This window comes from Netta rufina, assembly GCF_964035555.1.
Source record: "Netta rufina genome assembly, chromosome: 1".
In the NCBI taxonomy this organism is placed as follows: Eukaryota; Metazoa; Chordata; class Aves; order Anseriformes; family Anatidae; genus Netta; species Netta rufina.
In genome coordinates, this window is record NC_140123.1 from 100,713,078 (window position 1) to 100,785,166 (window position 72,089).

Below are 72,089 nucleotides of genomic sequence, written 5' to 3' on the forward strand. Positions count from 1 at the left end.
GGGTGAAATTGTTGTTACTGCCACCTCCAGATATATTCCTTCCAAGGCTTGAGCTTGCTAGGCTGGAACACTTCAGGTACAGCTTCAACAACAGTGTAAACAGTGCAGCGTGCACAGTACTCATATCCTTATTTTGGTGTTTTAATCTTAACGTGAAAAAAAGAAGTTCATTGTTGTTTTTTGTTTGTATTTGCAGCTCAAGCCTAAAAAAAAAAAAGGCATACAGTATTCTCAAGCAAAAGTGAAACGTGGAAATTCATGGTGAGTTTTGGGTCCCAGAAGACTTCTCATTCTAAATTTTATACCTGTTTCTTCACATAGCCTGTTCTCAAATTAAACTGCAGCTCACATAATAAACTCTTCTAGGATACTGCAAGTGTGACCCAAGACATTCTGTTTCCCAACAGCTAAATAAAACAATGACTGCAATGATCATTTCCACCTGACTCTGCTGTCTCTGGCACCAAATGATTTAGTTTAAAGTCACTAATCCAGCACATATTGATTGAAAGTGAAGTGCCATCACACTTACCTAGCTCATTTCGCCAGAACAGCAGTGCCCATTGTCTGTAGAGATTCATGTCAGAATTTGATTTTGACCCTAAAGCTGCCTGTAGCCTTAATGTTCAGAATGACAGACATAAATTATCGGTACTTTATAACATCCAATAGTAGCATAAGCAAATGGGGAATATGAAAGTTAAAATATTTAAATATCTAATTACAACCCATAATTTAACTATATGAACATGGGTTTTATGCTGGCATAACTTCTGAAATGAAGGGCTATTATATTCCAACTACATCTGGATATTGAATACAGGTGTGGCTATGAAGAAGGCAAGCTTCTCTGCTACATGCTGTACTCACTTGGGAAAATGAGTGATTGCATAAGCTTGATTTTCTTCTTTTATGTGTGGCCAAAGGGACTAAGCTAATGTAAGCTCTGAAAGGATAAGTGAAAGGGATATAATAGCGTAGACCTTTTTCTACAAAATATTTAGAAATTCATTTCTCATGCTAGGTACCTAAACAGCTTTTTGAATCAGACTGTACCACTGATACAACACTACAAATTAGACCCTGGCCTCTTTTCCAAAACTCATCATTTTTTAAATTTCAAAAATCAGATTCAGATTAGTTATTTGGTTTCTATTTAAAATAAAAACATAAGAAAATAAAATGCTAGTGAGACAGCTTTTCAGATTAAATTGGGTTTAACAACCTAATACTGTGAACAGTTCCAAGTGCTTGTCTTAGTCAGAATCCCTTCACTCATGTGCAGTTATGTGGAAATGTACATGTACATGAAAAGTAAAGGTGTAAATGGACTATGTCTCGGTCAAAACTGTACTATATTACTTAAGCTGCTTCTGATGATATGGAAACTGGATTGAAGTCTATAATTCAAAATTCTAGAGAATTACTAGGCAACAGACTATGATTTAGTTGGTCAAAGAGCCATAAAATCTTACTTCAGAAAGGCAACATTTTAAAGAGTGACATAATAAATTTTATAATGAAAAAATGGTTCCACAACCACATTTTTGTCTCGTTTTCTGCCATTTAAAAGCTATTGATATTATTATTTATTTATTTTTATGTACATTTTTTTAAAAGCACCACAGAGAAGGTTCTTGATTGACAATTTCCTTCATTTTTTAAAGTGATAATAAATACGATGTTGAGTAGTGGAAAAGACTAACTTTTATATGAGGCATTTGTGTGTGATAACTTTGAGTTTTAGAACAGTTAACTGGACGCTGGTCCTGCAAAACTAAATACATAGAGGTTACATAATAAATAAATACATAGCTATTTATTACATATTGTCCTACTACATAATGTCCTACCAGGCCTCAGTAATCAAGTACAATGAGGTAAGGAAAAATAAGCAATCAGCTAAACAGTATTGAATAACTACAAGATTACACATAAATGTAATATATAATAAATTATAACAAATATATAATAAAATATAACAAATATATATTAATATAAATAATAACAGGTCCTCAAGAATTCACATAGTTCTGTAATAATCATGCAAGACAGAGATAAGTGAACTGGTGGCAATTACATGACTACCAAGAGGGCATTCTTGACTTAATCAGCCCTAGCAAAAGAAAAAATGAAAAAAGCAAAATGAAGCACATTGCAAGCATGCAGATTTAATATTTAAGCCATCATATGGAAGAATTCAAAAATGACAAATTAGGAGACGAGCTTTCTTGTTCTGAACTGTCTTCCATTGGATTAAGAACTATGATCTGGGAAACAAAAATGAGGTTCAGAAACAGGCTTACTTTGTGAAAAAAAAAATCTGAAACAAAACAAAAGTGAAAGTATTTCAACAAAACAGGCTGTGAGGAAGACTCACTAAAATTTAGCAACTTTTATGTTTCACAGCTCACTAGGGAAACAAGAGTTTGGCATTCAAATGTGAGTTCTGCATCAGAGCAAGAATTGAAATACAGGTATTTTATATTCCAGATATTTTATTTAACTTTTATATACGTATATATATTTGCTGATTCTTATAAACCTGAAAATAAAGACTTGATGCTACAGACATGAAGCTCTTATACTTACAAAATGAAATCTAGGCAGAAGATTGTTTGTACCAATCAAAAACGAATGTGTTGACAGGATGGTATTAAAAAGCTGAAAAATTTCACTCCATCAAAGTAAACTCTAAACCTGCTTTTACTTTTATAAATCACACATACAAATTTGTTCAAGTAACTGGTGGTAATTTCTACACCAAAACCAATATCAATTGTTTTATATCAATATCAATCTACACAATATCAAATTACAAAATTTACCATGAAGGTTGCAACTATATCCTCTGCACATTACTATCAAGACACTGAGACTAGCATTATAATGTGTGTTTGGATTCTACATGGGCATGAGAAACGCTAATGTATTAGATATTCAAAGAAAAGCTCATTAATGTTTTCTTGATTTTGAGAAGACTGTTGGTAAAATCCAATATATCAATATTGGATATATCAATACTGATACAATACCGGATATATTAAGACTGATACATATTTTTGAATATGTAATGGTGACATGAAATATGCAGCTAATATAAAAATGTACCTTATGAGAAAATAGCAATACAAACAGATTGTGAAGCTGCTAAACAGTGTGACATCAAGAGAGATATATGCCAAGGCTGCATACTTTATCTCTGTAACTATTCACAGATGCAGAAAGTATATCAATCTGCAGAACAATCAAGAACATTGTAAATGAGACATTTGAATAAATGAAGTGAATATTAACAACACTGTGCTGTTGACTTTGTCTGAATATCATTGACTGGACCAGAATTCAGGAATTTGCCGTGAACAGTATCAGCAAGAATTAAAAAAAAGTTTAGGAAACCATGGCAACCACATGGGGGGGGGGGGGGGGGGAAAACAACACCCTCGATCAAAATCAGAATAGAAAATCACACATCTTGCTGGACAAACTAAATTCATCTCTCTTCTCAAGGAATTTTATAACAGATGGGAAATAAGAAAAACAAAACTTCAAAAGCACAAGAAAAATGAATTGTTGGATTGCAAAAGTCTCTACTTTAGAAAATTTCATTTCCACATCCACTTAAGATTACAGTTGACCTTCTTGTACACTTGTGAAGACAGGAACCAGACAGAGATAAATATGAACATTTGAAGGTTCTTCTAACTGTTGTGTTCCCTAGACACCTGTATTGAAAATAAATATGTGTGGAAAGCCAAAATGAAAGCTTTGATTCTGGAGAGCTATGTATCACTAAGAATCTAAACATCTTATAATTTTCCTTACCTTTCCTATAAGCTTTCCTATAAGTTCTCTTTTCCATAAGCACTACTGACGTTATTGCCTTTACTTGTCATCCACCTCTTCTCCTTGGGTGGTATCAGCGTTTCTTTCAAATTGTTTCATCAGTTAATACAATCAGATTAAGCTCAACAGTTGTACTCAGTTTGTACATAGTTTAAGATTACCGATTCAGCTTTAGACCTGAAGAAAGCCTGTGTGTTCTACAGCCTACACTGTTTTCCCAGCTACTTCAATTGTTATAAAAAATATAATCTTGCACTAAAAATTAACTTTGCAAATCAACCAGTTAATCAAGTAAGCAAGCAAACAAAAACACCGTTCTTTCTTGATGCAGAATTCCTTAAAAGCAGGGACAAGGTAGTTCTGTTGTTCAGTAGGATGTGAAAAGATTTTGAGGTCACACATGTCTGGAGAGCAGCTACCTCCTCTCACATTTTAGCATTAGGTTAAGAAAGAAAAAAAAACATGTAATATGTAGATAAATGATTTTTCATCTTATTCACTCTCTATGTACATAATGATTCTGCAAATGATTCGTGACTGCTGCCTGAATCTGTGGCCTCAGAGGCTCAAGGGAGAAAAAAAAAAAAAGAGAGAAAGACCTGGGACAAGCACTAATGTTCCCCGTTTCCATAAAGCCACTGTAACTTTCATGAATTAAGTAGATACACCTCTCAAATCCAGATAATGATGTGCACCTACTGCAGAGTTTAAAAGTACACAAACACAAAATCAGATATACTTAAAAAAAAAAAAAAAAAAGTACTGTTTATTTCTGAGCACAAATTGACTCTGGATGAATTTTGTAGACATTCTGAGTAAAAACAGACCATGACACTGGTGGTTTTAACCATCTGGGCAGCTGAGCTCCACCACAGCTACTCTCTCACTCCCCCTCCTCAAAGGTAATGGGGAAAAAATACGATGAAAAGGGTTCAAGGGTTGAGATAAGGACATGGAGATCAGTCACCAATTATTGTCACAAGGAAAACAGACTCAGTGCAGGGAGATTAATCTAATTTATTGTCTACTAATAACAGACTAGAATGGTGAAAAAAAATATAAGCGTACTACAGACACCTTCTCACCATCCACCCTATTCTATCTCCTCCCCCCTGAGTGGTGCAGGGGAATTGGGAATGGGGGCTGCGGTCAGTCCCTGACGCTTTACCTCTGCCACTCCTTCTCGGTCTCTCCCTGACCCTGCTCCCCTGGGGTCCCTCCCACGGGATGCTGTCCTTCCTGAACTGAGCCTGCAGGGGCTGCCCACAGGCAGCAGCTCTTCAAAAGCTGCTCCCACACGGCTCCGTACCATGGGGTCCATCCCCAGGAGAAAACTGCTCCAGCACGGGTCCCCCACGGGTGGGCGGCAGCTTCTCCCAGACCTCCTGCTCCTGCGTGGGCTCCTCTCCACGGGCTGCAGCTCTGGCCCGGGGCCTGCTCCTGTGGGGGCTCTCCATGGGCCACAGACTCCTCCAGACCACATCCACCTGCTCCACCAGGGGCTCCTCCAGGGGCTGCAGCATGGAGATCTGCTCTGCCATGGGACCCATGGGCTGCAGGGGGACAGCCTGCTCCACCAGGGGCCTCTCCAGAGGCCACAGGGGAACTTCTGCTGTGCGCCTGGAGCACCTCCTGCCTCCTGATCCCAATGATTACTGGATCATTCTTGTGGTTTCTGTTCTATAGTAGGGACTGACTGAGAAGATTTTTTTATTTTTTTTCCCCATTTTTTAGAATTTCACAGACTGTAACTGGATCATTTTCTATACCCTTTATGGCAATAGAAAAGATAGCATTCATAATACTTCTACAAGTGTGTGCTGTGAAAGCAGCTAAAAGTATGTATATCAGCAATTTCTTAACTCTGGGGACAACAATGTCAGTAAATATTTTAAAAGTATACTGTATTAAAGCAATGATTGTTGATTGTCCAGTAAAAGATGGTCTTTTTTTTTTTTTTTTTTTTTTTTTTTTTTTTTCCCACAGAATAATAGTAGTCAGAGCAAATTCTGCACTGTAAAATACAAGTGGAGAAAAATAGAGGAAAAATTTGTATTAGGATGTTTTAAAGCTCATTGTGATTGTGTTATGGACAGATGGAGGCCTTCTGGCCTTAATGGCAACATTATAAAAAAAGGGAGGTCAGACTCTTGTAGTTGTACAGATGTGTTGGGAGTGTGGGTTTTCTTCTTGCAATGGACAAGCTCTCATTCTAATGGTCTTAGTTCCACTGAACAGAAAATTCTCTTGTAAGCTGTTCTTTTGGCAATTGTATAGGCAAACTTTAAAAGGTTGTATTAATAGGTGTGAATAAACATAGCAGAAAGTAACTCTTAGTGACCTAGCTGTAGTCTAGGGGAAAGCATTCATTCATGTTTTTGGAAACATGAATGGTTCAGTTTTGGCCTTTTAAATTTTTTTTTTCTTTGGGGAAAAAAAAAAAAAAAAACGGTATTGAGGTTAAATATGGAATACTAAATATATATATATATTTTTTTGGTATCTTAATGTCACTTGCTAAGGCTAAATTTAAATATGGAATCTCTCAAAATTGTGTTTAAATAGAAGGGTTTTAAAAAAAGCTTAAAAGACATTATGATGCAAAGAACACTGTTAAATGAGGTATGATAAAAATTATTCAAATTCATAGAGAATGTACTTTTTACATTTATTTATTTATTTATTTATTTATTATGTTGAAATATTTCTGTCTCAGTTGTACTCCTCTGGGATATTACTCTTGTCATTTGTACCCTCTGTCCTTCTACTGATAACCTTAGCAAAATGGTTTGTTAGAAACCATGAGCATCTTTGCTGCAGATCTGTGACCTGGTATTTGAAATCTTTCACTTAAAGCAGAATTTGAACCTCTCTTCTTAAGAGCCACTGATTCAAAAATGGTGTGGTGTTTGGTTTTGTTTGTTTGTTTTGCTTTTATTTGCTTTTTTTTTTTTTTAATGAAAAGCAATTTTCCAATCAATACACCCCAAATGAGAGTTCTATACCTGCCTTCACAATGCTAAGCCTCCTGTCTGATGCTGTCACAGACATCTCTCCTCCTTTCTATTTGATATTTAGCCTATTGGGCTGGTTTAGCTGGGATAAAATTGATTTTCTTTGTAGTAGGTGGTATGGTGCTGTGTTTTTGATTTGTGATGAAAATAGTGTTGGTAACACATTAATGTTTTAGTTGTTTTTGAGCAGTGTTTACACAGAGTCAAGATCTTGCTTCTCACACTGCCCGGACAGTGAGCAGGCTGAGGGTAACCAAGAAACTGAGAGGGGACATAGCCAGGAGAGCTAACCCAGGCTGGCCAAAGGGTTTCACACCATGTGGCATCATGCTCAGTAATGAAAGCTGGGGGAAGGAAGAAGAGGGCATGCTTGAAGTGATGGCATTTGTCTTCCCTAGGAACCATTATGTTTTATGGGCCCTGCTTTCCTGAAAGTGGCTGAATATCTTCCTGCTGATGGGAGGTAGTGAATGATTTTCTTGTTTATCTTGCTTGTGCAAACATTTATTTATTTTTTTTTCTCCCTCCCTAATAAACTGCCTTTACATGAACCCATTAGTTTTCTTTTATCTTTTTGATTCTTTTCCCCATCCCACTCAGGGAGAGTGAGTGAGTGAGTGAGTGAGTGAGCGAGCGAGCGAGGGAGTGTATGGGACTTAGCTGTCTTCCGGGGTTAAAACACAGCACCTCTATATAACTACGACTTTATAAGAATACGGACCCTTTTAAAATTCTCATATTCACCATTTTATTTTCTTGTTAATCTATGTAGCTCTACTCAGCTCATGTTAAAAAAATAAAATCAGGACTCTATTCAAATTAAAGTTCAGAATAAAATCTTTAAATGACTTAAAGGTTATTATTACTGTATTCATACAGTCCCCAAACCTTTCTTTGCAGTGATTGCCAAACAGCTTGTGTTTATTAGGATGAAAATTCTTCAGGGAAGAGTTTATAACTTAAGTACAACTGTGTCTAAGGAGACTGGCACAGACATAACTGTCCGTAGCCTTCAGGTTTCCATAAAAATTCAATCAATTAATACTGATTGTAACTACCCTTACTCTAATTTGTAGTTAGACACAGACAGAGCTAGTGTGAATAGCAGTTCAAAGCAGTTCACTGGAGACAGAAGACAATCAACTGAGTTTATCAACATGGAGTGTCTGGGAGCCACAGTTTTCCAGTTTTTGTAGGTCCCAATCAAACTTTAAGCTTTGTTTGTCTGTATGGTTACAAGCACAGTTTTATTTAAATTAGCCTACTTTGTTGAAACTGTAAGATCTGAGAAATGTTGTCTTCTCTTTTTGCTAAAGCTAGATGGAGAATATTGCTTGCATGAACAGCAGTTTTTATTAATGATTCAGATAAAGATCAGCATCATTAGATTGAAAAGTACAGCTGTCTTCATCTTACTGAAGAAATAAGGGGGAAATGATTATTAAGGCTATTTTAGATACAGTACACTGAAATTAAAAAATATACTATTGCAAAGTCAGATACAAATCAGTGCTTTAGTATTAAACAATTTTAATCCAAACATCTACAGTTGAACACAATTATTGCTCCATTATGGAAAGTGTTCAATGTATGCAATGAATAGATTGGCTTCATACAGAATGAATCAAGAAATGAAATTTGAGCATGAGAGAAAATAATCTTGCTCCAAATTAAAACAGCTATTCCAAGTACTTTGCAAAACCAAGACATCTGCAGTGGACTTTTTTCTCCTCTATAGTGAGATAAATGAGACAGTTAAAAAAGTTGCCAAGTACAGGTGGACAAAATCAGTAACAACTATGAGAAACCTATTACTAGTTCTAATTCTGTAGTATAATTCCAACTTTTTCAGTTTCTAAAAGGTTATTTTTTTAGGTTCTGGTCACCTTCTCTTTTAATGGTGCACACTGTAAAGAAATACTCCATAGTCTCCAAGAGTAGACCCAAAACCTAGGAAGGAGAACTTCAGTGCTCTTATGTGTAATAAGTGAGCAATTCTTTCTGTAGTACAGCTATCTTTGCAATAGAAACCTGTGAAAAAAAAAACATGAATGATTTTTAATTGTGATGTTGGTACTGGTATTCCACTTTTATTTGCATATCATGTTTTACAACCTGATGTTTCCTTTTCCTCATATTTCTGAAATTTATGGGAATGAAATATGATTCTGGTCTGTTCCTAAATACAGGTAACTCCTGAATTTATGTTTAAACATCTATTTTAAAGCCTGCTAATGTAATAACCAAACAACTCTTAATGGGCATATGGAAAAAAATAGCAAAAAACACTTACAAAATTAGTTAACAAAACTTTCTAACCCAGGTACTATTTTTATGAGCATTTTTCAGGCATGAGGTGGAGAGACAAAGGACCAGAAATTCTCAAATGATCAGAAGTACATTATGTTCTGCAAATGAATCTTTCTAGAGATTCTTTATAATAATTACTAGAAAATGTTATTTTTTAAATGTTAGAAAAAGTCTATGAAATATGTATTGGACAATGAGGTATAGTTGTTGGAACATGCCTTGGTTTGTGGTTATTATTATTTATTAATTTTAGGAGTAAGGCATTTTATAAACTTGTGACAGCATCATACTTGATCCATTCATAATCTGATTTAAAATTTCCCTTTTTTTTTTTTTTTTTTCCCTTGGGCCAGGGCAGGGAGTAGATCATGAACTAAAACCTTCATTCTCCACATAATATTTCTAAATCTGCCCTTTTCTGCAGGACACAAATTCTGGAATGCTCTCTATATTAGAATTACAACAGTAAGAGCAAAGAAAAGAATGGACACACATAACATTGCTGCTGTGCTGACAGTATTAAGATTTGTATAATTGTGTATTTGTATAATTATTTGTATAATGTAGTCCATAGACAAAATAAGTCCTAAATAAAAACGTAACAGCAAGAATTACTCAAATGTATAGACAAAAATATCTTGAGATGAAGTTTGAGTACTTTAGTTCCAAAGTTAGTTGACCCAACAAAAGCTATTTTTAATGTAGGATGAAGAACTCTTCATTTCATGTTCTTTAAGCCACTAAAAAATAATTTAGGCAATTCCTCACCTCTTAATTTATCTGTCACATTAAGATTAAATAGATGGGTGAATCTGTCCTTAAAAGAAGCAAACATTAAAAACAAATATTTTTTTTTATTCAATTATCATTTTTTCTTATAGCATTAGGGAGTAAGAAAGAGACAAAGGTAAAGTTTAGAAACAGTTATGGCCTCAGTCTATGTTTGTAACACAAACATATGTTGCATATATTTATATGTATTATATTGGCTTTTGTACTCAAAATATCTGTTGTTGAAACATTGGTGTATATAGGATTTCACCTTTGTCAGGGCACAATGCTGCAGAAAATGTCAAATCTGTATGTAGCACTACTGCAAAATATGGGCTAGGCTTTCTCTTTGTAAGGGACAAAGGCTTTGATATCAAAAACAAATATTCCAAGATCATGCAAGGAACATGATGACCAATGTCATCACTCATTAATTTCAGAGGAAAAGACTCAGCAATTAGACTCTTTGTATGACCTTTTGCATCACAACTCTCTACTGCTTTGTGATAGATGAAATTTTGCAAAGGCGCTGAAAAGACAAAGAAAGATTGAAAATATTAGAAATCTTCAGTACATCTGTTCCTATTTCCTGTCCGATTGCCTACAGAGACTCAGTTAATCATACCCCTTGTGATTCATTCCCACTACACCAATTTAAGAGCAAAAAAGGTACTGCCAGATAAGCGTATCAATGCAGAGTTTAATTAAGTCATAAATTATAGCTTGAGTTTCTGATTTTAACCTCAGTCTTTTTTCCTCAGACTTCAGAGATATTGTATCTCATTTTTTAATGATGCAATGATGACATGTGATTGATTTTCTATTGTGACTTACTTATTGAATATATAAAATGGGAATTAGCTTCTGCGTCCAGGGTCAGATCTATTTTGGAAGGACACATTTGTCAGAGAGCATCTCTGCTGCTTGACAGTCTGTGGGTTGGACTACTAGCAAAATGAAATATATGGAATACTTCAGTCTAATGTCCAGCCCTCTACTGAAAAGGGAGAGAGGGAAAAACATCAGTTGCACAATAGGAAAGTAGAAAAGTGAGTGTGAAAGATGGAGATCTGTAGGCATTCAGAAGATGGGGAAGTATTTTAAGCAGTTTCCTGAAATCACTAGGGAGTTAAAGAAGAGAAGGATGGTTGGATGTGTGGATGGGTGAATGGAAAGTATATGTGCCAGCACTTTTTTTTTTTTTTTTTTTTTTTTTTTTAATGAATTTGACCATTTTTAAGCCTCTTTGTGTCTTTCCAGAGAAAATAGATAGCATGAAAAATCTTTGAATTACTGCATCTGCATGATAAAGTTTAGTCAGCAAAACAATAATAAGCATGATACAACAGTGAGAAGTGGTATCTCTCAGGGGTCCATATTGGTACTAGTTTTATTTAATATCATTATTAATGAAATAAAAAGCATTGAGTAAACCATCAGTGAGTTTGTGGATGACACCAAGCTGAATGGTACAGTTGATACACTAGAGGGAAGGGATGACATCCAGAGGGACCTGGACAGGCTTGAGAGGTGGTGGGCCCCTGTGAACCTCGTAAAATTCAAGAAGGTCAAGTGCAAAGTGTTCACAGAATCACAGAATTTCTAGGTTGGAAGAGACCTCAAGATCATCGAGTCCAACCTCTGACCTAACACTAACAGTCCCCACTAAATCATATCCCTAAGCTCTACATCTAAATGTCTTTTAAAGACTTCCAGGGATGGTGACTCCACCACTTCCCTAGGCAGCCTGTTCCAATGTCTAACAACCCTTTTGGTAAATAAGTTCTTCCTAAGATTCAACCTAAAGTGTTGTACTTGACGCTCAGAAAGCTGATTGTGTCTTGGGCTACACAAAAAGAAGTGTGGCCAGCTCACTGAGGTGATTCTTTCTCTCTGCTCTGCTCTTGTTAGAACTCACCTTGAGTACTGCATTTAGCTCCAGGGCCCACAGTACAAGAGAGACAAGGATTTGCTAGAGTTGGTCCAGAGGAGGGCTGTGAAAATTATCTGAGGGCTGGAATACCTTTCACGTGAAGACAGTGAGGTTCTTTAGCCTAGACAGAAGGTTCCAGGAAGAACTTATTGTGGCCTTTAAGCCACACTTAAAGGGGCTTATAAGAAATATGGATAGAGATTTTTACCAGTGTCTGTAGTGATAGGACAAGAAGAAATGGTTTTAAACTAAGAGGGTAGATTTAGATAAGATGTGAGGAAGAAAGTAGTTACTATGAGGATGATGAGACACTGGAACAGGTTGCCCAGAGAAGTTGTGGATGTCCCATCCCTGGAATTGTTCAAGATCAGGTTGTACAGGGCTTTGGGAAACTAGGAGTGAGAGATGTCTTTACCTACAGCAGGGAGGTGGGAAGCAGATTATTTTTAAGGGTCCCTTCCAGCCTAAACCATTCTATGATTCTGTGAAACACAAAATAGCTAGCAGCTCAGGAAACTATAGGAGATATAGGTCCACAACAGTGTATGCCTATGACTGGCTGGAAGCAGATTAGAAGGAGGCTGACACGGAAGAAAGGAAGAATGTGTTGTTTGTTATTGCCTTTTCAAGTTTCTCCTTGAAATTCAAGTTCTGAAAGCATATAAGAAAAAAAAAATAAAAAAAAAGGAACTAATAATCAAATAAGTACTGATGTGATACTAATGAACACAATCAACTTGTTATCAAAGATGATTCACTTCCACAGGTGAATGGTCAGGGCTATATATGTCCAGAGAAGCTGTTCAATCTTGACTCTTTCCTGAAGATCACAATAAAATATGAGAGGAATGCTTTGGGAAAGGGTACAGTGAATCCAAAGGCTTCTTTTTGGTTTTGGAACACAGATGGGTGAAGTTCTCTGTACACAGACTTGTCCAAAGATGTGATGCTAGTTGATAAAGTCTGATGTAATTGACTGATATTTTGTTAGGCATTGACATATCCAGATGCTTGGGCCATTATAGTCTCTGCTTAGTAGAAGTGAGGAGTTCATGTAAGTGCATATCATGCTTGTGGAAACCAAAGGACTGAATTTTGACATGCTGGTTACCCACTTGTGAAGCATCCTGCTGTTATTTATGTGAGTGTCCTAGATGCCTGCATTGCCCAGTATGAAGGTGAAATTCTGAGATTTGTTATGTCTGAAAGATGTGGATGTTCCCTGCTGTGATTTCTCAGACCATATGTATTGACTGGCTAATGAAGCTTATCAGGGAGTGTTAGGAAGAGCTGGGTCCTCCAATCAGTGTTTTAGGCAGTGTACTGCTGAGTGCTAGAAGGACTACATTTGAGATATGCTAATAAGTCTCTTAAAATCTTCCCTGAAGACAGAGAGCTTGGCTTTGGGGACACTATAAAGACTGTTCAGGCAGAGCAGACAATGCCAGCTTGGCCTACTAGAAACAGAGTGAAAAATAGTGGAAAAGAACAAAAATAGTCATTGAGAACATTAAACAACTATTTAAGCTGTAAGGGAAATAATTTTATTTTTCAGAGATTTTTTCTTTTTCTTTTCTGCTTTTCAAGTCTGGACCTATCTGAGTTTGGCAACATAATGGCAGACTTCTGTCCTTCAGTTATCTCACCTGAAACATATAGCTCTTACATAACTGTTCCTAAAAGAATGTTAGGATTTTATTTTTTTTCTTTCCTCCAAAACTCTCCAAGGCTCTCCAGTTTTTTATTATCATTTTAGAGCTCCAGACCACTAAAGTGCTGAGGTTTTCCACCCAAGTGTTTCTCATCATGCACATCTTTCCATTGGCTCTTGAAATCCCTTAGTAATCTCTCTCAGCTATTTAGATCTTTTTCAATGACACTGTGAAATCACCTTTCTATTTCAGGCTAATTTTCTCTAGACTGCCACAGACATTTCTGTAGTTCCCTAATCCCTTCCAACATATACACATTGTAATAATAAAGCTCACCTGTGCCAGCAAGCCTGACAAACCTGTCAAAATCATGCTGTATTTCCTTTTTTATTTTTTTTTTTTTTTTAGTGAACTCACTCACCTTAGGGCTTTTCTAAGCTGCCTCATTTTTAATATAACTTTGACAGCACTTGGGAGACTGAAGTGCTAGGGACAGCAACTTGCACACTCTTAGAATGTACTTATTATTAAAAATTTTGTCCATTCAGAAAATACATTCCTATCTTTAAGTATGTAATAAATCTATAAAATTTAATTGGATTAAACGTGTTCTTAGAAGCAGACACATTTTATTTTTTTTTTCTTTTAAAATGTTCGAGAGTCTGATTATTTATTCAACATTAGCTTCATTTATTGATTCAAAAAGAACCAAATGTTGAGATGTCACTCAAGCTGCAAACAAAATTATGTCACAATGAACAAATCAAAATATTAAAAAGGCCATCATATTCCTAAGATTATTAATAAAACAAAAACAAACAACAACAACAAAAAATATTATACCTCTTATAAAAATTCCAAATTCCAAATTTCCAAATTCAGATTTATATTTTTTTTTCCTGAAAGCAACATTTTATGGATGTCTGAATCTATATAATGAGATAAATATCCAGATTTAAGCAAGTGTTATGAATCTTCAACTTTACTTTAATCAAAGCACAGATTAAACGTCCTCAGAGCAATTTTTAAAATCTTTGCAGTCTGCAGATCAAAACTGATGTTATTTGTAAGTGCAGAGAAGCTGCCTTAACTTGTCTTTTGAGTAGTAAAAATCACTTGAGTAGCTGCACATTTGATTACTCTATACAACTGTTCTGATCACAGTGGGTTGCTTGGTCACTCACTTTAAATTAATATCATCAGTACACAAATTAGGTCATAAGAATCAAGTAATTGCAGTCCCAAACCTGGAGACAGAAGTTAACAACCACCTTTCAGTTTAGCTTTCTTTCTTCCAGTAGTGCAAATTTAACTGGATCATATTCATTTCATTTTCAAGTGACACGAAGACTTGGTGCTGTTTTCAATGTTAAAGGAGCAAATAATGAAGTATGAAAAAGGATTTGATCTGATTCTGTTGCAGGTTGAGACAACTCTGAGCTACTTGGCAACACAAAATACATTCTGCAACTGTTTTAGCTAAGAAGAACAGAATTTGTGAAGCAGACAGTTCTATTAGCGTGGCAAGAAGCTCACACAGGAGTTCGGGAATACCCTATGTTTGAAAGTATTTTAAAATGGGTACCTTGAATACCTTATACCTGACTAATCCTTACTGACAACCTCTTATAGACAGAAAAAATACCAAGAGTCTTTGTGAATTTAGGACTAGGAAATGCAAGGGATCTGCATTTCATGTTCCTTAGCAATCAAACAAAACCCACCACATTATTTTAATTCAGTTGTACTTTGAGTCAGGGAAAAACAGAGAAAAATAAAGAAAAATGAAGCAAAGAAAAAATAAACAAAAGCAAACAAACAAACATACAAAAAAAAAACTAACATACAGTTAGTATACTGGGAAATGCCTTTTTTTTCAAAATCTTATGTTGTTATTTCTGTTAGAAATATTCGATACCTTAACTTGGCCTGAAAAGTTTATCATATTAATAGTATGAATCCATCACTATAGTAGCATCTGTTTTCACAATCTGAAGTTTTTATTCTCAGTTTACCTTTGGATTATGCAAGTAATGCAAACAACCTGTTTTACAGAGAGAAACACATTATTAAAACATTCAAAATATGTTACTTATTTCCAAAATAGGCTATCTCCTCCTTCCTGCTTTTTTTTTGCTTTTTTTTTTTTTTTTTTTTTTTTTCCCTTTTGGAATAAGTACTGTAAATTCCCCCTTCCTTGTACAGGACAACCAGATCTATGTCTCTTATCTGTCTTGAGGGAAAAATGTCTTCTGTTGAAGTAATTTCTCATAAAATGAAAAAGGAGAAATGCAAGGGCATGCAAGTACAGACTTGACTGAATTGGTGTGATTTGTGGTCTGAAGACTCCACCGATACAACAGTGTGACAGAAGTCCACATGAAAACAATACTGTCTAACCTGCCTCCATGAGAAGGAAGAAGAGTAAAGAAAGCCATAGAGGAAGAAATAATAAGAGGAAGAAATATAATGTAAAGCAGATCTCTTGATCTATTAGATAGATGTTTGAAATAGTTTTCAGAAGAGAAGAATATTTTTCAATAGTGGAACTCAAAAGATTATGCTTAGGAATGTGTTTTAAAACTTCTGGAATTCTGTGTGTTTCATGGCTATAGGGTAAAAATCAGTAAAAAGCACTTTCTTAAATTTCTAATCCATAAATTGCACAACTATGGAGCTAACTTGGGATTCTGGGAAGGATGTGGAATATCTGTTATCAACTAGTTCTGTCCCATTAAAGAGGCAGGCTCCCTCTGCATTTTATTTTTTATGGAGCTCTGAAGCCACTGGTTGTTCAATTTTTTTACAGGGAAACTGTAAGGAACTGAAAATGTGTTTAAAGAATCATGACCAATTCAAGGGTTGGGGGATCCAGTGAACCAGTGCTCCATCTGTAGACTGAAAGAACTGAAGTCCATGAGTCCATCCTTGCTGAAAGCAGCATCTGGTGGATCAGCTAGTGAACTAAGTCACCATCAAGGCAGAAGACTTTAGTTCACAACTTCATGATACCCAGGGACTCAAAGGCTAGGTGTTAATATGGTTAAAAATTCAAAAAAGAGAACTCACATCTGCGGAATATAATCCAAAGAAGTCAAGTTATTAATGAATAAATTTTAAAATATCTGAAAAAATGGTGGAGAGTAAGGTATAAGAAATAGGAGAATGTTAGAAGCAAAAAGGGTAACAGAAACACATATAGTACTATAATATAGTTACATATAGTAACTTCTTCAGTGTTGGTAAAAATGTTAGTAAAATAAGATAAAAACTAGTTTAGTAAATGAATTAAAATGGTATGACCAAAAAAGTCATCATGAAAACTTCAAATAGGCTATTTAAAAGCTGTATTATCATAAATATTATTAACTACTCATTCATGTGTACAATAGTTATGAGGAGTCTAAAAGACAAAACTATTCTAGCAAAGCAGAAGCAACAGATCCATATATGGACACATGCAGCCAGTAGTTTTTTGTACTTCTACACTTCTTCCTCCCCCCCCCCTTTTTTTTTTTTAATACTGATTTTTAAAGCAACATTTATAATGTGTGTTGGGGTGAAGTGTTCATAACCAAGTGTTTGGATGTGTTTCTTTCCTTCCTTCCTTCCTTCCTTCCTTCCTTCCTTCCTTGCTTCCTTCCTTCCTTCCTTCCTTCCTTCCTTCCTTCCTTCCTTCCTTCCTTCCTTCTTGGTGTTATATTTCTATACAAACTATCTTTTAGAGTTTTTAAAGACCTTGAACATTAATTGAGGTAGAAGAACACAAGTGTTCTGTAGACATTCATTGTCTATATATAAAATCTGGAGGATCTCTTTATACAAACACTCGAGGGGAAAAAAAAACAACAGTGTTAAATCTTAAGTATTCCAAAAAGTATATTAAAAAAAAAAAATAGGTGCCTGTTTTTTTTTCAAATCCACAGTTGAATATCTCTGGCTGAAAAATACAAAAAATACTACACTGTATGTGGCAGTCAAATTCTATTTTACTTTTTTACAGATTAACCAGTATTGACATTGCATTTCTAAATGAGAACTCAGGGAAATGTTTGTTTGTTGGGGAAAGCTTACATGTAGAGATGACTAATGGATAATAGCTTTGATAAGATCTTCATGATCTTTTAACTTTCCTCTTGATTTCTTAGAACTGACTATAGGACTGCTAAAATGGGGAAAGGAATTGATGGGTTCCACCACTTCAGTGCACTGAGTACAATTTGTCAACGTGAAGGAGGAAATTATCTGTTTCTGATAGTAACCAATCTGTGCAGCACTATTCATATGCACTTTGTGTTATTAATGTCAGTGTGATTTGAAACCTATTAGTTCTGTGCATTAAAAAAAAAAAAAAAAAAAAAAAAAGTTATTCTCCATATACACATTCTGATTGGTATTAAGCACATTTTGTGTGCTCTGCTAAAAACTCTGACAATGTCGTTTTTAGAGGCTGTTATTTTGCTGTGAAAGAATTAAGATTTTAGGCAGCTCTTTGTATATTAGGGACTATTATAAACAATGTTTACGTTTAATGTTCAGTAAGAAGTTGAATGACATTTTACAAACAGAGGGATGAACATTTTGTAAGGCTTTCCTGTGTTAATTATAGCCCATACCTTGTCACTCTCATCCGCAACTGAGACTAATTGTCTGCCTTACAAAGAGACATGCTTATTGATTTTGCAAAGGCTGGAACAGACTAAGCTGTACTCTCGTTCCATTGATATAAAAAGCATTGCCTGTATTGATTGCTTACCCCACAGAGCAATGGCAAATTGCTATTGTGGAAACATAATGATGTTGAACATTTGTTGCACAGATGATAGGGTAATGTTTAAATGCAGTATGTCCTGTTCTTTGTAGATTTACTAATAACCTCCTTAATCATTCCTGTTCAAAATACCATGAATCCTGGAGCAGACGCTAACCTAATAATACAACATCATTTATAGAGCATAGCATTTCATAATTTCAGAATGAATTAAATCAGCTATTTTTTCATCATCAGCTAGACTGGATGCCAATTTTGCTTAACATTTTGCAAGGCCTGAATAAGAATGAAATAAATTAGCTAGGGCAAGATTCTTTCAGCTCTTTTTAAATGTAGTACTTCACCTGGTGCCTAGTCCCACTGAATTCAGAAGACTTATCTGCAGAATTATATACCACTCACTGCGAATAAGACAGACTGAATTTGGTTCCATTTAAGAAAAAGTTTCACAATATTTTTGGCCTTATTTATCTGATGTTGGAAATGTGGTCTGATTAAATGAGGTCTGAACACATATATAAATGGTGTGAATTTTGCCTAGCCAGGGGTTCTTTTTTAATAACGGAATTCTGCAAATTCATTTCTACTGAATATGCAGTAAAGACTGACCCATTTTCTAATTTTGTTACAAATCAGTCTTGAGAAATTCATTTAAATATATGTTGGCAATTCCTTTGCCAAAGGTAAAGAACTCCTTATATAGCATCTCCAGACAATATAAAATCCTGACAGAACAAAGCAATTGTATAAATGTTCCTTATTGTTTGCTTGTTTACACAAACTTAAAGTTGTTCTTGAATTGCATTTTCTCCCCTTCTCTTGTGGGACAATGTGTTGAACTTCATAGTATATCTGCTGGTTCCCACTTACATATTTTTCTTCAAATACCTTTCTTAAAGGTATTTCCATATTATCGTTTCTTAAGGATAATATGGAAATTCATAGAATACCCCTGAATCTCCAGAATTCACTATGCTTCTTTGGAGAATTTTGCAATCCACTTACAGTCTTCAAAATAGAGAGATCTAAAAAGAAAACAAATATAGTTGTTTACTGACACTGAACTGCTTCCTTTCTTCTGATCAACTATGATTTTAGTACTCATCTGGTAAAAAGTACAGCCCCCTCTGAGGCAGTAAGGTATTTGGGAAAGTAGACATTGGAAATAGATTGACAGAAATAGCAACATTTCCTGTTTAGAGCAGTGCCAAATATTAATCCATTCTACTTTTTTTTTTTTTTTTCCTGTCATAAACTTCTATATATCATGTAAAATGTGAAGTAAATTTAAAGCCATTTCCAAGTTATTCATTGAAATTTTGAGCATCTGTGGTGTTAAATATTGGAACATAAAACAAAGAAACTCTGTTCCATGGACCAGACAGCATGGAACAGATAGATTCTTCACTTAAATGCAGAGGGATTAGGAAAAAGCTAGATACTGTGGAAGATGGATTGTACTGTTAGGCAGAGGGACATTAATTTAAATAAGAAAAGGAGGATCAAAAACCAGAAGAGAAAGAGACAAACAGGATGTGACAAAGAATGAGAAATCATTGATCAGAGAACGATGAAAAGGAAAGACATGTTCCACTACTGTTTGATTTTGAGCTAGCTGTACAGAATGATTGGTTCATGTGAGAGCCCTTAAAGATGATGACCCTACACAAGATAAAACAAAGGGGCTTATAAAAAAGATGGAGAACAACTTTTTGCTAGGGCAGATGATGACAGAGCAAGGGGTAATGCTTTTAAACTAAAAGATTTAGAGTAGATGTTAGGAGGAAATTCTTCACTCAGAGGGTGGTGAGGCACCAGAACGGGTTGCCCAGGGACCCTTCGGATGCCCAATCACTGGAGGTGTTCAAGGTGAGGTTGGACAATGCCCTGGGAAACCTGATCTAGTGGGTGTCATCCCTGCCCATGGCAGGGGCTTTAGAACTGGATGATCTTTAAGGTCCCTTCCAACCCAAGCCATTCTATGATTCTATAGTAACGCAACTGATCTAGTTTTTCCTCTTTTCAAAATGCTTGTTCTTGCAAACCTGACACTGATTTGACAAGGGTTTCTTAGGCACTAGGGTCTTTAGGTGGATTAGGGAGATAATAATAGTGTTTTATTGTTGAAATAGGAGCTGAAGCTGGGTTCTATGGGAAGAGAAAAGACAGTATGAATGCTTGTTTAAAAGTTATGAAGACTGGGAGCCTTGAGATGTTCTGATAATAAATTCAGCTGGATTTTTAGTGTATCTATAAAATCTACAAATAACTAATAAAAATAGCTTTCTTATTTTTCTACTTTCCTGCAAAGCATCTTTCTGCTACTCCAAATTCAACAGATTTTTCAAATAAAGCTAATCCCTGTTGTTTCAGTTTGCTCTGCAGATGTGCATTGGGGCATAGCTGTTTCCACAAGTATTGTAGTAAAGAAAACCTGTGATATCTACAACCTTGCACAAAGCATATCAGTATAAAGGAAGAAGACAGTCTTCTAAGACTAAGACTATGCCTGGTTCACCTTCTGTCTATTTCTCACAGTGATGTGAAGCAGCCCTATCTAAAGCACATGTGCTTCTTTTTAAAAAAAAAAAAAAAAAAAAAAAAGCAGATTTATATTTTAGTACATGAAAGGTACAAGGTAGTTTTGTACCACATCTTACTTTCATTACCAGGAAGAAAGTCAGATTAGGTAAAATGTAAGATGAGATGGAAAACAGACAACATGACTGTTGCAATATTTAGATCTATTTGTAATCTGTTTGTAGCAAAAATAATTAAAAAAATAATAATTAAAAAAAAAAAATCAAAGAAAGAACTTCAAGTTACTTGCCTTAATTTTTTGGTCACATATCTTTATGTGTTCTGACAAATTACATGGATAAATAGCAGGGACTAATTCAGGTACACATCTGGTCATGTCAGCAGTTTCCCATATATTTTTTACAAAAATGAATTTCACCTTCTGAACCAAGCTCAATTCAACTATTTTTAAGAACCTCTAAATATGAAACTTAGGGTTTGTCATGTTCTCTTTGCTGCATCTCTGAACAGGATGAATGTCACCCTTTAAGCTAAACAACTTACCTCTCTCTTACTGTTTAAAGCAACAAGAATAATTATGACCTAACAATTAGAACTCAAGCTGCCTTTCTATGAAACAATTTGATAAACCTGACAGTTTTTAATTTTAATTTTTTTTTTTTCATGAAATCACCTTAGCATATACTTACAAATTTGTTTCTTAGTCATTTTTCTAAATTGCTTTGTTGCTAGTTCCTCAATAGAACAAAATTTTTGGAAACCTTAAGATTAAATTTACTTTATACTATAGAAGTTAAAATTGACAAAAACGGTTAAGTCCTCAAACATTAAAAGTGTTTTCCATTTGGCTTTTGCAGTAATTTTATCACAGTGTTTAATTTTGACCTTCATCATAGCTTCATTAGAGGAGCACAATCTTTCTGAATTTTCTTTAAATTACACATTATTTCACCTTATTTTCATCCCTCATTATCCTATTCTCATTTTATTTGTATTTTTACTCAAATGCAATTTTTACCAATTTAAATTAAGCTCAAAATCTATTTACATGTCCACAGTTACTTGGCAATTTTCCATTTGTTCTAGGTTTGTTTTGTTTCTTTTTTGTTTTTCTTTGGCACAAAAATGCAGTGAATGAAATTAAATGAACCATACCACTCTACTATTTCTACATCCATACTTTGAAACCTGAATCTTCCAGAAGACACAAATATCTAGGAAAAATATGTAGAGGGACAATTAATCATGTTGTATTTTCCTTCAGCCATTAAGGCTGATCTTTAGAAAATACATTACTGCTCATGTATATGCATTTAACTGTATCTCCATGCAGACATTGCACTTCTTGTCAGAGAGGTCAGCTGGAGTTTTTATCTTCAAAAAATAAATTATTCTTTGAAGAAAATACACACAAATGAGGATTATTACATTGAGTGCTAAAATGTTTTCCCCAAATTTCCTATTATGATAATTTCAGTTTTGTAATGAAAGATTCAGAAAAGTACATTGTCATGAAGCAAGTTTTTTAATATTGAAGAAAGAATCAAAGAAATTAAACCACTGAAGATAACTGATCATAATAAAACAGCTTCACTTCAGTGATTTATTTTCTATTTATTTATTTATTTTTGTAATTGAGGGAGTAGCTCAACAGGTGTCATATGCTTCTGAGTATACAAATACATGTTTATTTCATCTTCAGTAGTGTTTCTTCTCCATAAGAAAATTCCAAATTATCTTGAAATACTGTTCTGTAGTTAAAGTGAAAGAATGACTCAGCTGTGGTGATGGGGTAAATGAGAATCGTAATGATGCTGATATGGCTAGTGCTGACCTGAAACCTTCTCCTCCATTTCTTGACTTCCTAGAAGTGAAGACATAAAATCTTTTATTCATTGCTAAAGAGTGCATGCTTGCCATTGCTTGTTATACATGAGACAGTCATTATTTTTGCATGTATTCTCAGGAGTTTCAAAAATGTATTGATTAATGCCATGCAACTGGCTTGCAATGTTTCAAATGTTTTTGGAGAACAAAGCCTTTTAACACACTATTATTTGTCAGTTATTATTTTCTGCTTTGAATGTGTTTTGGGAGGGTTGGGGGGGGTAGAAGTGGAGGTAAGATAATTGGCCACATGGATATTTCTATAAGGAGTGCCACTACTTTAAAGTATTTTTAAAAATATATAAATACAAGATTTATCAATGATGTGTCCCTTGCAATATGAGATTAAAGAAAATTCAATCTCTATTTGCCATTATTTTCTTATCCCAGCATGTCCCAATTCTTACTTCACTAGTACCTAATCAGTGTGTTTACTTTGAAGTTAATTAAATCAGTTAAATTATTTGAAATAAACTTTTGAGAAGCGATATATGTATTTTTAGGACTTACAAAGTACAATTTTATCACTTGGCTAGAATGCCGTTTCTCTCATTTGACATTTGATAATGATGCAATATACATACACACAAACTCAATTGTAATTCATACTTTCTTACTTTCACATATAATAGTGCAATACAATTCCAAAATAACTTGTGAAGGAACATACTTATAATCATGTCATTTAAGTATGGAGGGGGAAGGTGGAGAATTTCCTACTTAAAATCAGGAAAAGAGTCACTCTTTTCCTTGTGGGTATAATAATGTGCCTGCAAGAAAGTAAAAAGTTTTAACACAAAACTACATATCTTCAGTGCTCTGAAAAAAATAATACATTATGAAAAGGGATGAGTGTATAAAAATGATTTGATCTTTCAAAGATTAATTTTAAGCTTTTATACTGATTGATTACCTAAGAAATATTTAAGTTCTCCTTTCCAGACTTTCTGTTTTAGTAGTGTACTTGGAGAAAATGACTTGTATACCTTCACTAAAAAAACATGTTTAAAAATTAGCAGTATGATCTTATATTTCTGTTTAATTTATTACTTCGAGCAAGAGAGGTGCTAGTAACATAAGAACTTAAAAATATTTTCCCAAATCAGAGAATTGTAAAGATCTAAGTTCCTATCTTGAAGAGAAAAAGAAACTGCATACAAACAGTTCTATCATTTCTAGATTATAAGAGTAGAATTTAACTCCTCAGGCAACAGGCTGTTCAAGAAACTATTTAGAGAATGCTTAGAGACAACTCTCAAATTTGACTTTCTGAAACAATGAAATTGAAGAATTGAGTATTTTATTAGTAATCTGAAAATTAACTTGGATGTAGGGAGTTTTATTCTTGAATGAAGTTTAGGGAAACAGGGAATGACAAAACAGACCAAGCAGTTCTTCCTTATTTACAACCCAAGAAGTGTTTAAGCATTAAATGAAACAGGGTCCTACCATTATCTTTGTGGGTATCATAAAAGAGAATATTTGGTGGGAAACAACCATAATATTGATTTTTCTCAGTTCCATCAAATTCTTTTTTTATCCCTTTCCTATATGACATACGTGGCACCTACAGAAATGTCTTTCAAGTATCTCCTTTTTACATTCGTTCCATATATCACATTCAAGACTGAGATTTACCCCAATTAGGATGTGATGGCTATTATTGTAGACTGCAATGTCTGAAGGTAATTTTCTCTCTAAAGCTATATATAAAGCCTTAGATACATCCTGTTCCTCATAATTCAGCCTGAAGTTTTTATTTTCAGTTACAGTTTCTTTTGTGTTTTCATAGTAATCCACACAAAATAGAGTCAAATGATATAAATGTCTAATAAAAATCAAGAAGGGAAAAAATAATAAGGTAAAATGCTATAATAAATCTCATAAGTTTCATTTCATTTCATTGCATCTGGAGGAATGAAGCTGGGACAAATCCAGCTAGAATTTTCATTTTAAAAAACACTTTACACACTGTCTTCATTATAACACTTACCTTCTTATAATTACTTTCATCTGGAATCCAAAGCACTTTGCAAACATTAATTAGTACATTATTAACAGCACTAATAATTCAGTGCTGTAGTGATAATTTCCTGAAGAATACTGAGAATACTTCAAACATCCTAGTTACTTTAATGGAAGTTAAAGATGCTCAACACCTTTCAGAATTTTACCAAACAGTACAGAAATCCACTATGTACTGTAAATTGTCTTGGATTTTATATCCTATATACAATTTCTTTATTTCTATACTTTTCTATTATTTCAGAACATATTTTATTATTTAAAACAAGCTTTAAAAAAAATAACAATAATAAAAGGATATATCCTCCTCTCTCTTCTGGTACTGCTATAGAGATAGGGAAGTGTGATTCTGAAGACTGGATCCGGGGAGAAATGAAAAATATTACACAACATAGTCACAGACATCATGACTGATAGACCTGGTGCAAATACAGAAGTATGCTAGATGAAATCAGCCTTCTTAAATCTCTCTCAGGAGAGAACAAAGAAACCAAAGTGCAGAGTTTCCTTGCATTGTATCTGACAACAATCCCAATTCAATCTGTCAAACAAAGTGTATTGCAGCCACTTTATTAGTGACCTTTGCTGTTAGTGACTTTGATAAAAGACCTCCCAAACTGGAGAAAGTTTCTGTTATTTCTTTTCTATATTGTATTTTGTAGACAACACTTTTTTATTTCAGATTACAGGGGCACTAGATTTTTGTTTCTCATTACTATTTCTCATAATTACATTCTAATATTCTCATATGATTTACTCTAACTTATTTTTCCAGTAAATTTATGTTGGCATCTCTCTCACCTGTTCATTATAACAGTACCAATAGATTGCTCCCACTTTAAACTAAAAGTCAGCCTGTACACAAATCTAACTTTATTTTTCACCTTTGTCATTGTGAATTATAGTATAATTAAAACACATGCTGCAGACCGATTATCTGATGAAGTGTCTCTCTCTACTTTCTGTCATGCATTAGCCATATTATAACTACTGTTAGGCCTTGAAACATAAGAAGTAGTTCTAAATTATGACAGTTTTGGTCATTACATGCCTTATCTGTAAGTGGCTCATTGCCTTCTTACAGCTATTAGGGACTTTCTACAACTTTTATGATACATATGGATTAAGATGCTATACCTGCTTGATAACAAAGGATCTGAAAAGGCATTCTGTATTTCTGGCAAAATAATTGTTTTTGAATGCTGATCATCCTTTTTCAAGCCAAGCAGTATAATCAAAGAAGTGTATTTTAGGTAACTCTCTTTCATGTTCAGAGAATCATAGAACCATCTAGATTGGAAAAGACCTTCAGAATCATCAAGTACAACCATCAAGCTAACCTACTAAGCTTTATCATTATACCATGTCCCTTAGTGCCATATCCACGCTTAAATATCTCTGGGGACGGGGACTCCAACATTTGCTTGGGCAGCCTGTTTCTATGCTTGAGAACCCTTTCCATGAAGAATTTTTTTCCCAACATCCACTCTAAACCTCCACTGGTGCCACTTGACACCACAGTGATTTACTAACCTGACTGTTCACACTGAAGCCACTATGCCTTTTTATGTAAGAGAATATTTGTCATTGTGAAATCAAGTTGCACAGTCTTAACATAAAAAGCACTACACAATGTTTCCTATACTCAGTTGCACATCACAGATTTCTTTATATTAATTCCCTAAAGAGCACCTACTATTTGACTCTAGAGTTAAGTAACATGAAAAAAACACTCATTACTAATTTGCATTTTTCATAAATACACATTTGCCCATTAAAAGACAATTTCACAGGACATATCTATGTATAACATTCTTATGGGATGTCTCTGAAGTTCTGAATTCTAATATAATAATTACCTCTGTGATAACTATGCTAAACAATGCTAGCAGCAATTAATATGGTAAAATTTTTAATACCGTTTCCATTATATCTATGAAAACAGCTCTCAACAACAAAAAAATAATAAAATGTCAAATATTTAATTTTTTAAAATGTGTTTACTGTTAAAAAGGTGCACTTAAAGGAATAACATTGCCTCTCTAAAATTAAACTAATGGATAATTGATTTTCCACTGCATATTCACTTTGTTTACATTCACCCATCTTTTTCTACAACAATCTTTTTTTTTTTTTTTGTTCATGAAAAATGACAGAAAAGAGTGTTTTTGTTTTCTCTTTAATCTCTAAATGCGACTCTTGAATAACAAAAGAGGAAAATGAGGATGCCACAAGGATGATTAAGGGAGTGTAGCATCTCCTTTATGAGGAAAGGCTAAGGGAGCTGTGTCTCTTTAGCTTGGAGAAGAGGAGATTGGGGGGTGACCTTATTATGTTTATAAATATGTAAAGGGTGACTGTCAGGAGGACGAAGCCAGGCTCTTCTCCATGGCATCCAATGATTAGACAAGGAGTAATGGGTACAAGCTGGAACATAGGAGGTTCCACTTAAATATGAGACAAAACTTTTTTTACAGTGAGGGTGACAGAACACTGGAACAGGCTTCCCAGGAGGGTTGTGGAGTGTCCAGCTCTGGAGACATTCAAAACCCGCCTGGACACATTCCTGTGTGACATGATTTAGGTGTTCCTATTCTGGCAGGGGAATTGAACTGGATGATGTTTCAAGGTTCATTCCAATCCCTAACATTCTGTGATTCTGTGAAAAGAAAAAAGGAAAAAGGCAGATGTCAGATGTCCCTTAGATATTGCTGAACATCTAGCACAGATCTCTCAAAAGCATACTACTGTAGGAACTGAAAAAGAAAACAGTGATAGATAACAGGAAAAGTGTAGTTGTCTCTATGTTCTTCCAACCTGCAAGTATTTTAAAATGAAGCAGCTCACATTAAAAAAAAAAAAGCCTATTTTTCTGCCTACTTTCATCATCAGGGGTCTCCACTAGAGCAGAGATCTCCCACTAGAAATAGGTAAAAGCAATTCAACTGATCCACATCTACTCTAGTATCTACTACTACACAAGTCTATACTCTGCCAAACCTTTTACTAGCCAATAGTGGCATGTGTGCAGTCATGGACACTGGTGAGTATTAGGTACTCACAGCTATGCTAATATTGCTTCTTGTAGCAATTTGTTCCACTCTTCATTCAGGGTGATTGTGTGGCAATCAATGTAGGTTCTATTTGTGTTCTCTGTTTGTATAGTATATTCTTCTACTATTCTTCTCTTCTAATCATGAGATTAGGTGAAACTTGCAGGAGAGAGAGGGACATTTTTCTTACCTTTTTGGATCAGTTGCTACTGCCCAAAGGAAAAACATTTTGGAGAGAATGAAGGATGTGGCAGGTAAAGGAGAGTCTTGGAAGCAAGGAACATACAGCTCGTCTGAGGATGGAGAAACTACTGAAAAGAGTGGGGAAGGAGATCCACAACTAAGCCTCTCAGGCTATAGAAAGAAACGAGAGGAAATAGTAAAGGGTTTTCAACAATTCCCAGAGGCACAGCTGAGTGAAACCAAGGCTGGAAACCAGGACTTTTCCAAAAGAATACCATGTGCAGAATGAGAATTTTGTATAAACCGCTTTTCAACTTTTCTGATCTAGTCACAATGATTTGACCCAGTTTTCTCCCTATAAATAGCCAAATATTATAGCCTACATTCTAACAACACTAGTTTTCTTTGAAGAAAAAGCTCTTCTTGAGCTTTTAACGCACTACAGGATGTTTTTAGTAGATTCACGTCAAAGCTGTGGTTATCACATCATTCAAAGGTTGCAGAGATAACATATACATAGAAGAAGCTGTCCTAGCATAAAAAGTTTCATCACATCATGGTGAAATCAGTTTCACTAAAATTATTTCTAATTCTGGCTATGAGCCCCAGAAGTATTTCATGAGTACACTGGGATGAGTTCATGACAGATCATCATACTCTTCTGCATCTTTCTGTTCAAATGAAGTAAAAGTGCATGCATGAGATAGAAAGGAGTCCATGGTACAGATCCAGACTCAATTTATCATACTCTCATTCTTAGTGGACCTCTACAGTACATGTGATCCCAACACCATGTCTACTGCCTTTTTTATTTCATCTCTGATTTTTCTCTTCAGACTAAAAGAACCAGTTAGACTTTGTAGAAAGTAAATGTGATGGCTTTTCCTCAATGTAGCCTTTCTGCTGGATTACATAAAAGTGCATTCACTCTCCTATGGATAACATATCCGTAAGGTACTAAACACACTTTCACATGTTATCCATGTATCTACTTATGGATAAGCATCCTGTATAAACGTGTGTCTGTTCTCATCACTAGAAACAAGCATACTCACTACTACTAAAATAGATCAAAATTATGGCAGGAAGTGTTCTTCTGTAAAAGATAGCAAAGCTTCAATAAAATTTGCATTGCAGAGACATGCAGAAAGAACTCTAAAATGGTTTTAAACATTTAATGTGGTTCTTATAATAAAAAACTTCATCTAGTATGTATTTAACAGATATTGCCACATAACCATCATTGCCATTACTTCTAAACTGCACTAACGCTATTCTCATTTCCAAAAATCTGATGGAGAAAATGCACATGGTCTTACTTTATGTGTGTCATTTTTTTCCCTTATCTTACTGATTACTGCTCCTATTATGATTCACTTGCATATTCCAGGTTACAGACTTCTCAATACTAACAGTGTTCCCAAAAATGCTGGTGAAGAAAAGAAGAAACTGGAAGACAAGAAGCCTTTTCCAAGGTGACTTTTAAAATCCCTGTAATAGTAATATAATAATAAAATATTTCAACATAGTATTTAATGTGTATCATCTAGTTGTAATACATCATTACAGAACTTTTGGCTTCGATAAAACTTGACGTAGCATTCTGCCTCCCATTTCCATTGAGTTTGACAATTTCTTTAGTATCTACTAGTTTTCTCTTATTCAAAACTTATCCCACTGTGACAAATGTATATCTTATATATGATAAGAAACATAAGAAATATGTGACATGCTTTCTTCATATATCAGAGAATAAGGACACACATATATGTAGACCAATGAAACACTCCACTGAAGGTAAGTACAATTTTTCTAATTTTACAACTGAACCAGTCTTATGGCAGTTTTTTAGCAGAGGAGGGAAGTAAGCAGAAGAATGACCCGGGGCTTCAGGAGAATGAGCTTGCTCAGGGAACTGATAGGCAGGAAGCAGTGCAGGGTGAAGGGACCAGGAAAGCTGTCTGATCATGAAGGAAATGCTTTGTAATAATACTAATCCACTTTAAAGTGCAAGAGCATACAAGTGTAGAAGGTGGACAGTGTCACTGAAGAGGAAACTCCTCAGCTGAAGCACAAAAAAGGAGGAAGTACCAACAGAAAAAGTGTGGATAGGCTTGAGTTAGAGCATTATAGAAGCATTGTGTGTGTGGAGACATTAGGCATTAGGTGTTGAAAATGGTGAAAGATGTATTACCAATTCTTGTTATAGATAAAGGGGGTGCACCTTATGTATGGATTATGCTAAGAATGTACTGGTGTTCAAATAGAAGAGTCTAAATGAATAAATCAAACAGATACTGTTAGCAAACCTTGAACTAGCAGAATTTGGTATTTTTAAAAGGTAAATGAAGGCTGTTAGATGAGATAGGTTAGATATCCTACCTTAGCCTGGTCCTATAATTATTTTGTGAGCCCTTGATTGTGTGATGAAGATCATACTCTATGCCTTGCAGTTCACACATAAAATGACACTATTAAACATGTATATGTTAAATAAAGGGATATTCTACCATTTAAACTCCAATTTTTTGCTCTTTTCATCCATGACTGAAAGAAAGCTGCTGTTTGCCTATAATCTTCAATGCTAGTGGTATTTTTTATACCTGATAGCTCACCATCTGTTAAAGTTATTATCTAGGACAGATTTTCAGGTTTCTATCAGCATATATCCATTAACTCCAACTTATCTGACTTTTACCAGCTGAGAAGCTGCACTCTTGCCTTTTCTTCATAAGACAAATGGTGATCCCAAGTCTCCCACTGATTAAAGTGTTGTATTAAAAACTATATATTTAGCCTTAATCATATAACAATGTATTCTAGTGTTCTAATGTTGATCTTTTGTTGTTGTTTTGTTTTATTTTTCCTTCTTGAAGCTATCAGTTAAACAGGATAGAAAGATTTATACATGTATGTGTTTATGTTTGCACGTGTACACACATACATACATATACTTTTAAGATGCTTATGCAAATATTTTGGATATCATAATTTAAATCTCACATAACACTATGTGGTTTGAAGTCTTTCCAAAGAGTCATGCATGCACACCCAAGATGTTAAATATATCACAACAAATACAGCACGGTCTATCATTTATGTCATTTTATCACTGGAGAATATTCAATTAAAAGCGATTTTTTTCTTTTCTTTTTTTTCTTTCTTTTTTTTTTTCCTTTTTTTTTCCAACTGTGCTAGTTAAGAATGTTCCTGAGGTTTGAGCTGAGTAAAATTCAAGTGAGACCATGTAGGAACTTGCCTCTGGACATGCTACAGTGCCGAAAGCAATTTGACAGCAGTTCAGAACCCTGAATTGCAATTCTGCTTTTAAATTTGAAGCAAGAGAAATGAAATTGTATTGCAAATTTTTTTTTCAGTCAGTTTTCAGGACACTTTTGTTACTGGGAGAATTCATGCAGCTTGTCCCATAACTAGGATGATAATACAAATAGGAAATAAAATTAAATTAAAAAAAATGTAGTTACATTTGACATGTTTCTGGAGAAAGACCAACTTCATTGTTTTATTTATAAATTCAGTGTATAAGGCATAAACAGTTTACCAGGACCAAAAAAAAAAAAGCACAATTTATAGGTTATTGACAGAAAATTATACTGTGTCATCCCTTTGTACATCTGAGTTCAATTAAATTGCCTGTTTGTTGATGTACTATTTTGCCATGAAGTAAAATTTAAAGGAATCATAGAGTCATTTGGGTTGGAAAAGGCCTCTAAGATCATCAAGTCCAACTTCCCTGGGCAGCCCATTCCAATGCCTCACAACCCTTAGAATGAAGAAATTCCAAATTTCCAACCTAAACTTCCCCTGGTGCAACTTGAGGAAATTTCCTTTTGTCCTATCACTTGTTCCTTGGGAGAAGAGACTGAACCCCACCATACCACATGGCAAATAACTTCAGTGGGTAATAATTCTTTTTGTGATTTTTTTCCCTAATCCTGAAAGACCAAAAAATATTTTAAGTGGTCATTATATTTAAAGTGTATATCCCATAGGGATTAGTATTTATTTGTGGTTCTTCTCAATCTTCCTTCCCTTGGCTGGAAGCCATCATGCAGCAGGATAGCTATGACTTTGTTGCCATCGCTGGAATGTGGTGGGACCACTCCCATGACTAGAGTGCTGCAATGACTGGCTATAGGCTCTTCAGAAAAGTCAAGCAGCACAGGAGTGGTGGTGTGGCTCTCTATTTTAGAGAGTGTTTTGATGTTGTGGAATTCAAGGCTGAGACTGGGAATGGTAAGGTTGAGTTAGGATGGGTTAGGATTGAGTTAGGATGGGTTAGGATTGGTGGGAAGGCCAACAAGGCAAGCATCCTGGTGGGGGTCTGTTACAGACCGCCAAACCAGGATGAGGAGACAGATGAGGAATTCTACAGGCAGCTGGCAAAAGTTGTGAAATTATCAGCTCTTGTCCTTGTGCGGGACTTCAACTTCCCACACATATACTGGACATGCAATACAGCTCAGAGGAAGCAGTCTAGGAGGTTTCTGGAGAGCGTGGAAGATAGTTTCCTGATGTAGCTGGTTAGTGAGCCTACTAGGGGAGGTGCCCTGCTGGACCTTCTGTTCACAGACAGAGAAGGACTGGTGGGAGATGTGGTGGCTGGGAGCTGTCTTGGGCAGAGTGACTATGAAATGGTGGAGTTCTCTATTCTGTGCAAAGCCAGAAGGGGGACCAGTAAAACTGCTGTCTTGGACTTCCAGAGGGCAGACTTTGAGCTGTTCAGGATGCTGGTTGGCAGGGTCCCTTGCGAGGCAGTCCTGAAGGGCAGAGGAGTCCAGGAAGGTTGGGCACTCCTTAAGAAGGAAATCTAAATGGCTCAGGAGCAGTCTGCCCCCACATGCCCAAAGACTAGATGACATGGAAGAAGACTGGCCTGGCTGAACAGAGAGTTGTAGTTAGAGCTTAGGAAAAAAAAGAGAGCTTATGATCTTTGGAAAACAGGGCAGGCCACTCAGAAGGATTATAAGGATCTTGTAAGGATGTGTAGGGACAAAATTAGAAAGGCCAAAGCTCATCTGGAGCTCGATCTGGCTACTGCTATTAAAGACAACAGAAAATGTTTTGATAAATACATTAACACAAAAAGGAGGACTAAGGAGAATCTCCATCCTTTACTGGATGCAGGGGGAAACTTAGTGACGAGAGATGAGGAAAAGGCTGAGGTGCTTAATGCCTTCTTTGCCTCAGTCTTTAGTGGCAAGACCAGTTATTCTCTTGATACCCAGTACCCTGAGCTGGTGGAAGGGGATGGGGAGCAGGATGTGGCCCTCACAATCCACGAGGAAATGGTTGGCAACCTGCTACAGCACTTAGATGTATGCAAGTCGATGGGGCCGGGTGAGATCCACCTGAGAGTACTGTGAGAACTGGCGGAGGAGCTGGCCAAGCCAATTTCCATCATTTATCAGCAGTCCAGGCTATCAGGGGAGGGACCAGTCGACTGGTGGCTAGCAAATGTGATGCACATCTACAAGAAGGGATGGAAGGTAGACCCGGGAAACTATAGGCCTGTTAGTTTGACCTCAGTGCCAGGGAAGCTCATGGAGCAGACTATCTTGAGTGTCATCATGTGGCATTTGCAGGGCAAGCAGGCGATCAGGCCCAGTCAGCATGGGTTCATGAAAGGCAGGTCCTGCGTGACGAACCTGATCTCCTTCTACGATAAAGTGACGTGTTGGGTGGATGAGGGAAAGGCTGTAGTTGTGTTCTACCTTGACTTCAGTAAGGCTTTGGACACCGTTTCCCCCAGCATTCTCCTTGAGAAACTGTCTGCTCTTGGCTTGGACTGGCGCACACTTTGTTTGGTGAGAAACTGGCTGGGTAGCCGGGCCCAGAGTGGTGGTGAATGGAGTTAAATCCAGTTGGAGGCCAGTCATTAGTGGAGTCCCCCAGGGCTCAGTACTGGGGCCAGTTCTCTTTAACATCTTTATCAGTGATCTGGATGAGGGGATTGAGTGCACCCTCAGTAAGTTTGCAGATGACACCAAGTTAGGTGCGTGTGTCGATCTGCTCGAGGGTAGAAAGGCTCTGCAGGAGGATCTGGATAGGCTGCACCGATGGGCTGAGGCCAACTGCATGAGGTTCATCAAGGACAAATGCTGGGTCCTGCACCCGGGGCATAACAACCCCAAGCAGCACTACAGGCTGGGAGATGAGTGGCTGGAAAGCTGTCTGGCAGAGAAGGATCTGGGAGTGATGTTTGATAGTCAGCTGAATACATGTATGAGCCAGCAGTGTGCTCAGGTGGCCAAGAAGGCCAACAGCATCCTAGCTTGTATAAGAAGCAGTGTGGCCAGCAGGTCTAGGGAAGTGATTGTCCCCCTGTACTTGGCTCTGGAGAGGCCACACCTTGAGTACTGTGTTCAGTTTTGGGGCCCTCACTACAGGAAGGACATTGAGGTGCTCGAGCGAGTCCAGAGAAGGGCAACAAAGCTGGTGAGGAGTCTGGAGAACAAGTCTTACAAGGAGCAGCTGTGGGAGCTGGGCTTGTTCAGTCTGGAGAAGAGGAGGCTGGGGGGTGACCTTATCGCACTCTACAGGTACCTTAAAGGAGGCTGTAGTGAGGTGGGGGTTGGTCTATTCTCCCACATGCCTGGTGACAGGGTGAGGGGGAATGGGCTGAAGTTGTGTCAGGGGAGGTTTAGGTTGGATATTAGGAAAAACTTCTTTACCGAAAGGGTTGTTAGGCACTGGAATGGGCTGTCCAGGGTATCACCATCCGTGGAGGTCTTTAAAAGACGTTTAGATGTAGAGCTTAGTGATATGGTTTAGTGGAGGACTTGTTAGTGTTAGCTCAGAGGTTGATCTCTAGGTGATCTTGGAGGTCTCTTCCAACCTAGATGATACTGTGATTCTGTGATTGCAAGTTCTTTGTCTTTCATATAAACAAGATTTTTTTCTGTTTTCCATAATCAAATGACAATTAGTTCTAAATGTAATTTGGCTATGTTGCATAGATCGGGTCTACATTTACATACTGGATAAAGAAAACTACATTTAATTTTGTAACTGTTCAGTTACTTTTAATGAAAATACAGCTATTGCAGCCACATATACTGGTTAAGCTAGCGATTTGGAAAGAACAGAGTATATATCATACCTTGAAGTTGAGGGTGTTAGATCCTTGCGTTATGTCCCAAAATAAGTTTTCTGTAAAATACAGGTTCCAATTTTTTCTTCACGTTAGTCTAGATTTTTCCCTAATTTTGGCGGGTAGCTGCAAGGAGGTTGGAAGCTCTAAGCAGTTGCTATTCTGACAGTCTCAGAACTTCTGCAGAACTCCTAACTTTCTTGAAAATCATATAACTCACTGATTTTTCATTCTCCTATACATGACCTACTGAGTCTAGCTATGAGTCATGTCCTGATTTCATCAAAACATTAACATACCTTATACTTCATGGCAAGCTTTGCTAAATACTCCTTACTTTTTGTATATATGAAAAATGTTTTCAAGCTTATATGAAACTATGGGAAATTTATATTTTAAATACTTGATTGTTCTGAATAATTTGACCATGAATTTCATCAGCATTATTGTGAGCTCTTAGTTAAGTTCTTTAGTAATTTACTCTTGATTTCTGTGAAGTCTGATCATTAATTATTGAAGGATGCATTATTTTTTCATAGCTATATGTCTCATGAAAAACTGTGAAGAGTCAGAAGCTGCTCTCTACTGGGGATTCAAATTTTTAACTGAAAAAATATACATAAAGCTTCCTAATAAAAACTGAATAGTTGCATATATCAACAGCTTCTGGCCACTTGACTAAGAGAAAAAAAAAGTCAAGAACACAGTCAGAGAAGGAGGAGACTGACACACCTTTTAAGCAGTAATCATGGACACTAATTAGGGATAACTGTCTATAAGGTTAAACTTAATTGTTCTGTGAAGGGATGGCTGAGATATCTTGGGTAAAAACGTATCCTGTAATGCTTCCAGTGTATTGTTGGAAATCAGCTCATGGACTTGCGTGACCTTGCATAAGCAGCTAAGCAAGGGTATTAATTTGGTCTCCTTGTTCATTCGGGCCCAAATCAACCACTTTATATTTCACTCATTCTGCTTTCTAAGTGTTCACTTCTCTTCATTCCAACTTTCCAGTTTTCTCTCCCACAAGTATATTAACACAGTTATTTTAAAATAAATTATAAGCATTGCAAAGAAACAAAAATGTTGGTTTATACTTAGTAAACAATTTAAACATTGTAATTTGGGGAAGAGGAGAGGAGAAAGGAGGAAAACACAGAGAACAGAATGGCATTGGAAAGTTAGGAAGCAGTGATATGGTTGTGTTAATGTTGTCATTTGAGCTACGTCTTCCAGTTTTATTTAGTTCAGAAACTGTATGCTCTTCATTCAAAAAATAAAATAAAATAAAATAAAATCTTCATCCCTGTTTAAACACCAAAAAACAGCAAGTTCTCCCAGCACAGGCCTGTATGAACCAAATGAAAACTAAACAGTGTGTGGAACTGAGTAACTCACAAGTAATGGTGCAAGGTTCTTATAAATAATGTTTTTTATACAGATATGTATATATTTGTGGACCTACTTGCAAGAAATACATATATATAATAGATATATAGATATATTATATAGGTATATCTATATATATATTTCTTGCAAGTAGGTCCACAAAATCAGTCTAAATTCAAACTCAGGTCTTTTTCCAGTACAGTGCAAAAAGTATCACACATATCCATAGGTATTATTAAGACTGCAAATGCAAACATTTGAACATGAAATTTTTTTTTTTTTTTTTTTTTTTTTTTTGTCTCCACAGAAACACAGTGAAGAGATAATATGGTTTTCACTGACATTCTGGTAGGAAGGTATAAGAGAAATTCTGGAATGAAAGTACCGTTTCAGCAGAGACTCCCAGAACCTGACGGTGCCTAAGAATGATCACCTCACATGTTGTACATACTCATGCTACTCCCAAGACTTCTGTCAGACTCTAGAGCCACCACGTTTACTTCTGGAAAACTCTTTTATGTCAGTGGGTGATGTGTAGCCACCAGGGCAATGCAGTGCAGTGCCTCCCTCCCAGATCAGCCCTGTCCCACAGCCCCTTGGTAAGGTTAGCTGGGCTGAGCAAGGGATGGTGACTGCAGTCAGCCACAGCCTAGCTATCCCAGGTATTCAGTGTGGGGCCCAAGCCAGGGTCAGGGTGTTGCCTGGTTCATCGGGGCCCAGGGCCATGCAGAGGCAGCTCTGTGAAAGGGCCAAAGGTGGCATCACCCATTGTGTCAGCAGCTGCAAAGAAAATTACTCTCCACCTGCCCTCTTGCAGATGCCCATTTATGCCTGTTGCTGCAGGGCTGCCTTCCCTGGGTTTGGTGGCCTGGCTCGTGAGATGGGTTGGGGAGAGGAGGCTGGGCCATAGCGCCTACCTCTTCTGTTGTCCCTGCAGCATCTCCTTGCTGCGTCTCTTGCCTCCGGTTTCCTGTACCAGCACCATTTGTCTCTCAGAAGACAGAAACTCATTTCACATCTAGGTTACCCTTATGACCAAGTAGTTTCTGTTCCCATAACCCCTGGGCTTTCAGTCCTGCTACCCTAACTCTTAATGCAACCCTCTGTGCTGTTTCCTCAGTGTTTTGGGAGGGCAAACTCCGTACTTGTTCCACACCCATTTCTTGTTAAAACTGGCTCTTTTTTTTTTTCCTTCTGTCTTCCCTCATCACTCTGTTCTTCCATCTATTCAAATTTTCTGTTTTCTTCTGCATTCCAAATGCACTTTATTTATTTTTTTACTTATTTTGTGCTGCCAGTTGGCATCTCAGTCTCTTCCTCTCCTCACCTCTCTCATCCTCATGCCTTACCACACGCCCCTGCAGGAGTGTTGATTTTCAGCCTGCTCTCCTAAGCCTCCCACCCAGCAGAGCCTAATTCATAGCATCCTGGCAGCATCTGTTCCAAGGAGTTTCCATCTCCCTTTCTCTTCCGTGTCATTAGTGAATTTACAGTCATTCAAAAGACAGAAGACTCTGACTTCTTGTTCCTTTTTGATACAAGGCTTACTGTATAATTTGTAGAACACAGGATGCTGCATTTTTCCTGTAACTACTGACCCATATCTTTCCCTTGTTACCAGAAAACAAAAAAATAAAGCAACAATAAAGCACTTGGCATAATAGTGTTCTTGAATAGCTACTGGTAGTGTAAAAGGTTTGAGGTTAATTTTCTCAAAGGCATTTATTCCTTAAACGGAACCTCTCAATGCCTCGAAAATATATATACTGTATCACCTGAAATGTTTTACAGGAACAGTAAAGACAGCTTAAAAGAGAATATAAAAATGAAAGTAAAACATGATTTAAGGCTGCAGTTCTATCTCTGGATACATCTATGACTGCCATCATAGTTAGCTAATTGGAATTGTACCTAGAAAGGGAAGAGGAAGTTTTTACCTTCAGGTATAAGAAGACAGTATAGTGAAAGCAACAGACACTTTATCAGACATACTCAATCTAGACAATTAAATTCCTTTCCCAAATAATTGTCTGCTACTGCATGTACTCTTAAGAAGAACAATTCTAAATATTTTTCAGTGTCTCCCGAAATACATGCACAGACTTTTATTTTATTTTATTTTTTATTTTGGGAATTCATAAATCACCATTGACACGATCAGTGATAAATGGATAAAAAAAATTTAGTTCTCAACATTATTCAACTGCATCACATTAAAATACTCTCTGAAATACAACATTTTATACATCATTTTATACCAATACTGGAGTAAATTGTAGTATAAATTACTGGCACAACTGTAGTGTTACAGTGAGGAAAACAAGGAAACCTTGAAGAAAACAGGGAGACTGGTAACCTTGAGCTAGCAAAAACAAGGCAGATAAGGAATGAAAAATAGAAAACAAGGAGAAAAACAGCTGAAGGTAGATTCTAGACTGAACCTATAGTAACCTTTCACTCATTCATGGTCATTAACATATTAAAAGCACACCCATCAAAATGCTAATGTATGCTAATAGTATTTGGTGGCCCACCCCACCTGTCCACTGTATTGCACAAACTCAGTATATTAGGTGAGCAGAAAAAGCCAATTAAAAGTAGCCAGAGAGATAGTTTCACAAGTTTGCTGTGAATAAATAATGTTGATTCAATCCAGAGGTATGCTTGCTTTGTGAAAGTTTACCAAGCACCTGATTCTGCAGTTATATAATTAATTATTTAATTAAAAGACTTTGGTGTAGATTCTGACTCTGTGTTTATTGGAGGGGTGTACTGGGCAGGAACCTACAGATAACACATCTAAACAGTAATTCTATTGCCTTTCTTATTCAGATTACAGCAATAGCTTTAGGGCATTCTTGGCTATATTTATGTCAGATGTAGCTTCTTATAGGCAACCCCTAGGGAATGTAAGCAACCAGGAGTAAAGTGACCAGGACAGGCTAAAAGGGCATGGCACAGCATCTTACTCAGAAGTTTGTACTGGAGAGTACAGGTAGGGCACTGAAGCATGGCCAGCTTGACCAGCAGAAGGTCACAGCTCACCACCCACTACAATTGGTGCAGCTTCCCAACATACCGCTTCCCAAGTGTCAGGCTGCAAGGTGTGCCCTACTTTTACACCAGTACAGTGTGGTAGTAGTGAGCATACCTGTGGGAGGTGTACCCAGGTGGAGGCATGCTTCATCTTAATGACACAGATCCAGGAGGAGGTGAATAGTTTGAGGAGTATCAGGGAGTGACAGATGGAAATAGACTACTGGAATTGCTCCCTACCTTTCCTGAGACAGGCCCAACAGGCTGAAGAAGTACACAATATGGAGGATTCCCTGTCCTCTCTCCACCCAGCTGCACGCAGTGACCTAATGGGTAATGGTGAAAAGTTCCTGCCTGGTGCAACAGGTGCATCTCCTTAGTGACCACCCAACCTTCCCAGGTGCCCTTGTGCAATACATAGTAAGTGCTCTGCAAGTGGAACTGAACAATATTTAGGAGTATGGTTCATCTGGCTTGGAGGTGTCACCAAGGTTAAGTTGGCCTGTGCCCTGCATTGACACAGTTCCCACCAAACAAAAAAAATGGGCCATTATCATAGGAAACTCCCCTCTGAAGGGAACAGAAGACACAATATGCAGCCTAGACCCACATCATAGGGAAGTCTGCTACCTCCCTGGGACCTGGGTTAGAGATGTGAAGAGAAAGCTCCCTTCCCTGGCACAATCCTCAGATTATTACCCATTATTGATTTTTCAGGTAGGCAATGGTGAAGTTCCACCAAGAAGTCTGAGGGCAATCAAGAGAGACTTCAGGGCCTTGGGACAACTAGTTCAGAGATCAGGAGCACAAGTAGTGTTTTCCTCTATCCCTCCAGTTGCAGGGAATGATGAGGGGAGAAGTAGGAAGAGCCAGCATATCCATACCTGGCTCTGAGCCTGTTGTGACCAGCAGATTTTTATTCGTTTTATTCGTCTGTTTTTTTTTTGTTCATAGATCATTTTACATGACACCAGGCTTGCTGGCATTGATGGTGTTCACATGTCTCAAAAGGGGAAAAGGATCTTTTCTCAGAAATTAGCAGGGCTCAATGAAAGAGCTTTAAAATGGATTTGAAGGGTGAAAGGGATAAAACTAGGCTTGCTAGAAATAAGCCTAGGGGCAGTATGCCAATGTTTGTGGGATAGTGGACTAGCAAGATCACTTGGTTTGCCAGTTCAGTAGAGGTAGGAGAGCCATGCAACAGCAAAGGCACAAGGGATATTGATGGGTTAGAAATCATGGAAGTGCCTGAGAATGGTCACATAGCAATTAGAGCTTTTGCCCCCCAGAAGGTGACAGGATAACTAGCCCAACTGAAGTGCATCTACACCAATGCACATAGTGTGGGCAACAAACAGGAGGAGCTGGATGTCATTTCGCAGCAGGAAAACTATGACATAGTTGCTATCACAGAAACAAAGTGGGATGACTCACATGACTGGAGTTCTGCAGTGGATGGCTATAAACTCTTCAGCAGGGATAGGATAGGAAGGTGGGGTGGTGGGGTGGCTGTGTATGTTAGGGAGTGTTTTAATTTTCTAGAGCTTAATAATGGCTACAACAGGGTTGAGAGTTTATGGGTAAGAATCAGGGGAAAGGCCAACAAGGAAGATGTCTTGGTGGGAGTCTCTTACAGACCACCCAACCAGGATAAAGAGGCAGATGAAGTATTCTATAAACAGCTTGGAGAGGTCTCACTATATCTAGCCCTTTTTCTTGTGGGGAACTTCAACTTACCAGATGTCTTCTGGAAATACAATGCAACAGAAAGTCTTTAGTAATAAAACCAGTTGTTCTCTGGGTAACCAGCCCTCTGAGCTGGTAGATAGGGATAGGGAGCAGAACAAAGCTCTCATAATCCCAGAGGAAATAGCGACCTGCTACAGCACTTAGATGTGCACAAGTCTATGGGGCCAGATTGGATCTGTACAAGAGTAATGAAGGAGCTGGCTGAAGTGCTCACCAAGACAATTTTCCATCATTTATCAGTAGTCCTGGAGATATATCAGGGGAGGTGCCAGTTGACTTGCAGCTAGCAGATGTGAATCTACAGGAAAGGCTGGAAGGAGGACCCAGGCAACTACAGGCCTATCAGTCTGACCAGGGAAGGTTATGGAGCAGACTGTCTTGAATGTCATCACACAGCACATACGGGACAACCATGTGATCAGGCCCAGTCAGCATGGGTTTATGAAAGGCGGGTCCTGCTTGATTAACCTGATCTCTTTCTATGACAAGATGACATGTTTAGTGGATGAGGGAAAGGCTGTGCATGTTGTCTACCTAGACTTTAGTAAAGCCTTTGACACTGTTTCCCACATCATTCTTCTGGAGAACCTGGCTGCTCATGGCTTGGATGGGCATACGCTTCGTTGGGTTAAAAACTGGCTGGGTGGTTGGGCCCAAAGACTTGTGGTGAATGAAGTTAAATCCAGTTTGAGGCTGGTCAGAAGTGGTCTCCCCCAGGACTCAGTACTGGGGCCAGTTCTCTTCAATATCTTTATCAATGATCTGGATGAGGGGATCAAGTGCACCCTCAGTAAGTTTGCAGATGAAACCAAGTTAGGAGGGAGTGTTGATCTGCTTGAGTGTAGGAAGGCTCTACAAAGGGGTCTGGACTGATGGGCTGAGGCCAAGAGTACAAGATTCAACAAGTCTAAGTGACAGGTCTAGCACTTGGGGCACAACAACACCATCCAGTGCTACAGACAGGGGGAAGACTGGCTGGAAAGCTAACCAGTGGACCTGGGGATATTGGTCAATAGGTTGCTGAATATGAGCCAACATTGTGCTCAGATGGCCAAGAAGGCCAACAACATCCTGGCTTCTCTCAGAAATACAGTGGTGAGTAGGACTAGGGAAGTGGTTGTCTCCCTGTACTTGCATACTGCATTCAGACGTGGGCCTCTCACTTAGAAGAAGGACACTGAGGTCTTGGAGCATGCCCAAGGAAGGGCAACAAAACTGGTGAAGGGTCTAGAGAACAAGTCTTATGATGAGAAATTAAGGGAACTGGGATTATTTAGCCTAGGGGAAAACAAAAAAGGAGGGTAAGGGGAGACTTTATCGCTCTCTACAACCATCTCAACAGAGGTTGTAATGGGATGGGTGTCAATTTCTTCACCCAAGCAACAAGTGATAGAACAAGAGAAAATGGCCTCAAGTTGCACCAGAGGAGGTTTAGATTTGATAAATTGGATGAACTGGGTAGTTTCAGGGAAGTGGTGGAGTCCCTGGGGGTGTTTAAGAAAAAGTTGGACTTGGTGCTCTTGGTGCTTAGGGACATCGTTTATTGGGTGACATTAGTAGTAGGGTGATGGTTGGAACAGATGATCTTTGAGGACTTTTCCAACCTCAATGATTCTATGATTATATGATATTAGGGAAAAATTTCTTCACTGAAGGGGTTGTGAGGCATTGGAACTGTCTGCTCAGGAAAGTAATTGAGTCACCCCCTCTGGAGCTATACAAAAGATATGTAGATGTGCTGCTTAGGGAAATGGTTTAGTGGTAAACTTGGCAGTCTACTTATAGATCATCAAAAATGCAATGCAGTTTTGTCTAATGTGTTCCTCCATTTTCTCACATAATTAGTTCTATTTCTAGTTTAAGAGTGATTATTATGACAGAAATGAGGCTATGTCATCAATTCCTTCAATCCCTTTAGCTTTCCATTGGTCTAGATTTTGTGCTGTCACCTAATAACTCTCTTTTTTTTTGTGTCTGCCCATTTGTCTGTATTCAAAACACTTACTATCACACACAAATTAATTTAAAACTTGGTTGCTTCTTTGCAGGTGAAGACTTGCAGAAATTCTAGAAGAATTTACTAAATCAGCATTGATTTTCTTACACTTTAAAATATTACTTTGATCCATTGTTAACTCTATGCAAAGACCACCACCATGTTGGGTGTGAAGCCTATGATAAATTGACTAGGAAGAAGCTGTGTCTTTTTTTTTTATTATTATTTTTTATTATTAATATGATTCAAATAAGTTTATTAGTGTGGCTTCATGTGGAGTCCTTTCTCAGGCACCATTGCACTATTTAATGAACTCAGGTACACTGCTTTCCAGGCAACAAAACCTTCTCTGTATTTAATGCACATGGGATTCAGATTTGTGGTGCAGTCCTAAACGGATTTGAGAAGAACATAGTTTAAGGGCATTTGTTCACTTTCTTCTCAGTTGTTTATAGTTCTCTTATCTAGATTTATGTTTAATGCCTGTTAAGGAAGGTAATGAAACTGAACCATGCCTGTTTCATCAGACTTGTAACTTATAACTAATCATGACAACAGTGATTTAGGTGTCCCCAAAAAAAGGAACAAAACACCAGTGTGTGTATTTCTATTTCAGTAAAATTTTTTAAAATATTTCTTCATGAGAACACGCTCAAGGCTACCTTCTTGTGAATGAAGTGTGTAGACTTTAATGCAAGCCAAATGTCATTGTGAAAATTATTATTGTTATTCCAGAATAGCTATTATGGGACTGGGACTTAAACTATGTCCACTGACAATATTTTCTCCCCAGACTGAAGCAAGGTAAAAAAAGAAGAAAAAAAAAAAAAAAAAGGAAAGAAAAAAAAGTTTAGTTTACTTCACACCAGTAAGTGGGATGTGGTATGAAGGAAGTACGAAATTAGTATCCATTAAGACAATTATAGCAGCCTAGAAGCTCCTACCAAGACTGATTATTGCTCTATATACTTTAAGAACGTAGGAAGAGATTAAATAAGAAACTCTTTTCTGTCATACTTTTTGACAACAGATTCTATCCTATGATTCAGTAGAGTACTCTTGACATTCTTACAAAGGCTTTAACATTTCCAAGGGGCTGTTTTTAAAAGTCATTCAGGAAACCCATATTCATATGATGGAAGGTAAAATTACTTCAAAGGTAATTAAAATCTTGTCAAAATCTGAAAATATAATATTTTTATTTTTAATGTCCAATGAGTCATAAGATTCTTCTGGGTGCTAGGTACATAGTACACTCTATTAAGCTTAGATTAGAGGTGATAATTGTAATGCAGCCAGCTACGCAGTCCCAGAGTTAGTTCCAAGTACAAAAACTTTGGCAACTAGGGCCAGGGTTGGGTTAAAGAACAACCTACATTCTGAACTATTCAAGACTAGATTTGAGATTTGATTCAGAACAGCAACATTAAGTGTCATGCCCTTGAACTAATAGTAATAGCTGATAAGGAAGCAGGACAGCAAATCCACTTTCATTCTTCAAACTTTCTGTCTCTTTTCTCCAACTTCTAGGGTCAAGCAAATATTTCTGAAGATCACATATAGTCTCATTTGGTGAACTGTATTTTTTTGTTTGTTTGTTTGTTTGGTTGGTTGGTTTTCTCTCTTTCTTTCTTTAGAGGGTGGAAAAAATTAAGACATTCATGCATGCTTGGCTGCCTTGTTTCCTAACTGAGAATTGTTAGCTGTTATGAATCCAAATCACAGAGCAGAGAGCCCCCAGATAGGAAATTCTTCCCCAGGGACTAAAAGAATCTCTTGCATATGGTCAAGTCTTTTACTGGCTCTAGATATTACTAAATAAAGAAATATGTTCACAGAATCACAGAATGGCTTGGGTTGGAAGGGACCTTAAAGATCATATAGTTCCAAGCGCCCTGCCATAGACAGGGATGCCACCCACTAGATCAGGTTGCTCAGGACCTCATCTAACCGGGTCTTGAACACCTCCAGGGATGGGCCATCCAAAACCTCTCTGGGCAACTTGTTCCAGTGCCTCACCACCCTCTGAGTGAAGAATTTCCTCCTAACGTCTACCGTAAATCTCCCCGCTTTTAGTTTAAAACCACCCCTCCCCCCCTTGTCCTGTCATTATCTGCCCAGCTCTCTCAGCCTTTCTATACAGGAGATGTGCTCCAGCCCTCTGATCATCTTCGTGGCCCTCCTCTGGACCCATTCTAACAGAACAACATCCTTGTGCTGGGGTCCCCAGACCTGGACTAAGTACTCCAAGTACACAAGGGCAGACTAGAGGGAGACAATCACCTCCCTTGACCTGCTGGTCACACTTCTTTTGATGCAGCTAGGATGCGGTTGGCCTTCTGGGCTGCAAGCATGGACTGTCGGCTCATGAGCCTGTCTGAATTTAAGAAGAGATTGGACTGTGCACTTAGTCACATGGTCTGAACTTTTGGGTAGACCTGTGCGGTGTCAAGAGTTGGACTTGATGATCCTTAAGGGTCCCTTCCAACTCAGGATATTCTATGATTCTATGATTCTATGTTGAGTTTTTTGTCTGCCTGTGGTGGTTTTACTCAGGTGGGCAGCCGAGCTCCACCACAACCGCTCTCTCACTCCCCCTCTCCTCAAAGAGGAAGGGGGAGAAAATACAACACAGAGAACTCGAGGTTTGAGATAAGAAAGGTTTAATTAAAGGGAAAGGGAATGGGAGAAAAAAAACAGAGACAAAAGAAGCAATCAGTCCGCGCGGAAGCACAGAGAGAGGAAAAATTATTCTCTACTTCCCATCAGCGAGCGGTGTTCGGCCACGTCCTGGGAAGCAGGGCCCCAAACGCGTAGTGGTTGTTCAGGAGGAACAGCCCCCTCTCCCACGAGAGCCCCCCCTTTTATTGCTGAGTGTGACATCAGGTGTTATGGAATATCCCTTTGGTTGGTTTAGGTCAGCTGCCCCAGCAATGTCCCCTCCCCATCACTTGCCCACCCCCAGTCTGCTGGCTTTTGGGGGCTTGGAAGGAGTCCTGATGCTGTGCCAGCACTATGCAGCAATAGACACAACACTGGAGTGATATCAGTGCTGTTCCAGCTACGAGTGCAGAGTACAGCACTGTGTGGGCTGCTGCAGGGAAAAGGTGACTCCAGCTCAGACAGACCCAACACAACTTCCACCCCTTATTCCATAACATTTGTGTCACAATCAGGTACAGTTTAGTATATAGATGTTCTCATCACCATTGTTTTCTGTCCATTGAAGCATTTTTATGTCTGTACTTCTCTTTATTCTATAGGTCTTTTCCCAAAATGCTCATAAAAACTGTTGATGGTTTCGCCTTCATCTGTCAAAGTGGTCACTCAGGGCAGGCGAAGTTGGTTTTCTTGACACCAGCACCAGCTTAGCTCACATCAGTGTTGCACTTGCCCGGTTCCTTGCAAAGTTGACCTGTCATTGGTTCTGCAGTGTCCTCCTACAACACATAACTTGGATGACAGATTAATTTTCTCCCAGTGTTAAATCTCCTTGAGGCACACACTTGATATCCCCATCTTTCTGCATTACCCACCAGGTATACCCTGGTCCTTGGGCAAAGACAATCCCACGAGTGGGTTTGCCTTTTCCCGAGGCAGGGGCAACCCACACCGCCTTCCCCATCCACTTCCCCACACGCACTACAGGGACTTTAGCTTCTCCCACAGTGTGTAGGGGTTTTGTTTCAGCAGGACCAGGACGGTTTTCAGACCCCCTGTTGTTAACTAGCCAAGTGGCCTCTGGTAGATTTATATCCCAATGTTTCCATGTCCCAGCACCCAATGCTCGCAGCATAGTTTTTAACAGTCCATTGTACCTCTCAACCTTCCCAGAGGCTTGTGGGTGATAAGGGATGTGATACACCCATTCAATGCCATGTCTCTTGGCCCAGGAAGTGATCAAATTGTTTCGGAAGTGACTCCCATTGTCGGACTCTATTCTCTCCGGTGTACCATGTCGCCACAGCACTTGCCTTTCCAGGCCCAAGATAGTGTTTCGGGCCGTGGCATGGTTTACAGGGTATGTTTCCAGCCACCCAGTAGTTGCTTCTACCATGGTGAGTATGTACCGTTTGCCTTGGCGGGTTTGTGGAAGTGGTCCGATGTAGTCAATCTGCCAGGCCTCACCATATCGAAATCCAAGCCATCTCCCCCTGTTCCAGGGAGACTTTACCCTCATGGCTCGTTTAATTGCAGCACAGGTCTCACACTGATGGATAACCTGTGTGATGGCCTCAATGGTCAGGTCCACCCCTCGATCACGAGCCCATCTATATGTGGCGTCCCTCCCCAGATGTCCTGATGTTTCATGAGCCCATCGAGCTACAAACAGTTCACCCTTATGTCCCCAGTCCAGGTCCACCTGAGCTATTTCAATTTTTGAAGCTCGATCTACTTCTTCGTTGTTCTGATGTTCTTCGGTAGCACGATTCTTAGGCATATGGGCATCTACATGACGTACCTTTACAGCCAGGTTTTCTACCCGGGCAGCAATATCTTGCCACAGGGTAGCAGCCCAGATAGGTTTACCTCTGCGCTGCCAGTTGTTCTGTTTCCATTGTCGCAGCCACCCCCATAGCGCATTTGCCACCATCCATGAGTCAGTGTAGAGATACAGTACCGGCCACTTTTCTCTTTCAGCAATTTCTAGGGCCAGTTGTATAGCTTTCACTTCTGCATACTGACTTGACTCACCTTCCCCTTCCATGGCCTCCACAACTTGTCGTGTGGGACTCCACACAGCAGCTTTCCACTTCCGATGGCTCCCTACCACACGGCAGGATCCATCAGTGAACAACACATATTGCTTTCTGTCTTCTGGCAACTCATTGTATGGTGGTGCCTCTTCAGCACGCGTTACTTCTTCTGTCGGTGCTCCGAAATCCCTGCCCTCTGGCCAGTCCATAATCTCTTCCAGGATTCCCGGGCGATTGGGTTTCCCCATTCGAGCCCGCTGTGTAATTAACGCTACCCATTTACTCCACGTAGCATCGGTTGCATGATGTGTAGTGGGGATTTTCTCTTTGAACATCCAATGTAACACAGGTAGCCGTGGGGCCAAGAGAAGTTGTGCTTCTGTACCAACAACTTCTGAAGCTGCTCTAATCCCCTCATATGCTGTTAATATTTCCTTTTCAGTTGGGGTGTAATTGGCTTCTGATCCTCGATAGGCCCGGCTCCAGAACCCCAAAGGTCGGCCTCGAGTTTCTCCTGGGGTCTTCTGCCAGAGGCTCCAGGTGAGCCCATGCTCCCCAGCTGCAGTGTACAGTATGTTTTGCACAGCTGGTCCAGTACGGACAGGCCCAAGGGCTACTGCACGAGCTATTTCTTGTTTGAGTTGTTCAAAGGCCTGTTGTTGCTCGGGGCCCCACTCGAAAGAGTTCCTCTTTCGAGTCACTCGATACAGAGGACTCACAAGCTGACTATAGCCTGGCACATGCATTCTCCAAAATCCCACAAGACCTAGGAAAGCTTGTGTTTCTTTTTTGCTAGTTGGCGGAGACATAACTGTTATTTTGTTGATCACATCCGTCGGAATGTGGCGACGTCCATCCTGCCATTTTACCCCCAAGAACTGGATTTCCTGTGCAGGTCCCTTGACTTTATTCTGTTTAATGGCAAATCCAGCTTTCAGAAGAATTTGAATTATTTTCTTCCCTTTCCCAAAAACTTCTTCTGCTGTGTTACCCCATACGATGATATCATCGATATACTGCAGGTGTTCAGGAGCGTTCCCCTGTTCCAGTGTCGTCTGAATCAGTCCATGGCAGATGGTAGGGCTATGTTTCCACCCCTGGGGCAGTCGATTCCAAGTATACTGAATGCCCCTCCAAGTGAAAGCGAATTGTGGCCTGCATGCTGCTGCTAGAGGGATAGAGAAAAATGCATTAGCAATATCAATTGTAGCATACCACTTAGCTGCCTTTGACTCTAGTTCGTACTGGAGTTCTAGCATGTCTGGCACTGCTGCACTTAGTGGTGGTGTGACTTCATTCAGGCCCCGATAGTCCACTGTTAGCCTCCACTCGCCATTGGACTTCCGCACTGGCCATATAGGACTGTTAAAAGGTGAATGAGTCTTGCTGATCACTCCTTGGCTCTCCAGATGGTGAACTAACTCATGGATAGGAATCAGGGAGTCTCGGTTGGTGCGATATTGCCGCCGGTGCACAGTTGTAGTCGCAATTGGCACTTGCTGTTCTTCAATCCTCAGCAATCCTACAGCAGAAGGGTCTTGTGAGAGACCAGGCAGGGTAGACAACTGCTTAATCTTCTCTGTGCTCAAGGCAGCTATGCCAAAAGCCCACCGGTACCCTTTTGGATCCTTGAAGTACCCTTTCCTGAGGTAGTCTATGCCAAGGATGCACGGAGCCTCTGGGCCAGTCACGATGGGGTGCTTTTGCCACTCATTCCCAGTTAGACTCACTTCAGCTTCCAATATGGTTAGCTCTTGGGATCCCCCCGTCACTCCGGAGATAGAGATGGGTTCTGCCCCTTGGTGGCCTGACGGCATTAGGGTACACTGTGCGCCTGTGTCCACTAAAGCTTTATATTTTTGCGGTTCCGGTGTGCCAGGCCATCGAATCCACACAGTCCAGTAAATCCGGTTGTCCCTCTCCTCTACCTGGCCAGAGGCAGGGCCCCACTAGTCCTGGTCGGAGTATCTATCAATTATTTCTTCCAAACGTGAAGCAGAAATCTCTTCATCAGGGTCAGGAGTAATACTATTCCTTCTACTACCTCTGGGGGACTGTTCAACAGAAACTGGGGCAGCAATCCTCCTAGGGGCCCTCTTTGTTGCTGTTGTATCTTTCCGTAGCTCACGTACCCGAGCAGCTAGGGCCGAGGTCGGTTCACCATCCCACTTCCTCATATCTTCCCCGTGGTCACGTAAATAAAACCACAAGGTACCTCGCGGTGTGCGTCCCGGATTCTCCCTTGTTTGAGCTGGGGACTGCTGGCGCTTGATGGCCGAAAGATTTTTCCGTTTAGGTGAGGACGAAGCTATGTGTTCATCTAACCGTTGGGACAGTTTCTCCACAGCTGAAATGCAGCCCCGTACTGGGGGAGAGAGATTTTCTTCATACTTATGAAGCTGGTTGGACACGGTATCCACAGTTGGCCCCATCCCCTCGTCCCAACCCATGACTGCCAGTGTGCTGGCATGTGTTGGGGGTGCAGCTCGTACAAACTTCCGCCACATGGACGTTGTGCATTGCACTTCATCGGGGTCTTTAGGTGTCTGGGCGTTGTTTAAATCACTATAAAGCATCTCCAGCACAGCTAATTCCCGCAGCTGCTGGAGGCCCTTATCTATAGTGGCCCATTTGTTTACTTGGTAGACAATATCCTCTTTGTGGGGATACCTTTCTTTCACTGCTGTTAGGATTCGCCTCCAGAGGCTGATAACTTGTGCCTCTCTTCCAATTACTCTATCAATGAGTCTTTCTCTAGAAAGGGATCCCAGCTGCTTGGCTTCGTTGCCTTCTAGCTGTTGGGTATTGGCCCCACTATCCCAGCATCGAAGCAGCCAAGTGAGGATGTGCTCACCTGGATGGCGACTGAAGTCTTTCCGTATTTCTCGCAGCTCACTCAGAGATAGAGACCGAGTAGTTTCTGATTCATCTATGATTTCAGTCTCTTCTTCGCGATGTTGCCGTGATAACGCTGCTTTAGAGCCACTTGCCTTTTCCTCTTCTCCCTCATCCGTAGAAGGAGCTTCTTCCCTTACTAAACGACCTGATCTCCGTTTCCACTGTTTCGTCTTTACTACAGGGGCGACTGATACCATAGATGGTCGGTCCTCTAGGGTGGTCACAGTGTGTGCTGTCTCATTATCAAATTCAGGAACCTCCCTATCCCCTTGAGGGTGCTGGGCAATGTTAATTGACATCTGATAGGCGTAAGCCAGACCCCAGCAGAGTGCAGCCAGCTGGTGGAGTTCTCTAGTATTGCCAGGGTCAGGGCATACGTCTTTCAAACATTCCACCAGTTTTCTTGGATTTTGTACTTGTTCAGGGGTGAAATTTAGAACCATTGGGGGAGAAAACCGTGATAGGTACCTGCCCAAATCCCCCCACACACCTTGCCACCCACAACTTTGTCTGGGGACAGGTCCTTGAATAATATTCTTAATAAATTGCTTTACTTTGGGGAAGATGACAAACACTAGACCTAGTGACAGGAGGATAATATCCGACCAGGGGTATCCAAGATACTGAAAGGCTGCTGTAATTAGCCCACAGGGAGAAAAGTAGAAGGCACTGTAATTCCTAATATTTTCAATAAGATAATCTCCAGGAGACCAGGAGGATAACAATGCCGGGTTTGAATACCAAACAAAACTGAAGGCCAGTATGTTACAGCACAACATGATAAAAAAAACAAGCACAGACTTCAACACTTTCTCCGATCGGATGTAAAGGAAAAAAGAAAACAGAGAGTGGGCTATATACAACATATCCACACAGAAAAGTATTACCAGAAAACCGAGCATTATGACTACCAATATGTTAGTTGTAAATACTTCAATCAATGCTATTGTTATCTCAACCCTCGAGCCCCACGTTGGGCGCCAAAAAGGATTGTGGTGGTTTTACTCAGGTGGGCAGCCGAGCTCCACCACAACCGCTCTCTCACTCCCCCTCTCCTCAAAGAGGAAGGGGGAGAAAATACAACACAGAGAACTCGAGGTTTGAGATAAGAAAGGTTTAATTAAAGGGAAAGGGAATGGGAGAAAAAAAACAGAGACAAAAGAAGCAATCAGTCCGCGCGGAAGCACAGAGAGAGGAAAAATTATTCTCTACTTCCCATCAGCGAGCGGTGTTCGGCCACGTCCTGGGAAGCAGGGCCCCAAACGCGTAGTGGTTGTTCAGGAGGAACAGCCCCCTCTCCCACGAGAGCCCCCCCTTTTATTGCTGAGTGTGACATCAGGTGTTATGGAATATCCCTTTGGTTGGTTTAGGTCAGCTGCCCCAGCAATGTCCCCTCCCCATCACTTGCCCACCCCCAGTCTGCTGGCTTTTGGGGGCTTGGAAGGAGTCCTGATGCTGTGCCAGCACTATGCAGCAATAGACACAACACTGGAGTGATATCAGTGCTGTTCCAGCTACGAGTGCAGAGTACAGCACTGTGTGGGCTGCTGCAGGGAAAAGGTGACTCCAGCTCAGACAGACCCAACACACTGCCAGAACCCCCAACTCCTTCTCTGCAGGGTTTCTGTCAAAGAGTTCCTCTCCCAGTCTGTACTCCTGTCTGGGATTGCCCTGACCCAGGTGCAGCACCTTTCACTTGGACTTGTTGAACGTCATTTAGTTCACGTGTGCCCAATTCTCAGTCCTTTCCAGGTCCCTTTGGATGGCATCCCTTCCTTCTGTACTACTCATCTTGGTGTTATCGAGGTCTTCAGAAACAAAGTGATAGAATCTCTTACTCTACACCCTACCCTCCACTCATGCTCATTCTTTGCAATCTTTGTCCCATTAAATTCTGGTACAGATGAAAGGAAATCAGAGTTAAAGTAGCACATTTGGATTTTCATAGCATTACTAAGTGGAAAGTAGAACTTTACATGTCAGAGTGAATATATACTGATTGTATAATAGTGGCATTTTCATACCTTGCCTGTTTTGGCAGCCATACATGTATATGAATACTTCACATGTATGCCTTTATAAAATTAGAATAATTAATAGCATATAAACTGAATTATCTTAATATGATTGAAAACACAGACACCTCCTCCCAAGCTATAACATGAACACTACTTTAGCTATGTATTACTATTCTGTTAATGAAGTTTAATCAGTAAGAAATACAGCTGGAGAATTATTCATTACTGCCGATTGTTACTAATTGTCACTAAGGTTTCCTAATTATTCACTTTTGCTGGAAGCTGATTAGTTTCATGTCTTACTTGTTAGTTAGCAGACAAATACATTTTCACTCATATACATCAAGGGGAAGAAAGAAAAATGCTTATTTGCAATCAAAATACAGTTTTGATGGAAGATTTTTTTCTATCAGATATTGCAAAATTTTTGCTGGTTAAAAAAATAAACTCCTGGTGGTGTGTCATGAAGTGGGGAAAGGCTTTGTCAGTTCTCTTCATTTTAATCTTGAAGATAATCTTCTCTTATGCAAATCATAAAACCTTATCTACTGTCTCACCTTGAGTGCATCAGTTACCTGAAGAGGAATTTGCTGTACCAGCGTCTTTTTAGTTTTGTATTGGATCATGCTGCTGTCCTTCATTTCATGTAGCAGTAACCACACTTGATATTTTCCTAATTTCATTTTCTTTTTGCATATGGATTAGTCGCTGTTGAATCAATAGCTGACCACTTAGATAAGTTCAAACTAGCTAACTATTTTAGAATTTTAAGTTCAAAAAAAAATTTAAGTTCATTTTGCAGGCTTTCATGTTCCATTCCATGTTCAGGGTACATCTGTCATAGTGACTTAGCTCAGAGAAAAAATATTTTTGATGAGAAATCTCTGATGACATTTCATTTGCTTTCTACCTTATTTATTTATTTTCTCTCAAAGTGATTTTGGTGCATTCGATCTAAATTCCTCTTGGAGGAAACTATCTGTGTGGATTCTAGAAAGTCCCTCAACATGTGCCTAGTATCTCCACATTACCCGTTTACCTAGCAGTCTCTGGGATCCTCAGGGTATCCCACATACCTCATGTGGTTCTCATGTTACGAAAGCATTAAAGTGCTGCATCTTGTCTTTGTTTTCAGCTGCCAGATCCTCAAAAACCTCCATTTCTGTGTTATTCTGACCAGAGGTTCTTTCCAACCTCAACCATTTTGTGATTCTATATTTAGTTCAAATTTAGTATTCTGAAGGCCATCCTTTTGAGAAAGAGTTCAACAGTCACTGATAGTATCAATACTGCAAACTTATTTCAGTGATCTTGATTAAATATTTGGGCAAGTGGATACTGTTCTTCACTTCAGGGCATGCATAGGAGAGACTTTCTGAGGAGAGGTTTTGTGCTCTGTTATGTATTGCATCCATGGACTCTGTCAATAACTTACGAAGAATTGCACTAAATTCTAAATCATTTTACCCTTCACTACAGTTGTCATCAATAGCTTTATGTGTTGCACTTTCTGCCAACACAACAATTTTAAACTCCAATAAGCATCTGGCTTTGATATTTATTTCTCTTGGCAGATAAGGTAGGGGGATTTGTATTAATATGATGGCTTCCTAAGTTTGAGGAACTGCTATACATTACAAATCACACAGCATGGCTACTGTGTCACTAATAGTACTTTTGCAGGAGCCAGAAGCTGCAGGATAAACTTAATTTAGCTATTGTCAGAAATCTGTCTATTCCTTACCTTCTATGAGCACGTGGTCCAAGTGATCTGCACAGGTGACATGACATGATACTAGACCCATCTTTTGCACTTCATAAAGTAGTACGTTGTAGCTCACATCTGTAGAAGTGCAGTTTCAAAAATATATGTATTATAACATGTTAATTGATGTTAATAGGTTGTCCTATAGGTGTAGCATACTGTACTATCACTTTATACTTGATGTGGCAGAAGATGAGAAATGCTTCTTGGTGATCATAGTTATCCTCTGTCATACTTATTAAGGCTGTCTTGTGTTCTTTGTAGAAATTAAATATGAGAAGTGCCATGGCCAGATGCACACCATCACCCAGAAGCTGCATAGATAAGTAAATAAATTAAACAATTATTTCCTCATCATACCCACTGCCATGGGAGTGTAACAGCAACCAAGCTGTAAGCATAAGTCAGGGACAGTTTCCTTAATGTTTCATGTTAATGGTTGGCAGCTCAGGCTTCAAAAGGTATTCTAGTGAAAACAGGTGTATGAGTAACTCCATCTAAATTCATCTTGTTTGTGAGGGGCTCATAAATGTCAGAAGCTCCAGCAACATGCTACTTCAACCAAGTTTTACTATCGTGTGTTAAGGTATAAAGTGATCAGCTTTCAGTCACCCAGGTGGCTACTTGATAGAAGACAAAGAAGCAATGAATAGAGGTTAATTAGGTCTCTCTTCTACCAGAACTCAAGGGCGCCGTTTGACTTACAGAGAGCAGCAATTTCTGATAGCCTGAGAGCTTGAGTCCACCTCTTTGTTTTCAAAGTCCTGTCAACAAAGTGTCAGGAATTAAGATCTGTGTCATAAGGCTCAGTGCTAACTGTTATTAGCAGCCCTGTTACTAGCCAAAATGATGCGTGACTCAGATGTAAAATTTCTAAGCACATCTTGTCAAATTAAAAAATTAGGTGAACTATACAGTTAATGGAAAACACACACCTGCCACCAAATAAACTAGTCCCAATACAGGAGAATTCTAGATGTCCCTGATCCCCGTTTAGCAGCAGCACCCTCCTAATTCTCTCTGTGAGACCTCTACAACTAACTGTGCCTCTGAAGCCATAGTGATTCAGACACACTCTGCTTGAGAGGCGAGGATCTCTTTTTGTGTTGGAAATCTTATATAATTTTGCCAGATGGCAATCAGATCCACAGACTGTTCTCAGCTGCTGAAGAGCCCATATTCTCTATTACAACACATGCCTGAAAATTGACAAAATATTTTCTATTCATTTGGAGACTGATGTTTTTCAAAATTAACATTTAAAACAGCAGCAAATATGTTTAAGCTACTGGTTCTATCAGCCTTATCTGTTTACATTGTTATAATCAACTACCTGAAAACAAGTTTATAGACTGGTTGCATTCAGATTTGGGTGAAATTTAATATATTTTAATCCTACCTATTTTATCCAAAGACTTACAGATTTTAAAATCTCCTAACTTTTTAACAAAATACTTTAATGACTTTTTCCTTTTAGAGCCTCTTAAACTACTTATTCAAATATCTCGTGTTGCATGTTTAAATACAGAATTAAAAGTACTGAGAAATAAAAATAAAAAGATAAAACTGTGTCTTTATGTATTTACCCAGTTCAATGTGTGCCAAGAAGCCTTTTCAATTCAGGTTCACTTCATTTGTTGTAATTATTTTCCTCTCTTCTATTCTTTCCTCTCCATTCCCCTCTGAACCACCCCTTAAAGAACTTTTACAGTCCCTTCCATGGTTCTACCAGATGGGGATCAATAAAATTTAGAGAATTACAGCTCTGGACCAAATGTCTGTGCAAGAAATCAGTCTCTGTTTGAAAGTGAATTAAATCTATGCATTAAGAAGTAGTTCTGAGGCAATGATACATCCACCATAAACTTCTACAGGTATTCTTAGAAAAATGGAAGAATCAAAAAAAAAAAGTTGTCATTCTGAGTGGAGACTGGGAAGAAAGTGAAGCAGGGGCAGATTATCAAGAAATAATGAGTGCAGTAAGCATTAACATTCTACATTTTCTTTAGTGTAATAGCTCAGGGTGTCATTCAACCCTTACCTAGTACAGGCATATATGAACATTAGAGGAGGGTTCTCTATAAGTGGTTGTCCATGTGTATGAATTTCAGTTTCGTCTCCTAGACACTTCTCTTTTAATCACAACTGTCATATTTGCAGTATTAAATATGGATGAGAGTCTGTATAGATTTAAAAACAAACAAAAAATTTATTGAGTACTTAGGGATTTTTTTTTCTCCTTTGCAAAAAAGTCCTTTGTTAATCTTATTTTTATAGTTTCATTTTTCAACACCTTATCATAGTAATGCTAGACAGTTTAACTCATGGGTATTCTCAGCGATTGCAGCCCATTAAAGAAAGTGTACAAGATTGACTGTCAAGGAATACCTTTAAAGACAATACAAAGCATTGGTACTCTTTACATTTGTTTGAGAGGGGGGTCAAATTATATTTGTTTTCATCTATATCACTAGCTGTTCAATGGAATATGAAAATTTATTCATTTTAACATGATCAAATTGATTACAGAAAAATGAGATATTGCATAATATTATACAAATTTTGTTGTTATACAGGAAGAGAAATCACAGGGGAAACAAACAAACAAACCACCAAAAGAACATTAGTTTCTTTGATAGCTACTTTTTTAGATTTCAGCCCCAACTGAATAGTAATATTTAATAAACACAATAGCACAATAGTTATGAAGGTCCAAAAGAAGACTAATATAAAAGTATTTGGATAAATGAATGTAAACAGGTTCAATTATATTCTCCTTAATAATCCTTATACTCCTACCTAGTTTTGGTCTTCAGTTACTCTAATTATTTCTCTGCTTTATCACTACTGAACATACATCTGAAATTTATTTTCTGATGTAATTAAAGACAAGAAAAAGGCAGTGGAACTGTAGAATAGGACTTCAAGTCATGCCTTCCAAATTCTAATTCCTATCATTGATTTTAAATTTGAACATCTGATTAAAAACCCACCTGAGTAATCTAAAAGCTTTTCATCAGCTTTAGCTGCAGAGATTGCTTTATGCATACAGATTCCCAAAATTGGGAATGTTATAGTAATTCTGTAAAAGATCCAAGACAAAAAATAAGGAAGAAAAAATGATGACAAAGGAAAATAAAATTATGATAAACTACATTCTTGAAAGCAATGCCATAATGAGAATGAAAAAAAAAAAAAAAAAAGAACAAATACATAAACTGCAGCCAAACTGCAACCAAACTATTAAAGCATCACTTGACTCTGCAATGTTGATTCACTCTTTCCTTCTTCTAATTTATTTGTCCTTTTAATCACATTTTCATTATCTCCTCCCCCCCCTCCCTCCCCACTCCATTTTATTCAATTCTTGTGTTTTTTTTTTGGTAGTTTTCTTTTTCAGCAAAGATGAACTCTAGCTCTTCTATATTTTACCATTCTTACCATGTTCTGTTCCGAGGCGATCAGCTCCGGGGCAGACGCGTTCTGCAGCGGAGCGGGGGATCGGGCCAGGCAGGGCTAATTTTTCCGGCATCGAGCCTACTTGAGGGAGCCACCAGGACCCGGCAGCCCTCGTGAGAGAGGCTGACGAGGCGAAGGCGGAGCCAGCAGTGCCCCCTCCCCAGACGTTCAAAAGCTGCCCCTAGGGAGCGCGAGCGACCAGGAGCGCGGCAAACAGGGCGTGGCGCGTCAGAAGGGAGTGGCGCGTCAGTTCGCGCAGGCAGGGCAGAGCGCTCCCCCTGCCCACACGAACACCTCCTTAACAACAGCCGTTAGCTAGGTGATAATGGTCTCCACCAGGCACGGTGCGCTTTCCAGGAAGTTGGTACACACCCAGACCGACTACCCATTAAAAAATGCCACAGTTCAGGTCACCGGATGCAAGGAGTGTCTGAGCCTGTTGCTGCCATCCGTGGGAGGCAGAGAAACTGCGTGCGTGAGGTGCGAGCAGGTGGATGACCTGGTCCGCATGGTGGCGGAGCTCAAGGAGGAGGTGGAGAGGTTGAGGGCCATCAGGGAGTGTGAGCGAGAGACTTGTGGAGTAACTCCCTGCAGGGCCTCAAGGGGAGGTACCGAGGTGAGACTCCTCAAATGGGGGTGGACCCCTGCCCTGTAGCCATCGGGCAGAGGGAGGGGATCTGGGAGTTCAGGAGGAATGGAAACAGGTCCCTGCTCGACATCGCAGGCGACGCCCTCCCCTTCCGGCCCCGCATTCCCAGGTGCCCTTACACAACAGGTTTGAGGCCCTGGAGCTCGACAGACCAGTAGCTGAGGAAGAGGTAGCAAGTGTTCCCAGGAGGATGCCTAGGGCGAGGAGGTCGACTCCACGCCTCAGGACTGCCTCCACCAAGAAAGACAATAGAGGGTTATTGTTGTTGGAGACTCGATTCTTCAGGGAACAGAGGGCCCTATTTGTCGGCCTGACCCTACCCGTAGGGAAGTCTGCTGCCTCCCTGGGGCCAGGGTCCTGTTGCCAGGAAGCTTCCCAACCTGGTACGCCCCTCTGACTATTACCATCTTTTGATAGTCCAGGCGGGCAGTGACACCATTGAAGAGAGAACCCTGAAGGCTATCAAAAGAGACTTTAGGGGGCTGGGTCAGTTAGTGGATGGAGCGGGAGTGCAGGTAGTGTTTTCGTCCATCCCTACGGTGGCAGGGAGGGGTACAGAGAGGACACGGAAAGCCCACCTATTAAACACGTGGCTCCGGGGCTGGTGCCAATGCAGAAATCTTGGGTTTTTTGATCATGGGGCACTTTACTCAGCACCTGGCCTGATGGCCACAGACGGGTCCCTGTCTTTTAGGGGAAAAAGGATCCTGGGCCAGGAGCTGGCAGGGCTCATTGAGAGGGCTTTAAACTAGGTAGGAAGGGGGATGGGGCTGAAGCTAGGATTGTTGGGGCTGTGCCAGGGGGAACAATGGCAAGGCCGGAGGATAAGGCAATGGCCCAGCTGAAGTGCATCTACACCAATGCACGCAGCATGGGTAACAAACAGGAGGAGCTGGAAGCCATCGTGCAGCAGGCAGGCTACGACTTGGTTGCCATCACGGAGACGTGGTGGGACCAGTCTCATGTCTGGAGTACTGCAATGCCTGGCTATAAGCTCTTTAGAAGGGACAGGCAGCACAGAAGGGGTAGTGGAGTGGCTCTCTATATTAGAGAGTCTTTCGAGGTTGTAGAACTCGAGGCTGGGAATGACAAGGTCGAGTCCCTTTGGGTTAGGATCGGCAGGGACAACAAGGCTAGCGTCCTGGTCGGGATCTGCTATAGACCGCCAAACCAGGATGAGGAGACGGATGAGGAATTCTACAGGCAGCTGACAGAAGCTGCAAAATCGTCAGCTCTTGTACTCGTGGGGGACTTCAACTTCCCTGACATATCCTGGAAGCACAACACAGCCCTGAGAAAGCAGTCTAGGAGGTTTCTGGAGAGCGTGGAAGATAGCTTCCTGACGCAGCTGGTTAGTGAACCTACCAGGGGTGGTGCCCCGCTAGACCTTCTCTTCACAAACAGAGAAGGACTGGTGGAGGATGTGATTGTCAGGAGCTGTCTTGGGCAGAGTGACCACGAAATGGTGGAGTTCACTATTCTTGGCGAGGCCAGGAAGGGGACCAGTAAAACTGTTGTATTGGACTTCCGGAGGGCTGACTTTGAGCTGCTCAGGACACTAGTTGGTGGAGTCCCTTGGGAGGTGGTTCTGAAGGGCAGAGGGGTCCAGGAAGGCTGGGCGCTCTTCAAGAGGGAAATCTTAATGGCGCAGGAACGGTCTGTCCCCATGTGCCCAAAGACGAGCTGGCGGGGAAGAAGACCAGCCTGGCTCAACAGAGAATTGTGGCTTGATCTTAGGAGAAAAAAGAGGGTTTATAATCTTTGGAAAAGTGAGCAGGCCACTAGGGAGGACTTTAAGGATGTAGCGAGGCTGTGCAGGGACAAAATTAGGAAGGCCAAAGCTCATCTGGAGCTCAATCTGGCTACTGCCGTTAAAGATAACAAAAAACGTTTCTATAAATACATCAACACAAAAAGGAGGACTAAGGAGAATCTCCATCCTTTACTGGATGCAGGGGGAAACCTAGTTACAAAAGATGAAGAAAAGGCGGAGGTGCTTAATGCCTTCTCTGCCTCAGTCTTTAGCGGCAATACCGGTTGTTCTCTGGATACTCAGTACCCTGAGCTGGTGGAAGGGGATGGGGAGCAGGATGTGGCCCTCACTATCCATGAAGAACTGGTTGGTGACCTGCTACGGCACTTGGATGTGCACAAGTCGATGGGGCCGGATGGGATCCACCCAAGGGTACTGAGAGAACTGGCAGAGGAGCTGGCCAAGCCACTGTCCATCATTTATCAGCAGTCCTGGCTATCAGGGGAGGTCCCAGATGACTGGCGGCTAGCAAACGTGACCCCCATCTACAAGAAGGGCCAGAAGGCAGACCCGGGAAACTACAGGACTGTCAGTTTGACCTCAGTGCCAGAGAAGCTCATGGAGCAGGTCCTCCTGAAAGTCATCACGCAGCATTTGCAGGGCAAGCAGGCGATCAGGCCCAGTCAGCATGGGTTTATGAAAGGCAGGTCCTGCTTGACGAACCTGATCTCCTTCTATGACAAAGTGACGCGCTGGGTGGATGAGGGAAAGGCTGTGGATGTGGTCTACCTTGACTTCATCAAGGCTTTTGACACCGTCTCCCACAGCATTCTCCTCAAGAAACTGGCTGCTCTTGGCCTTGACTGGCGCACGCTTCGTTGGGTTAGAAACTGGCTGGATAGCCGGGCCCAAAGAGTCGTGGTGAATGGAGCCAAGTCCAGTTGGAGGCCAGTCACTAGTGGCGTCCCCCAGGGCTCGGTGCTGGGGCCGGTCCTCTTTAATACCTTCATCAATGATCTGGACGAGGGCATTGAGTGCACCCTCAGTAAGTTCGCAGATGACACCAAGTTAGGTGCGTGTGTCGATCTGCTTGAGGGTAGGAAAGCTCTGCAGGAGGATCTGGATAGGCTGCACCGATGGGCTGAGGTCAACTGCATGAAGTTCAACAAGGCCAAGTGCCAGGTCCTGCACCTGGGGCGCAATAACCCCAAGCAGAGCTACAGGCTGGGAGAGGAATGGTTGGAGAGCTGCCAGGCAGAGAAGGACCTGGGAGTGATGGTTGATAGTCGGCTGAATATGAGCCAGCAGTGCGCTCAGGTGGCCAAGAAGGCCAACAGCATCCTGGCTTGTATCAGGAACAGTGTGACCAGCAGGGCTAGGGAGGTGATCGTCCCCCTGTACTCAGCTCTGGTGAGGCCGCACCTCGAGTACTGTGTTCAGGTTTGGGCCCCTCGCTACAAGAAGGACATCGAGGTGCTTGAGCGGGTGCAGAGAAGGGCAACGAAGCTGGTGAGGGGCCTGGAGAACAAGTCCTACGAGGAGCGGCTGAGGGAGCTGGGCTTGTTCAGCCTGGAGAAGAGGAGGCTCAGGGGCGACCTTATCGCTCTCTATAGGTACCTCAAGGGAGGCTGTAGTGAGGTGGGGGTTGGTCTGTTCTCCCACGTGCCTGGTGACAGGATGAGGGGGAATGGGCTTAAGTTGAGCCAGGAGAGTTTTAGGTTAGATGTTAGGAAGAACTTCTTTACTGAAAGCGTTGTGAGACATTGGAACAGGCTGCCCAGGGAAGTGGTGGAGTCACCATCCCTGGAAGTCTTCAAAAGACGTTTAGATGTAGAGCTTAGGGATATGGTTTAGTGGGGACTGCTAGCGTTAGGTCAGAGGTTGGACTCGATGATCTTGAGGTCTCTTCCAACCTAGAAATTCTGTGTTTCCTCTTCCAAATACTTATCCTGATTTAGTAATATCTGTTTATCCACATATGAGGTAGGCAATTAGGAAGTGGAAGTACAATGTCAGATTTAAAAAGATTATAAGCACCAAGTACTTTATTTTCCCCATCTAGTTATCAATTCTCTATTTTATATATATGTATTTTGTCTCACACTCTTTCTCTGAACATTATCAAATCCTTACAGGTTAAAATTCTGGTAACATGGAAGTTACTGAGTTCTGCCATTGGGTTCTATGAATTGTAATTTTATCTACAGACTTTCAGCAGCTTTATTTCCCATAGTATTGCCTGAGGACAATAGTTTGTTTCTCTTAAAAAACTTAATAGACAACCTTAGAAATAAATCCTGCCATGACTTTGAGGCTTCGGAAAATACTCTAACAAAATTTTTCTCCTTTTAAACACAATATTATCAACATTACCAAAACCACTTCTGTGTCTTTCCATGTAGCTCATTTTTTTGTTTGTTTGTTTTGTTTTGTTTTGTTTTGTTTTTTAATAGATCCTACATGCCTAATTTGACAGTATGCCATTGGGGTCTGTGTACACTCAAACACAGACAAATCATAGGAACCCATAAAGCATAGCTCTGGGAGCTTGTATACTTTAACTTCTTGGGAGCTTTATTCGGCAACATAATGTAATACCTTAGAACTTGAGTTGAAATGATATTTCAGGTAGAAATAGGTCTAGTACATTAACTGTTAAAGCCGATAGTGTTGCTATAATAAATATGCATACAATGCTTGAATCAGAACAGAACTCAAAATACATCTTTCCATCAAACCTCACTCAGTGAAACTACCTGTATAAGAGTACTTGCTTAAAATAAATAAATAAAATATTGGGTTAACGTTATAAAGGAGTAAGATAATATTAGAAAACTATCTCAAAATTAAAAGAAAATAGTTAAATCAATATACTTGCTGAAAAATTGATTCTTCTCCAATTTACATAGAATCCTACACAGAATTCTGAAATGTCTTAGATGAAATCTTTGTACACTACAGTAGTGTTATAAATGAAGATACAACTCAATCTGAATTTAGTAATATTTATAAAAGGCAAGTAAAGAGCTGGGTGTGCGGGGAGTCCACGCTCTACCAACATGCACACAAACGTTAAACTTTCTAAATATACAGAACATTGCTTTTGTATATTAAACCTGAGTATGCCTATACATATGTACAATCAGAAAAGGTATCAATTGAAATATAAACATGGCAAAGTTCTAAAAGGCAAGTGTTTAACAAACAATCCTTTAACTCTATTACTATTAATGTCCACGACTGGGGGAGCATAGTTGGAGTTGGTAATCCAGATGAAGTGCTCCCATGTCTTCCATGACTTCATTAATTTTTCTCAGATCATATAAAAGTCTCTATTTTCCATTCATTTTCTTGATTACATACACCGGAGAATTCCAGGGCTAGTCGTGGGAACAATATGTCCTCGCTTTAAGCTGTTAAGCAACTCGGCCTTCAGGTCCTATGTATCCCATTCTTCCTGGATCGAAGGGAAACAGATCTGGCTCCTTTTCAAGGCCAAATAGGGCCTGGATCAAAAGGCACGTCCAGGTCACCAGGACAGGAACAGGTCACAGGGTAGAACAGCAAAGGCCTGCGATGGCAGTAGCGGTGGGGGAGCCAATGGTGTAGCAGAAGGATCGGTGGATGAGCCCACAGCTCGCAAAACCACACGTTTCTGATTGTGGCCCCACTTGGCTGTTTAAGGCCTCAAAGACTGCTTGCCAGGTGCTGAGCAATCCTGCCACAACCTTGTCGGTTTTTAATTGCAGAGTCCCACACCTTGACCTCAATTTGGTCCCATGTTTCAGGGTCATTAATAAGGGGAATAAGCTGTAAGGTTACCAGGACAGTCTTTGTTCCTAAGGACGTATGATTCCCCATAATGTGCAACTGCTTAATGTCGGCCAGCGAGGGGCAGTTGTGTGCACAGGTCCGCTTCTCTCAGCTTGATCTTCTTTCCACCTCTGGTGCGCCTATTTCCAGCGACTTTCTGTACGAGCTTCTTTGAGCAGTTTGCTGAGTTTGGCCAAATCTATCTTCATGAGGCGATCAATGTGCCTGTTCCTGTCCTGGTCGCTGTTCTGCTAGCCTGTCCCCATTCATTCCTTTTTTCTACTTCTTTATTGATGACATAATTTCATCATGTTGCCGTTTTTATCTTGAGGACAGGCTCCCCTCTTATACCCTTCACCCCACAGCAGTCCTTTTCAAACAACTTTTCATTGGTCAAACAACTTTGCCCAGCAACCAGCAAGCACCCAGCAACTTCCATGCCCTAAGGTCTTTAGAACAAGCAACCCAAGAGGGCATGGTGTCTCCTGAATCTCCCTTCTTTGTTCCCTCTAAACTCTTTGCATTCCTAATGGCCTCATTGTTAAGAGTCTGACATTATCACCAACCATGGGGCTTGCTGACCACCATGGCCAGGCTCCCACATCTCCCCCTTCTTTATTAACAACTAATATCTTCTTGACACGAATTGTTACACCATATACCACAGTAGCATAGTGAAATAAAGAATCAACATCAGTATAACTGAAAAAAATTACTTCTATATACATAGAAAATATATGTATTGCTAAGTTAATGATTTTTTTTAAAGATTATTGCTAAGATAAAGATTAAGATAAGATAAAGACTGGAAAGTACTAGTACTCCAAACTATCTTTACAAGAATATAGTAAAGCCATTTGTAAAGCCACATTCAGCTTATACTGGGACTCCTTTAGCCCTTTCACAGCTAGGAATGCCTTTGACCTCACGTGCCTATTGGTGTAATCCTCTGTGCACGTCTTGTAAGGAATCAGAAAGCAGCTCTGTGTGTCACTAGTTTTATTGTTATGTGTACTATTTCGTTATGAACTGTACATTTCCATCAGATAAAGAATTATAGGTAAAAACATTTGTGAATGAGTTAATGCTATAATACAGTTGCCATCTCCTTTGTTTTTTCTCTCTACATAGACAAATAAAATTATCCAATATGGTTTCGCAATTCATCTCCATGTACAGAAAACCCAAGCTGCTCCTTGAGAATTATCCTTTTCTTATACAGAGTAATTTACACATTATTGCAGTGTTTTAAGAGAAAACAGCAGGCTTTTAACTTGCAATCACTTTTCACAGCTACTTAAAATTTCAGATACCTTTAACTTTTGTTGGCTTGCTCAGCGGGGGCTCCAATACTCATTTTGTTTCTGTTCCATTAAGAATTGGGATCTGCATTAGCCCTAAAGCCTGAGCAAGAGGATGGCACACATTTGGATGTAAAAGTTTAAAAATCCTTTATTCCCCCAACCCACAAAGTGGTGAAATCTTTCTTGGAAAAGAAAAAAAGAAAAAAAAAATAGAAAAAAAAAAAAAACATATAAGTTGTAATATCTTCAATACAGAGTCTGAAAATAAAACATTTAAAAACCAAAATTAGTTATGACAAATCTTAGGAGCATTTTTTCTTCTTTGCAATTTGTTCACAAGTCATTAAATCCATTACATTGATTTTCTCTAGATTTAGTATTATAAATGATTACTGCATCCTCAGAAAATGCCTTTTAAACTCATTAAACTCAACATGGTTGCTTTTATGCTTGTTTTAATAGTATGGTGCACTTTGCACTTCATTTTAAAATATTTGCAAGAGTAATTAATTAAATATTCTAAAGTTAAATAAGGTGGTCATTTTTCTGGGAATGTGCCTGTCAGTCAAAAGGAATTCAGCATTTCAATGAATGCACTTAGTAACTGAAGGCTTTTATAAATGCTTATTTATTAATTTGCATTTTTGCAATGTTAGGCATCAGAGGTGCCTAACATTGGAGCAGGGATTTGCTCCAATGGAGAGTCAATGACAAAGCTCAGCAGCTTCCACTAAAGGAGATTATCGGAGGTAATGGCAGTTTCTTTTCAATCTATAAATTATTTCATTCTAAATCCTAAGTGAATAAGTCAATAATTACATGGCAAATGCATCTTGATATTTTCTTTCGTAAATATGCCTATTATACAGGCCTGTCTTTTGATGGGTACCCATGACTTTGTCCTGTTTTCCACAGCATTCCAAACAAGCCAGACCTGAATTTCTTCTGACCTAAGAATATTTGCCACTGATGTGAAAGAAAGTTTGATTAAGTCTGTAATAATTAGCTTAGATGTACATCTAAAAATAGTATGGGAACTACACTTGTTTAGAAACCTGTAATTGCCTCTTTTGCTTGGGACATCTTTTTATGTTTTTGTTTGTTTGTTTGTTTGTTTTTGTTTTTACTAAATCAAATTTTACATGAATCTGTTATATATGGAGTGGTAATTCGTGTTGAGAAAATGATTGATGTTAATAAAGAAGGGGGAGATTTGGGAGTGTGGCCATGGGGGTCGGAAAGCCCCATGGTTGGTGGTAAGATCAGACTCTTAACGATGAGGCCATTAGGAATGTAAAAGAGTTTAGAGGGAACAAAGAAGGGTGATTCAGGAGACACCTTCTCAGGTTGCTTGTTCTCCAGCCATTAAGGCATGGAAGTTTCTGGGTGTTTGCTGTTGCTGTTATATGCAAAGTTGTTTGACCAATGAAAAGTTGTTTGAACAGGACTGCTGTGGGGTGAAGGGTATAAGAGGGGAGCCTGTCCTCAAGATAAAAACGGCAACATGATGAAATTATGTCATCAATAAAGAAGTAGAAAAAAGGAATGAATGGGGACAGGCTAGCAGAACAGCGACCAGGACAGGAACAGGCACATTGATCGCCTCATGAAGATAGATTTGGCCAAACTCAGCAAACTGCTCAAAGAAGCTCGTACAGAAAGTTGCTGGAAATAGGCACACCGGAGCTTGGAAGAAGCTCGAGCTGAGAGAAGCGGACCCGCGCACACAACTGCCTCTCGCTGGTAAGCAGTTGTGCATTATGGGGAATCATACGTCCTTAGGAACAAAGACTGTCCTGGTCACCTTACAGCTTATTCTCCTCATTAACGATCAAACAGCTTATGATCCTGAAAAATGGGACCAAATTGAGGTCAAGGTGTGGGACCGGGCAACTAAAAACGACAAAGTTGCAGTGGGATTGCTCGGCACCTGGCAAGCAGTCTTTGAGGCCTTAAAGAGCCATGTGGGACCACAGTCAGAAATGTGTGGTTTGCCAGATAGTGAGGGAGCTGTGGGGTCCTTCACTGATCCGATTCTACACCATCGGCCCCTCTGCTGCTACAGCCATCGAAGGCTTTTGCTGTTACACCCCCTTGGTGACCTGGACGTGCCTTTTGACCCAGGCCCTATTTGGCCTTGAAAAGGAGATGGATAAGCTTTTCTTCTATCTGGGAAGAAAGAGATACCTAGGGCCCGAAGGCCAAGTTGCTTGACAACTTAAAGCAAGACATATTGTTCAAAAAGAATGGAAAATGGAGACTGTTAAGTCATGGAACTTAAAGGATTGTTCTTTCCTGATTGTACGTGTGTATAGGCATACTTGCGTTTAGTATGTAAAGCAATGTTCTATATATTTAGAATGCTTGATGTTCGTGTGTGTGTGTTGGTGGAGCGTAGACTCCCCGCACACCCAGCGCTCTTTACTTGCCTTTTATACCTTTTATAGCTTTTATATTTTTTATAAATATTTGTTTTATAAATATTACAAAGTTCAGATTGAGTTGAGACTTCATTTATAACAGTAAGAACTGGAGAATATCTTCATTAGTGGCATCTCTGTTCTAATATGTGTGTGAAGCAGCCCTTGCTTCATCAGTGTGTCACTTGGATTGAAGTGCAATTCTGAATGTTCTTCCTGATTTCTTCCTCTACAGCCTATTTCTTCTATCTTGCAGGAGACACTTAATGCTTGTCTTTCTTTTGCCTTTTTCTTTAGTTATCGTCACACTGACTAGATCCCCCCGAGTTCCTGATCTTCAGATTTGTGGACAATTAGTGATCTCTGCATAAGTTATTTCTCCCTAATCCTGGCTGAACACAACCTAGGATTCCTGTCTTCTCTGTCTCCTTACACTCTAACAAATGCTTATATTAAGCTGAGATCAGGTGAACCAGTACCTCAGCATGAGAACAGGAGACTAGAACAGGATAGTAGTGTACATATGCAGGAAAGATTCCATGTTCACCAGCCACCTTCAAGAAGCTATCTGGTCCTGATGTTGACATGGGTCTTTTTATGAGGCCTGAATCCTTGTTCCTTCCTTTCTTCCTTTCTTTCTTCCCTATGATTCTACATATACAGTGGTATACAATATGGATATTACTTGGCCAGTAGCTCATTTCTGGGCTTGTAAAGAGCACCATGATTATATTATCTGATGTCTTGAATCAACTCTACCTGATACTATGTACATAAACGGTATAAGCTCTATATGGACTTCAGCATTTTGAAAGCAGAGTGTGCAAAAGTACTATAAATGAAAATCTGTTGTATCCTGAGCTGTCATTACAATTTTTATTTTTTCTCCTTCTTAACTAACTATGCTATTTCTAAGCATAGTTTTTATTTCTAGCAATAAATTCTGAATAATGACTCTCAATATGGTTTGGTTTTGTTTTATTTTTCCCTAATTAAAATACAACACCTCTTCTTTAGACACTGAATTGACAAAAGGACAAATTTCCATGAGAGTGGGAATTAAAGAGTGGACTTTAACAGGGGAATTAATAGACTATTTTAAGGAGGCATGGGGGGAAAGTACTAGTCTTTATAGTTTTTTGTTTTGTTTTGTTTTGTTTTGTTTTTGCATGGAGTCAGGTAGTACTTTTAAACAATCATAGGATACCTATGAGTCCTGTCTCATATGAAAAACTAATGTAAGATTTGTTATAAATGAAGTCTCAACTCAATCTGAATTTAGTAATATTTATAAAAGGAATATTTATAAAAAATATAAAAGCTATAAAAGGTATAAAAGGCAAGTAAAGGCATAGTGATGCTGGAGGCCCCAAATTTTGGCCTTGGCTCCACAGCTATTAAAACTGAACCACCTGGGTTTGTCATCAAGAGTAGGAAATCTGAGAAGTGGTATATAACTAAATTGACTTTCATTTAAAGCCAGTATTATACTAGCAGATGAGAGATTCTGACTCATCTGTCAATACTAATATTGACAGGACAATTTTCTTTTGTAAGCTTTTTAGAACTGCACAATTTTACATGGTGAAATTTCTGTTATGCAAAACAGAATTTGAAGGAGAGTCCTTAGAATAAAAGTAAAAATACATTAGATAAAAAGATACCAATCAACCCTTCCATGTTTTCCAGAAAAAAACAAACAAACAACAACAAAAAAAAAAACAGCAGTGAAAACAGCACTCTGGAATAATGTCCATTTCTCCTTTCAAGAAAAATGTACTAGCCAATCTACCCTGACCCATAGACCATATATCTTTGAAATTTGTAGGTGAATAGACTCTTTGAATTGTTTACCTCCTTTATATCTAGGGCTCAGATGTACACCAAGGTGATATGGACTGCATGAAATCATTCCTATATGCACAGGCTAGAAGATCTGGGGTCTTATAATTTTTCTGTTTCTAAGACCAATGAGCTGTTGTTACCCTGTCATCCTGTGCTCTCCCACTCCCATCCCATATGTGTTGCAGAAATCATAGAATCATGATATCGAGTGGTTCCAGTGCCTCACTACCCTCATAGTAAATAATTTCTTTCTGTTATAAATGAAGTCTCAACTCTGAATTTAGTAACATAAAAGAATATTTATAAAAGGCAAGTAAACAACGCTGGGCGCACGGGGAGTCTATGCTCTACCAACACGCACACACAACCGTGGAACTTTCCAAATATATATAGGACATTGCTGTTACATATTTACAAGAAACCTGAGTATGCCTATACAGATGGATATCCTATCCCCGCTTCATATTATAATTCTCTTTGTGGTGGTCATTGTGGGTGAAAGGCTCACAGTTTCCCCATCACCATTAGCAACCTTTTGTTCCAGACTGCAGGAGCTGCTTCGACTGTCTCCCTCTTCTTCTGCACATGCTCTGCCCACCGCAAGGTTCCCGAAAGCAACAAAATGTGATTGCTTTTCCTGTGTTTCGTTAACACTTGAAACCACACTAAACAATAACTGTTAACAGTTCTAACCAACAACCTCCCCCCCCCCCAACTTCTGTGCCTTAACAGAGGAGAAAACAAGCAATCCCAGATGGCAGGGCGTCGCCTCAATCACCCTTCTTTATTTCCTCTAAACTCTTTACATTTCTTTACATTCCTGATGACCTCATTGTTAGAGAGTTTGATGTTATCACCAACCATGAGGCTTTCAGACCCCCATTGCCACATTCCCAAATCTCCCCCTTCTTTATTAATATCAACCAATTTTCTGACACGAATTACTACTCCATATATAACATTCCTAATATCTAATCTAAATCTGACCTCTTTTAGTTTAAAGCCATTCCTCCTTGTCCTATGATACAGTCCCTGATAGAGTCTCTTGTGTAATGCTAACAATGGTAAGTGTTTGCCTGTTGGGTGTTCATTTTCTAGCTAAGACCAAATGTATCTAAAAAGTCAGAACCGGGTAGGTCTGGTTAGTTGTGATCTCATCTCACCCATGCACAGGCTATGCTCACTGTATACAGAGTGGCACCATTTAGGTAAGACACAGGGCATCCTACAGTATTGCAGCCAATATTCAGTGTACCAAACTTCAGCAGTGTACCAAAGCAAAGTCATTGTAATGAAATAATTCAATTTTCATTTTGTTGACATGATTTCAAAGAAAAACTGCAAACGAATAAAACAACAGTACACCAGGAAAATAGCTAGTGTTATAATCAGAAAAAAAAATAAGAATTCATTGTTTTGTTTGGCAAATTTATGCTATTCAGGATTTATGAGCATAAACTAGTGTTGCAAAAACTGATTACAGTTTAAATATATTTGCTTGTGTATTTGTAAATTAAACATAAAATTACTTTGTAGTCATTTGACAAGGCTATGATTTTACAAAAGAGGTTGAAGAGGTATTTTTGTTCTTTGAAGAAGTAATTGTTCTTAGTGTTAACAACAAAATAATATGTTCATCTGCATTCTATTTGAATCAATTATTTTTTATACCACATTTTATAGCTATTGACTTTAATAGGAATTCTGAATAAGATTATTAATGTTGCCATACACCTCACAGTTTTATTTTAATTCTACTTGAGTATTGTAAGAGAATTTCCTCTTCATATAAGTAATAAAAGTTAAAAGTTCTCTAAATTTTAAATGCATGTGTATGTCTGTATGGGTACGTATGATACAAAACTGCAAAAGTGCATATAAAGCTCTGGAATAAATGTCACTTGGCTTTCAAAAAATTACATTCTAAGTATTTGTGCATAGTGCATTAAGTACAATGTTTTAGTACTTAGTAGTAAATCAATTGTTAACATACAAGGCCCATTAGTATTGAAATTGTCAGCAGAAAGTAACAACTGTGCATATTCATAGCTATAAAAATATGTTTAGATATAGAAAAATGGAATTACAATTATTAATTTGAAATATAATTAACTCATATGGTGTCTCATCAATAAAATGTGTAATTGACATCGTTAAAAAGTAGTGTGATTAGGAAATTTCACACAACTTGAAGAGAC